This window comes from Vicia villosa, linkage group LG4, assembly GCF_029867415.1.
Source record: "Vicia villosa cultivar HV-30 ecotype Madison, WI linkage group LG4, Vvil1.0, whole genome shotgun sequence".
Classification (NCBI taxonomy): domain Eukaryota; kingdom Viridiplantae; phylum Streptophyta; class Magnoliopsida; order Fabales; family Fabaceae; genus Vicia; species Vicia villosa.
Window position 1 is genome coordinate 10,287,000 of NC_081183.1, and position 72,089 is coordinate 10,359,088.

Consider the following 72,089-nt stretch of genomic DNA (forward strand, 5'->3'; position numbering starts at 1 on the left):
TTGCTATGGTCAGCAAGCTTCCGCAGTTTGTGAACCCCCACTTACTATAGTTCTAGTAAGTCTCCGCAGTTTGTGAACCCCTACTTACTATAGTTCTAGTAAGTCTTCGTAGTTTGTTAACCCTTACTTACTATAGTTCTAGTAAGTCTTCTCGCATTTTGTGAACCTCTCACTTACCATAGTGCTGGTAAGCTACTCGCAGTTTGTGAACCTCTCACTTACCATAGTGCTGGTAAGCTACTCGCATTTTGTGAACCTCTCACTTACCATAGTGCTGGTAAGCTACTCGCAGTTTGTGAACCTCTCACTTACCATAGTGCTGGTAAGCTACTCGCATTTTGTGAACCTCTCACTCACCATGGTGCTGGTAAGCTACTCGCAGTTTGTGAACTTCTCACTTACCATAGTGTTGGTAAGCTACTCGCAGTTTGTGAACCTCTCACTTACCATAGTGCTGGTAAGCTACTCGCAGTTTGTGAACTTCTCACTTACCATAGTGTTGGTAAGCTACTCGCAGTTTGTGAACCTCTCACTTACCATAGTGCTGGTAAGCTACTCGCAGTTTGTGAACTTCTCACTTACCATAGTGCTGGTAAGCTACTCGCAGTTTGTGAACTTCTCACTTACCATAGTGTTGGTAAGCTACTCGCAGTTTGTGAACCTCTCACTTACCATAGTGCTGGTAAGCTACTCGCAGTTTGTGAACTTCTCACTTACCATAGTGCTGGTAAGCTAATCGCAGTTTGGACCCCAATAGGATTGCTTGCTATAGTTCTAGCAAGTTCACCTGCACCATTTGGATCATTTGCCCTGGTTCGGACAAATTTCCTGCACCATTTAGATCACTTGCCCTAGTTCGGACGAGCTCACCTGCACCAAAGGAATTGCCTGCCATGATTCTGACAAGTGTACCTGCATGAAAGAGATTCACCTGTTTTTAGACTCACGACTCGAGGGTCGGAGACTGGGCTGTTGTCACAGTCAGACGGGAACTGACTACCAGACGGGAACCGGATTTTGATGTAATAGTCAGACGGGAACTGACTACCAGACGGGAACTGGATTTTGATGTACCAGTCAGACGGGAACTGACTACCAAACGAGAATTGGATTTTCATGCACCAGTCAGACGGGAACTGACTACCAGACGGGAACTGGATTTTGATGTACCAGTCAGACGGGAACTGACTACCAGACGGGAACCGGATTTTCATGCACCAGTCAGACGGGAACTGACTACCAGACGGGAACTGGATTTTGATGTACCAGTCAGACGGGAACTGACTACCAAACGAGAATCGGATTTTGCAAGGATTTTCCAGGACGAGAACTGGACTTTGTAATGATTTGCCAGGCCGAGAACTGGACTTTGTAATGATTTGCCAGGACGAGAACTGGACTTTGTAAGGATTTGAATGCACTAGATGGTATGCATGCTAATGCGTATGTATATGTTTTATAAGTGAAATGAACAGCAAGGTTGCTATCATCGGTAAGGTTACCGGAATACATCAATCATATGATTGGAAATACACCAACAGTGAGGTTACTGTCATCGGTAAGGTTACCGGAAAACATCAATCAGGTGATTGGGAAGAATGTCTCAGTAAGGTTACTGGCATCGGTAAGGTTACCGGAATACATCAATCATATGATTGGAAATACACCAACAGTGAGGTTACTGTCATCGGTAAGGTTACCGGAAAACACCAATCAGGTGATTGGAAAGAACATCTCAGTAAGGTTACTGGCATCGGTAAGGTTACCGGAAAGTAGGTGGATGGTATGGTTTAGTACCAGAGTGATGACTTGGATGTTTTGATGTACGGAATAATGCTTATGCTCACGCATATGTTGATTGATGTAATGATTGGAATGAAGTGGTGTCTTTTATAAGGTTACCTAAAAAGGTTTCTGGAATGGATATGAAAATTTTGTCTTAAAGAAGACTATCTGAAAAGATTTTTAGAAATGATAGCAATTTGTCTTTAAAGAGGACTACTTGGAAAGGCTAAAAAATAATATCCTTAAAAGACTACCTAAAAGGTTTTTGGAAAGACTAATGAATGTCTTAGAAAAGACTATTTAGAATGGAAATGTCTTACAGAAGACTACCTGAAAAGGTGTGGTGTAATGTATCGACCAATGTATGTAATGCATGATTTATGTATTTGCATGATGCCCCACTGATAGGTGGTTGATAACCAAGCGGATATAGTTTGCTAATGTTGTAAGGTTGTTGGATGCTAGCACGATTTTCCAATACCTTTTTTTTGCAGATCGTAGTTAGGAGAAAGATTGATTCGGGGTTGCAAAGTATGAAGACGCATTTTCCTTTTGTTGTACGTCTTACGGATTTGATATCCATTGCCCCGGTATTTTTGTGGAAAAGATGCTTATGAAGGAAGTGCCCCAGGGAATAGCCTTGTCATATGCTTCGATGTTTAGATCGAAGGGTGTGCCCCTGATCTCCAGGTCATGGAAGGTTATCCATAGTGTTCTATCCTTTGAATTTGAATTCTTCCCATGTTTGACATGCCCCTGTTTGAGATTGTTTCGAGATGTGACCCAGGTCGATTGAACCTTAGGAAGAATGCCCCTAGTAAATAGGATCTTTGATTGTATGCCCCTGCGATCCTTGAAAGTTTGCCCCTGTTTAGGAGAACCCCCTAGATGTGGTTCCCCCGACTCCAGGGTCTTTATTAGAAATGATCACCTTTGATTAACCCATTTCGAGATTTCCTCGATGCTAAGTGTGTACTCGTAGATGGTGTTGTACCTTTTGAGAAGTAGCTCCAATGGAATGTGTATGCAAGTTTTGAAATCGAAGTCCGTTATGAATTAGGACTGGATGGTTTTGGAAAGAATGCTTGAAGAAGCACATTGGTTAGAGATAGTTTTAACAAACATAGGAGTCAGTATAACAAATCCTGCTTAACATGCTTTCATGGTTAACCTTGCCTCAATTAGGACTTTTAAATGTTGTAACTTGGCCTGGTTCATTTTTTAAGAAACAATGGATATAAGGCTCAAAATTTATTTAACCCACCCCTTTCTCCTTGATGTTCTCCAGATCCTAAAAATTCGCCTAATCCAATGGATGTGCTTTGTTTGCAGGAGAATCGTTTCAGTTTCGATGTTGAGCAGAAGCCTTAGTAGAGATCCAAACTTTGATGACATATGTTGTAAAGATCCAAGCATTGATGTGAAGCTTTGATGGTTTAGCAGTCACAAGATTATCCTTTGTATTTCGCCTTTGTTTTTATCCCTTATTTTTGCATGAACCAACTCCTTGAGTTTGATCCATCGGGATGCCCTAATTTTTGCCTAAGTCGTTCTTTTGTTTTCATGGAATTATCCATTTTGACTTAGCGGGCGTTTTTCTTTTGAAGGCTCCTTTTGTGATTTGACCATTGGATATTGAATGTTGTAACTGCCATGTTGACTTTGATTCGTAAGCTTCACCTTTGATACTTCCTCTATCTTGAATGATGTAATGAGGAAGAAGATTGTTGTGAATGTCATCTCCATTACTTCCTCATTCTTGGATGAACACGAGGAAGAAGATGTGCTTGAACCTTTGCTTTGCTCCTTGCTTGAATCCCTGCTTGGATTGACTGATTCTCTTGACAACCAAAATACACCATTGAATTAATTGAAATCTACCCTGCCCCTGGTTAAAATCAAGGTTTATTTGAAAAGTAGAAACAAACTCCAACTCCTGGCTCGAGGGGGTAACGAGGGATTAACATCCTTATATCTCCACTGTTTGAGAATGGAAACAATGCCTGTACATCCTCGGCTTGGTCTTACCTTGAAAGCATACGTTTAGCTGGACTTAGTCATTTGTATTCGTCATTCTCCCTCAAGTTTGTTAATAACCCTAAAAATAGGAGTGTGTGACTGGAAAGTCATAGTAGTGAGTGAATGAAATGAATGAATTGATTTCAAAACCTGCATGGTCATCCCATTAGAATTGCTAATCCGAAGGTACAGCTTTTATCCTGAGCGACACTTAGCGATTGTAGAGTTGAAATTGTGAGCACGGTAAACACCTATTGATCCTAGGGATAATCTCCTTTGTAGATCCACTGATCTTGTTTTACTCCTTAACTCTTTAGAATTGTAGAAGTAAAAGGGTAACCTCGAATTCTGCTTTGGACATGTCAAACCTGTAGAGAATAAACCGTCAGCAGTGGGTTTTCGCCGTATCGAAACTTCATGAGTTTCCTTTGACTGAACCTCTTTTGCTTTTCTTAAGGATAGTATCACACCATTCGTAACCTTTAGAATTTGTAGATTCATAAGGAGAACATATGACCCTTTTGCCCCTTGGTGTGGAGTTAACACAGGTCTTTCCTCCATAGGCATCTTTGTTTAGGATTTTGCCCCAGTTGGACTAATCCTTGCCCCCAGGTTATTGTAGAGCGTCCGTGTGAGTTTGTTATGTTCGTAGATGAACCCATTATGATTAGATACATCTTGAGTGTGTCTATGAGGGAACTCTTTGTTGAACTAATCCTTGCTCGATGACAACCTTTATTGTATTTATAATTCTGTTATGACAAGGCATGGACATGCGGCTGACATGGCGAAAGGCATCTTTTTTTTCATTATCAAGACTAAGATCTTTTATTCTCCTTGCTCCGTAGTCTACGATCCTTTGATTTTTTTTTTGGGAGTTTCGGGAAACCGGCTAGCATGGTTGGTATGGATGCGGGCGAAGATAGAAATGCAAATGTGAATGTATGAATGCATAAAAATGCAAATGCACGCGTAAGCGAGAGACTCCTTATATTGTAACTCCGTGTATGCAATGCAGACGTATAACATATGATCCTAGGAATAGCCTTAGAGGCGACATTAGACCCTCTTGGAATCTTTGCAGGGTAAATGTTATGACACGCTAAGGGAAACCCCTTGGATTCGAGAGTATGCAGAAGATAGCGGCTAGTGACCGTTCAAGACAGTCACTAAATCTCATGGCCATCGAGAGGCCAATCAACATGTACCAATGAATTTGTCCCTCGTGGGAAACACAACCTATCTAAGGACGATATGGACGAAGAGCAATCCCTACAGGCTAGGGATGTGATGTGTAAATGGAGATCCAAACCCTACAAGTTAGAGGGTGCGCGGGAATAAGCATGGAGTGACCGTTCAGGACAGTCACTAGATTTCATAGCCATCGAAAGGCCAATCGAACGCATGCTAGTGAAGTTGTCCTTCGGGGAAGGACGCGTCATTGTGGAAACACGTGGATGTAACAGAAAATCCCTATAGGCTAGGGAGTGCGTAGGTGTAGGCACGAGATGACCGTTCGAGACAGTCACTAGGTCGCATGGCCATCGAGAGGCCAATTGACGTGCGTTAATAGAAATGTCCTTCGTGGGAAGGACACGTAGTTGTAAGAATACAAGGATATAAAAATAAAATCCCCACAGGCTAGGGGATGCATAGATGGTGATGTCTTCCGTGGGAAAGACACGGTCTTTTAGAAATTAGAGTCCCTACAGGCTAGGGACCACGTAGGGATACCTGCAAAATCGAAACGCATAGGTATTCGAAGTATATAAATTGCAAACATATAAAGAGCACAGCAGCACAAAAGTCCTAGGTTCATAGGTCCGACGTAGCGGCTCTTGGGAGCCAACCTTTTAATAGGGGGTTCTAGAAGGTCTCATGGGGTTGTTCGTAGCCTCCGAGACTTTTTTTCTCTTCGGATTTTAGAACAACTCATTTTATCCATGAGGTTCGAATTTTTGGGGTAGGTTCTCGGAGAGATCAGCCAAGTATCCAGTCCTGCCCTCAACAAAGTCAAGCCTCGTTTTGGACATTTCCGAATACTCAACCCACTACGAGTGGAATTATCAATGAGACTCGTAGGAGATTCATACTCCCCTATTGATCTCAAAGTTAACTCCCACACTTAGGGTTTAACAACAATGTATAATAACCCAACAGATATAATAGAAAAATAGCAAAAAATATTCATTTAAATAAATATTTAATTAAACTGCAGTAATGAAATTGCAAAGGAAGATAAATAAATAAATAAAATTTAAATATTTAAAACTAACCTTGAACTCCAGCCGCTTGCAATTTAAAATGCGATACACAGCAAATATTTAAATAAACAGATATTATTTAAATAAACAGGTGTGAATACAAGATTACACTCAAAGATGTTTTTGACTTATGGCAAACTCAAATGAGCATTCAAACAACAAGGAGGAATTTGATCACTCATGAAAGCACAAGGTGATCCACTATGCATATAAGTCGACTCAACACAAGCTGGACATGAAAAATGCAGAAAATCAGCAGTTAGGTCGACCTACTGTCAACCTAGGTCGACCTAAAATGAAGGAAAATCCATATACCTCTGCTAGGTCGACTCACAGACCATTTAGGTCGACTCAAAATGAAGAAATCTTCATATCAGTCTGCTAGGTCGACCTACATGGCAACTAGGTCGACCTAATCTGTGAAAATGTCCCCAAAATGCATCAGAAGAGGATTCTGGTCGACCTACTCCTTCAACAGGTCGACCTAACTGGGAGCAAAATTCTGCAAGCTCTGTTAGGTCGACCTAAGCACTACAAGTGGTCGACCTAACTGATCAAGAAAGTTCAAAAATCAGTTTTTCTTGGTTCTAACTGTTATGCAATCATATATATTGTGCAAGGGTAATTATTCAAGCAACACCAACGACTGAAAGATACATAAACGCTTCTCATCTTCATTCTTCATCATCTCCAACACAATTACACATAATCATTCTTGCGTTGCGGGTTAGTGATGAGTTCGATAACGTCCATGGAACGGAATTGAAGATTCCTAGTGGGTGAAGGTTTGTGGGGTTTGTTGGTGAATAAAATCTGCGGGTTTTGTCCTCCACGACGGGTGGTTCTTGGGGGTTTTTATCAAGAGGCGTTCATTGAGGATTCGGCTGAGTGTAACGATTGAGGAACGGGGAGTTCAAGGAATCAAGACACTGCAGAAGGGAATCAAAGTGAAGCTCTTGGATAACCTTGATCTGGCTCAAGATTAAGGGGGAAGAAGATTCAAAGGATCGACATAATTGGTTTATCGTTTATCGCTTTGTTATCTTCTTTGTATATACTACTTTCAACATTAATGAAAGATTACCCAATTTCAATTTGGAATTGGGGGCAGACGTAGTCGTAGCGAGGACGATCGACGAACTGCCTAAACAAATATCGTGTTCTTGTCGCTTTTACTTTCTCTTTTACTTTCTGTTCATAATTGGTTATAAGTGCAAAATTGATCAACGATTCGAGTGTTAAAATTGTGAATTAAAGTTCTGCACAAACATCACAATTCACCACAACTTGAATCACTATCAATTTGAACGTATCACCAAGTGTTTGTGTTTTTGCTTAAACCAATCTTACTGCATTGAAAATCAAAATTGTCAATCTAGAAGTTAATTGGTTTTCAGTTGTAAAACGTACTGTTTAGCTATCATATTACTTCACCATCAATTCCACTTACTCTTTGGTTTTGAAACACATACGACCTTTGCAATAGCGGTCCAGAATAGACGCAAGTCGATTCAGAACCGCTTTCGCTCGAGTCAGTAGAAAAATCCTTAAAAACTTAGTGAGATCTATTCACCCCCCCCTCTAGATCTTTAGGCCAGCGTCTAACAAGTGGCATCAAGAGCTCTGGTTTATTCCGTGCTTCGTGAAACACTTATTGGAAAGATGGCTTCTGGACCTAAAGGGGCTCATAATAGAGCTCCAGTTTTCAACGGAGAAAACTACGGCTATTGGAAGGATTGTATGTGTGTCCATATCAATGCAATTGATAGGAACATCTGGACAGCTATTGTCAATGGTCCATTTCAGATCACTATGACAAATGCAGCTGGTGCAGTTGTTCCAAAACCAGAAGATACTTGGAATGCTGAAGATGAAAAGAAATATGCATACGATTGGAAAGCGAGAAACATTCTAATCTCAGCTCTAGGAGTTGATGAATACTATCGCGTTTCCCATTGTAGATCAGCTAAAGCTATGTGGGACACATTGCAAGTTGCCCACGAGGGAACGGATGATGTCAAACTAGCTAGGATCAATACGTTAACTCAAGAGTTCGAACTTTTCCACATGGAAGATGGTGAAACCATCGAAAGCATGCAGAAAAGATTCGTTCACCTGAAAAATCGATTAAATTCTCTTGATAGACCTGTTTCCAATGCAGTTGCTACTAACAAAATCTTAAGGTGTTTGAACAGGGAATGGCATCCCAAAGTTACAGCAATTAAGGAAGCAAATGATCTCAACACTTTAGACATTACCACTCTCTTTGGTAAACTAGAGGAACATGAACAGCATCTTAAATGCCTTGACATGCATGAGAAGAGGACAAAGAAAGAAAAGAACATGGAGAAAGAGGTAGAGAAGAAGTCAATAGCTCTAAAAGCTTCGAGCTCCAAGACCTCAAAACGAGAGCCAAAGGATAGTGACACAAGTGATGACGAAGACTCCGATGATGAGGAAATGGGACTGTTTGTGCGAAGATACAACAAATATCTAAAGAAAAATGGAGCAAAACATTCCGACAAAGGATTGATCAACTATAGAAAGCAATCAAACATGTTCAAACAAGATGACGACAACAAAGGAAAGATCAAAGGTCTTTGCTTCAATTGTGGGAAAGCCGGTCACTACAAACCGGATTGTCCATACCTTAAGAAAGAAAAGGAGAAGAACCAAAGCAAAGGTCATAACAAATCTAAAAGAGCTTACATAGCATGGGAAAGTGATTCATCTAGTGAAAGCTCGTCAAGCGATGAAGAAGAATCAGCAAACCTATGTTTCATGGCTCATCAAAACAAGAAAAAGAAAGCTGTAAGTCATCTTAAACCTGAACTCGTAGATAAGGTATCTCATTCTCAACTAAAACTTGCTTTTGAAGAATTACATAGAGATGCAATTAAAGCTTTCAAACTTTTGGCCTCAAATAAGAAAATATTTTCATACCTTGAATCAAAAGTTGAGAAAACCGAAAGGGATATGGAAGCTTTAAAACAATCTATGCTAGACATTCAAAAGGACAAAGTTGAATTAGATCCTACATCATGGTTTGGTTGTGAGACATGTCACATTTGGCAAAAAGAAGTGAGAGATCTAAAAGCCAAGTTAGACAAGGCTCTACAACCAAAAGTGACTTTTGCGGTTGATCCAAACAAGTTCAAAAGATCGTATACTTCTTTATATAGTAAATACACTTTTGTACCAAAAGTATCAACTAGCAAAACTCCATATTCTCATCATATTACCTGTCATTATTGTGGCAAAAAGGGACATACCATTGAAAAATGCAAATTTAGGAGAATTTTAGTTCCTAAAGGAGTATTTCAATGGTTGCCTAAGTGCAACAAATTGTGTACTCACTACCAAGGACCCAATGAAAATTGGGGACCTCCCTCTTTAAATTAATCTTACAGGAAAAGTGTCTTGACATTGCCGAAAGGTTGTGGTTCCTTGATAGCGGATGTTCAAGACACATGACTGGAGACCTATCTCTTTTCGTTGAGTTTCAAGCAAAGAAAAAGGGGTATGTCACCTATGGAGATAACAATTGGGGAGCCATACTTGGTAAAGGAAGTGTAGGTCTTTCATTTAATGGTGCAGGCCCATCCACTGAAGACATTGTCAAGGATAAGGAAGATGAGGATGAGAGTATTGTAAAGAAAGATGCTGAGAGAGAGAGAAAGATGAGTCTCACAATGAAAATGAAAAAGAAAGCATCTCAAACAATGAAGAACTTCCCAAGGCCTGGACAAACGTGAAAGACCATCCAATTGACAATATAATAGGAGACATCTCAAGGGGCGTTACAACACGCTCAAAGATAAGTAACTTCTGCCATCATTTTGCTTTTGTTTCACAAGTTGAGCCGAAAAACGCTAAGGACGCATTACTTGATGAGCATTGGCTAATGGCCATGCAAGAAGAATTAAACCAATTTAAACGGAATGATGTTTGGGACTTAGTCCCTCATCCGGGAGATCATCAAGTAATAGGCACTAGATGGGTTTTTCGTAACAAACTTGATGAAAACGGTGTTATTACTAGAAACAAAGCTAGATTAGTTGCTCAAGGTTACAATCAAGAGGAAGGTATTGATTATGAAGAGACATACGCTCCTGTAGCACGTCTCGAAGCTATTCGCCTCTTACTTGCTTATGCGTGTTCTAAAGACTTCAAACTATTCCAAATGGATGTTAAGAGTGCCTTTCTAAATGGCTATATAAATGAAGAAGTCTATGTTGCTCAGCCACCCGGCTTTGAGAATTACATAGTGAATTTGAGATGAGTCTCATGGGTGAGCTAAATTTCTTCCTTGGCCTACAAATCAAGCAACTCAGTCATGGAACGTTTGTGAATCAAACTAAATATTGTACGGAGCTGCTCAAAAGATTTGGAATGAGTGAAGCAAAGGAAATTGACACACCTATGGCAACAAATACAAATCTAGACAAAGATGAGAAAGGTAAAGAGGTTGACGTGAAATTATACCGAGGTATGATAGGCTCACTATTGTATCTTACTGCCTCAAGACCAGACATTATGTTTAGTGTGTGTATGTGTGTAAGATATCAATCCTGTCCAAAAGAATCTCACTTGAAAGCTGTCAAAAGAATTCTGCGATATTTACGTGGAACTACTACATATGGTCTATGGTATCCAAAAGGAAATGAGTGTCATTTGGTAGGATTCTCCGATTCAGATTTTGCTGGCTGCAAATCCGATAGAAAAAGCACCAGTGGAACGTGTCATCTATTCTCAAACTCATTAATAAGTTGGCATAGTAAGAAACAAGTATCGGTTGCATTATCCACTGCTGAGGCAGAATATGTAGCTGCTGGAAGCTGCTGTGCACAAATATTATGGCTCAAGCAACAACTTCTTGACTTTGGAATTAAGCTTGATCACATACCTATCATGTGCGACAACACAAGCGCCATAAACTTGAGTAAAAATCCTGTCTTACACTCACGTACCAAACATATTGAAATAAGGCATCACTTTCTACGAGATCATGTAGAGAAAGGAGACGTTACTTTTGAACATATAGAAAGCAAGAAGCAACTAGCTGACATCTTCACCAAACCGCTAGCAACGGAGCAATATTTCAACATTCGTAGGGAATTAGGGATACTCGATATCTCTAATTTGGGCTAATTACGTTTGTTTTCTCTTAATATTATTTCTTTACTTTATGTATATATCTATTTGTCTTGCTAACAATTTTTTTTAGCATATTGAAAAAGCGGTAACACAATTGGTGTTCACTTCCAAAAATATTATTGATACTATAATATGCTATCAATTAACATGCTTATAGTGACCTCATGCATAAAAACTGCTCCTGCTCACATATGTGTCTCATTCTACCATTAACTACCTTTTACCTACTATACTATACATGCTAGCATTATTATCTATGGTTCTCTTGTTGCTCTTCTATTCTCCTGTTTTCTCTTTTTGATGTTGACAAAGGGGGAGATAGATGTTGAGCGTACGGGGGAGCTTTGTTGAGAGATTGCCCTGTTGAGAGATAGATGCCGGATGTACGGGGGAGCCTTTTGAGTCCTTGTCACTTACTACTAAAGCTTTTGAGTATTGGTTTGCCATCATCAAAAAGGGGGAGTATGTGAATACAAGATTACACTCAAAGATGTTTTTGACTTATGGCAAACTCAAATGAGCATTCAAACAACAAGGAGGAATTTGATCACTCATGAAAGCACAAGGTGATCCACTATGCATATAAGTCGACTCAACACAAGCTGGACATGAAAATGAAGGATAGAAAAACACTTAGAAAGGGGGGGATTGAATAAGTGTGACTTTAAAACTTGGACGATAAAAATAAAATGCACAATTATTTTTATCCTGGTTCGCTGTTAACGAAGCTACTCCAGTCCACCCCCGCAGAGATGATTTACCTCAACTGAGGATTTAATCCACTAATCGCACGGATTACAATGGTTTTCCACTTAGTCCGCAACTAAGTCTTCCAGAGTCTTCTGATCACACACTGATCACTCCAGGAACAACTGCTTAGATACCCTCTAAGACTTTTCTAGAGTCTACTGATCAACACGATCACTCTAGGCTTAGTTCACTCCTAAGACTTCCCTAGAGTATTCTGATCAACACGATCACTCTAGTTACAAACTGCTTAGCCAACTGCTAAGACTTCCTAGAGTATACTGATCACACTGATCACTCTAGTTCCTTACAACTTAATGTAATCTATTCAAGAGTTTACAAATGCTTCTTAAAAGCGATAATCACAACTGTGATATTTCTCTTAACGTTTAAGCTTAATCTCACTAAAATATTACAACAGCAATGTAGTGAGTTGATGAAGATTCTGAGCTTTGATTGAACAGCGTTTCAGCAAGTTTATTTTCGTTCAGAGTTGTTGAGAATTGGTAACCTTGCTTCTCATCAGAACTTCATATTTATAGGCGTTGAGAAGATGACCGTTGAATGCATTTAATGCTTTGCGTGTTCCGTACAGCATTGCACTTAATGTTATACGCTTTTGTCAACTACCTCGAGCCTTGTTCACGCTGTGTCTACTGACGTAGCCTTTAGTAGCTTTTAACGTTCCTTTTGTCAGTCAGCGTAGTCTGCCACCTGTACTTCCTTCTGATCTGATGTTTGTGAATACGACGTTTGAATATCATCAGAGTCAAAACAGCTTGGTGCATAGCATCTTCTGATCTTCTGACCTTGAAGTGCTTCTGAGCGTGATACCATCTTCTGATCTTCAGTGCTTCTGATCTCACGTTCTTCTGATGCTTCCATAGACCCATGTTCTGATTCTGCTTCGACCATCTTCTGATGTCTTGCCAGACCATGTTCTGATGTTGCATGCTGAACCATTTGAGATACAACTTCTGAGCGCTGAATCATGCGTACTCTTTATATATATTTCCTGAAAGGGAAATTGCATTGGATTAGAGTACCATATTATCTTAAGCAAAATTCATATTATTGTTATCATCAAAACTAAGATAATTGATAAGAACAAATCTTGTTCTAACAATCTCCCCCTTTTTGATGATGACAAAAACATATATAAATGATATGAATTTGCGATCAGAAAGAGTAGACGGCAAAAGACAAATTACACAGCTATAGCATAAGCATATGAATATGTCTCCCCCTGAGATTAACAATCCCCCCCTGAGATAAATAATCTCCCCCTGAAATAAATACTCGAAGAACTTTGATAAAAGACTTCCCTGATTATTTCGGTAGAGACGATCATATAAGCTTCTGCCTTCAGAGAATTCATGACTTCTGCTTCCATTGGACAGCTTCAGAACTTGAATTTCTTTAGATCCTTAGAACACTCACAGCTTCTGATTTCTGCTTCCATCGTGGACAGCTTCAGAACTTGACTTTCTTTGATCTTCAGAACCTTCACAGCTTCTGACTTCTGCTTCCATTCAGGACAGCTTCAGAACTTGAATTTTCTGGATCTTTTAGAACATTCACATCTTCTGATTTCTGCTTCCCTCGGATAGCTTCAGAACTTGAATGTCTACCAACATCACTTCATGCTAGATTTGTATCAGAACATTGTTGAATGTACCAGAGCATCATCAGAGCATCTCTACATCCTGAAATGTTACAGAACAAAAACTAAACGACAAAAGTCAGCATGAACGAGTTAGAACATAAAATGTATGTTTGAACACATTATATGTATCAGAGCCATATAGGCTGAAATAATGTATCAGAGCAAATAATGTATCAGAGCCATAACATTATATGTATCAGAGCAAATAGAATTTTGTCAGAACAGGATAGACAATGATATTCAAATTCTATTATCAGTGCTTCTGATTCATTCTTCTTTCTTGCTTCTGATCTCTGAAGCTTGACAGCACTCAGCTTGCTTCAGTTTCCATGGTTTTGCTTCTAGTGTTTGCTTCTGAAGATTCACTTCACTTCTGTATACCTGCAAAACACTTAAACCATATAGAACTTGCAGTTCTTGTTAGTGAATGTGACTGATTAAATCAAATCATTTATCACAGTATTTCTCCCCCTTTTTGTCATAACATCAAAAAGAATAGTTCAAAAGATTCAGATGCATAAAACGACAAATGAAACACACGGAGAAAGAAGTTGATTTCATTGAAGTTTCAAACAGCAGGTTCAGAAGTACATGAAGAGAGGAAAGATCAGATGCACAAAGACAGATGCAAAGAAATGAAAGAAACAACACAGACTCAATCTAAGATGGCCCTAGTCTTGATAAGATCTTGGCCAGCATCGCTTTAACATCGTTGTTGTGTCCTTCTTGCCTTTCAATGAAAGCATCATACTTGTCATTGAGTGAGCTTTGCTCATCCTGTCTCTTCTGAATCGCTTCTAGAGTCCTTGCAAGACGAGAAGGTTCATCAGAAGAAGCTTCACGGCTTTCAACTACAGGAATGGCATGTTGATCTGCAGCTTCCATAGAAGTATCATTTGCTGGGATTTCCTCAACAGGGTCTGATTCAGCAACATGATCTTCAGCATCTGCTTCTTGCATAGAAGCATCTCCATACTCTGCAGCAGGAATTTCCGAATCTCCATTCTCAAGTGCCTGAAGAATGGCAGCTAAATTCCTGGGAGCAGAGGGACCTTCAACTTCTGGTGGGTCAACAACTTCTGGAATGACCAAGTTTGGATCATTCTCAGACGGGTTTTCCCTCAGATAGTCAAAGAGAGTCTTGAAATCTCCGAGCAGAACAGGATATTGAGGTATCCAAACCACAATCTCCCTGCAAGGATTTGCTTCCAATGCAGCAGCGAGTCTTAATTGTTCCATCTCATCCAAGAAGGGCTTCTCTTCCAAAAGATATCTTCCTTTGAGACGAGCAAACCAGAAGTCTTCATAATTCCTCAGAATTCCACGAGGCCGTGGGGCAGCAGCTACACAGGCTTCCTGAAGTTCTAAAAACAGAGCATCTGATTCTCTGCGAAAGATCCTCCAGAAGTTCCGCATAGCAACATCATTCAATCCAGAACTTTCAGCGAGTCTGAGAGTATCAAAGGTACTTCTGAGATTCCTCTTTATGTTTTCAAAAACTACACCAATAGGATATACGGGGCGGGGTTTTATTTGGGTTTTTGAGAAGGCAGGTTTGGAAGTGAAGTACGGATGAGGTTCTCTATCCAACCTATAAGAAGATTCTGCTTCAGTATCAGAATCTAACACTACCACTTCAGCTTCAGGACGAGGCTTGGGAGTGTAGTTGCAATCACGGAGCAGCTGCTCATGTGATGCAGAGGTTGGAAAAGGAGAATCACAAGGATTGTTTTGAGAGGTGGAGGGAGTATGTTCAAGAGTAGCGTTGAGAGAAGGTTGAGATGGAAGGAGAGTTTGAAGGGGTGGTATATCCAGAACAGGATTTATGGTAGGTGGAGAGGAAGGAATAGTTAAAGGAGAAGATGGAGGTGTAAGAACATGGACAAAAACAGGTGATTCTGATGTGGCTTTTTCTGGTTCAGGTGTAGGGACAATCTCTATTGGTGCAGCTTCTGAACAAACAGCAGGAACAGAATTAGGTTCAGAAATGCATATACCTTTGGAACCTCTCAGAAAAGCTTTGGCCACATCCTCCGTCTTTTTCTGCTTCTTACTCTTCGGCTCTTCAATAACCTTTGCTTTGCCGCTAGCGATTTCTTTCCTTCTGACATAAGCCAGAACTTCTGGTTGATTCTCAGCCTCTTGAGCAGCATTTTCTTCATCTGAGCTTTGAATAATCATCTTCCTTTTTCTGATTTTCTTCTTCTCAACAACTTCAACAATCTCAGCATCGTTATTTGACTTCTTCTTCTTTTTCTCAGCTTCCTTCTTTTTCTTCTCAAAATCAGCAGAGACAGCCTTAGCAATCTTTGCAATGACTTCTTCTGGGATCACTTCTTTATTGGTGGTAGCAGCAGAATGATCAGACTTTCTTTTGGTCCTTTCCTCCTTCTTACGATTCACTTTAATAGGAGCACCTTTGTCTTGATCTTTAAGACTCTTATCCTCTTTTTGTGATATCAGATACTTAGTTCTGACTTGTGGTACCTCATTATTGAAGAAGGTTTTGAATTCAGCTAGAACTGGCTCTCTTCTGATTGTTGTTCCAGCAAGAGGTTGAGGAGTCTTAATGATAGCCTTAATCACGTTCATCCTCTTTAAAGTGAATGCGTTCAGACAAGCCCTAGAAGTGACAGCAAGGTCTTTCACAATACCTTCAGATTCCAGACTCTCAACAATCTTGGAATGCACCAGAAGGTTTGTAATGATTCTACCAAAAGGAATGATTGTTCCACCATTTTCTTTTCTGAAAGCGTTTCTGGAATCCTTTACTGCTTTCCACATATGGTTGAAGATAATGTAAACCACATCAACCTTCTTCTGAGTGGCAATGCAATAAAGAATATACTTTTGCTCATTGTTTATGAAGTCAGCGGCATGTGTTGCTTTCCTATGGTAGAAGCACCCAAGAATGATCTTTGTCCAGATTTTGTAGATATCTCTCAACTCCTTGACGTGTTTTGTTTTCTTGACATTTGAATAGAGAGTGGATAGAACCTCTTCCCAATCTTCCCTTTTATCGATTTCAAAAGCTCCTTCCGCGTTCTTCAAATCAAACATCACTCTAAGAATGTTTTCAGTAATAACAACAAACTTTCCATGGACGAAAGAAAGTATTGATTTTGGAGCAACCACAGCATGTGCCCAGAACTCCTTGACAAGATCTGGATAAACTGGGCCAACGAACTCAGCAAACAACGAGGTCCATCCTTGAAAGATGATATCTTCTTTAAGATTAAATCCATGTTCTTCAAGGTTGTCAAAGTCAACAATAAGTTCACATAGAACTTCTAATTTGTTCTTGGGAATAGAACATGCAACAACAGGAGTAAGTTGCAACGCTTCTTCTTGGAGATGATGAGGAACAGATGACTCAGCATTTTGGGATGAGGATGCAGCCATTGATGCAGAATGACCAAAACAAAACGAGCAAGAGAAGCGAACTGGGTTTTTGATTAGGGTTTTTAGAAAACGGCTAAGAATTTTTCAAACGAGAGAATGCAAGGAGAGAGAGAGAGAGAGAGAGAGAGAGAGAGAGAGAGAGAGAGAGAGAGAGAGAGAGAGACAAAGGAGCGAAAAAGATGTACGATATAATTTGAAAAGAATATATAGAGACGGATTTGAAAAGGAAAATAATAAGAAATATAAATTGAACAGTTCCAGAATCAAAGGAAATCAATTTTATTAAATGATGAGTGACGTGAGGAGAGAGAACGTGGTAAATGAAATGATTTGAAACAGTTACCTAGGTCGGCGTCTTTTCAACTGCACGCTTAGTACAAACCGTACATACACGTGTTCATCATCAGATAATAGATGACAGCTGTAAATATCAGAGAGATTTTACGCCTTCAGATTTAGATCACTGCTTCTGATCTGATCTACTTTCTCTTCTGGAAACACTTCTTCTGAAGTGTGCTGATATAAATTTGAATGATCTTCTGATCCATTACTTCTGATATACACAGCTTCTGGGGGGTTCACTTCTTTGTTCTGCAGCTTCTGATAAGACAAAACTGTATCTGCAGAAATTCTTAAGCTCTTTGTTTCATCAGAAACAAGTTTATCATCAAAACAGATGTTTCTTGATTTGTCCACAATCAATGTTTCAATGTTGTATATTAAGCATAGTTTCTTCAACAGATTTAAGAACCAGAACTTGGAAGACAATCTTTCTTCCCTTCAAGTGTTGAGACCAACTTGAGTCCAGGAGACATGTCATGTTGATTTTTATCTTCTTTGTCACCAAGAGAATCTGCAAAAGAAATAGTCTTTTTCTTTGGTACCCACATTTTCTTGGGTCCTTTCTTGTTAGTTCTCCTCAAGTTCTGATTGAACTTGGGTTTAGCATTGTAAGCAATAGTAGGAACAGCATGATAATTCTTAATGTGAGTTTCATGATATTTCCTAGGTTGTGTCACATGCTTTTTGGTGTGTGTTACGTGAAAACTTTGAGCATGTGTAGTGTGCCTAATATCATGGGAGTGGCCATACTTGAACTGATCATACAATGGCTTGTATGTGATTTTCATTTCATCAACAGGTTCAAGTTTGTATGGGATTTCACCCTCAAAACCAATGCCTACTCTTTTGTTTCCAGACACAGCATATATCATAGAAGCTAGCTGACTTCTGCCAATACTTCTAGATAGGAACTTCCTGAAACTTAAATCATATTCTTTCAGAATATGGTTTAGACTAGGAGTGGATTTTTCTGAATCAGAAGGAGATCCAACATTATTGGATAATTTTAAAAGTTTTTCTTTTAATTCAGAATTCTCCAACTCAAGCTTCTTTGTTTCAAATTCAAATTGCTTTTTCAGCTTTTTGTATTTGAGACTAATTTGAGACTTGAGTTCCAGAAGTTCAGTTAGACCGGAAACTAACTCATCTCTAGTAAGTTCAGAAAATACCTCTTCAGAATCTGATTCTGATGTAGATTCTGATCCGTCATCTTCTGTCGCCATCAGCGCACAGTTGGCCTGCTCATCTTCTGACTCATCTTCTGACTCATCCCAGGTTGCCATAAGACCTTTCTTCTTATGAAACTTTTTCTTGGGACTTTCCTTCTGAAGATTTGGACATTCATTCTTGTAGTGTCCAGGCTCATTGCATTCATAGCACATGACCTTCTTCTTGTCAAATCTTCTTTCATCAGAAGATTCTCCACGTTCAAATTTCCTTGAACTTCTGAAGCCTCTGAACTTCCTTTGCTTGGTCTTCCAGAGTTGATTTAGCCTTCTGGAGATCATGGACAGTTCATCTTCTTCTTCAGATTCTGATTCTTCAGGATCTTCTTCTTTGGCCTGAAAAGCGTTAGTGCATTTCTTGATATTAGATTTTAATGCAATAGACTTACCTTTCTTTTGAGGCTCATTTGCATCCAGCTCAATTTCATGGCTTCTCAAGGCACTGATCAGCTCTTCCAGAGAAACTTCATTCAGATTCTTTGCAATCTTGAATGCAGTCACCATAGGACCCCATCTTCTGGGTAAGCTTCTGATGATCTTCTTCACATGATCAGCCTTGGTGTATCCTTTGTCAAGAACTCTCAATCCAGCAGTCAGAGTTTGAAATCTCGAAAACATCTTTTCAATGTCTTCATCATCCTCCATCTTGAAGGCTTCATACTTCTGGATTAAGGCTAGAGCTTTAGTCTCCTTGACTTGAGCATTTCCTTCATGAGTCATTTTCAAGGACTCATATATGTCATAGGCCGTTTCCCTGTTAGATATCTTCTCATACTCAGCATGAGAGATAGCATTCAGCAAAACAGTTCTACATTTATGATGATTCCTGAAAAGCTTCTTTTGATCATCATTCATTTCTTGCCTTGACAGCTTCACGCCACTGGCATTTACTGGATGTTTGTAACCATCCATTAGAAGATCCCATAGATCACCATCTAGACCCAGAAAATAACTTTCCAGTTTATCTTTCCAGTATTCAAAGTTTTCACCATCAAATACCGGCGGTCTAGTATAACCATTGTTTCCGTTGTATTGCTCAGCAGAGCCAGATGTAGATGCAGGTGTAGATGTAGACTTTCCACTTTCATCAACCATCTTTTAAATGAAGCGTTTTTCTCTTCCTGAATCTTTTCTAAACACGGTTAAGTGCTTGCACCTTAGAACCGGCGCTCTGATGCCAATTGAAGGATAGAAAAACACTTAGAAAGGGGGGGATTGAATAAGTGTGACTTTAAAACTTGGACGATAAAAATAAAATGCACAATTATTTTTATCCTGGTTCGCTGTTAACGAAGCTACTCCAGTCCACCCCCGCAGAGATGATTTACCTCAACTGAGGATTTAATCCACTAATCGCACGGATTACAATGGTTTTCCACTTAGTCCGCAACTAAGTCTTCCAGAGTCTTCTGATCACACACTGATCACTCCAGGAACAACTGCTTAGATACCCTCTAAGACTTTTCTAGAGTCTACTGATCAACACGATCACTCTAGGCTTAGTTCACTCCTAAGACTTCCCTAGAGTATTCTGATCAACACGATCACTCTAGTTACAAACTGCTTAGCCAACTGCTAAGACTTCCTAGAGTATACTGATCACACTGATCACTCTAGTTCCTTACAACTTAATGTAATCTATTCAAGAGTTTACAAATGCTTCTTAAAAGCGATAATCACAACTGTGATATTTCTCTTAACGTTTAAGCTTAATCTCACTAAAATATTACAACAGCAATGTAGTGAGTTGATGAAGATTCTGAGCTTTGATTGAACAGCGTTTCAGCAAGTTTATTTTCGTTCAGAGTTGTTGAGAATTGGTAACCTTGCTTCTCATCAGAACTTCATATTTATAGGCGTTGAGAAGATGACCGTTGAATGCATTTAATGCTTTGCGTGTTCCGTACAGCATTGCACTTAATGTTATACGCTTTTGTCAACTACCTCGAGCCTTGTTCACGCTGTGTCTACTGACGTAGCCTTTAGTAGCTTTTAACGTTCCTTTTGTCAGTCAGCGTAGTCTGCCACCTGTACTTCCTTCTGATCTGATGTTTGTGAATACGACGTTTGAATATCATCAGAGTCAAAACAGCTTGGTGCATAGCATCTTCTGATCTTCTGACCTTGAAGTGCTTCTGAGCGTGATACCATCTTCTGATCTTCAGTGCTTCTGATCTCACGTTCTTCTGATGCTTCCATAGACCCATGTTCTGATTCTGCTTCGACCATCTTTTGATGTCTTGCCAGACCATGTTCTGATGTTGCATGCTGAACCATTTGAGATACAACTTCTGAGCGCTGAATCATGCGTACTCTTTATATATATTTCCTGAAAGGGAAATTGCATTGGATTAGAGTACCATATTATCTTAAGCAAAATTCATATTATTGTTATCATCAAAACTAAGATAATTGATAAGAACAAATCTTGTTCTAACAGAAAAATGCAGAAAATCAGCAGTTAGGTCGACCTACTGTCAACCTAGGTCGACCTAAAATGAAGGAAAATCCATATACCTCTGCTAGGTCGACTCACAGACCATTTAGGTCGACTCAAAATGAAGAAATCTTCATATCAGTCTGCTAGGTCGACCTACATGGCAACTAGGTCGACCTAATCTGTGAAAATGTCCCCAAAATGCATCAGAAGAGGATTCTGGTCGACCTACTCCTTCAACAGGTCGACCTAACTGGGAGCAAAATTCTGCAAGCTCTGTTAGGTCGACCTAAGCACTACAAGTGGTCGACCTAACTGATCAAGAAAGTTCAAAAATCAGTTTTTCTTGGTTCTAACTGTTATGCAATCATATATATTGTGCAAGGGTAATTATTCAAGCAACACCAACGACTGAAAGATACATAAACGCTTCTCATCTTCGTTCTTCATCATCTCCAACACAATTACACATAATCATTCTTGCGTTGCGGGTTAGTGATGAGTTCGATAACGTCCATGGAACGGAATTGAAGATTCCTAGTGGGTGAAGGTTTGTGGGGTTTGTTGGTGAATAAAATCTGCGGGTTTTGTCCTCCACGACGGGTGGTTCTTGGGGGTTTTTATCAAGAGGCGTTCATTGAGGATTCGGCTGAGTGTAACGATTGAGGAACGGGGAGTTCAAGGAATCAAGACACTGCAGAAGGGAATCAAAGTGAAGCTCTTGGATAACCTTGATCTGGCTCAAGATTAAGGGGGAAGAAGATTCAAAGGATCGACATAATTGGTTTATCGTTTATCGCTTTGTTATCTTCTTTGTATATACTACTTTCAACATTAATGAAAGATTACCCAATTTCAATTTGGAATTGGGGGCAGACGTAGTCGTAGCGAGGACGATCGACGAACTGCCTAAACAAATATCGTGTTCTTGTCGCTTTTACTTTCTCTTTTACTTTCTGTTCATAATTGGTTATAAGTGCAAAATTGATCAACGATTCGAGTGTTAAAATTGTGAATTAAAGTTCTGCACAAACATCACAATTCACCACAACTTGAATCACTATCAATTTGAACGTATCACCAAGTGTTTGTGTTTTTGCTTAATCCAATCTTACTGCATTGAAAATCAAAATTGTCAATCTAGAAGTTAATTGGTTTTCAGTTGTAAAACGTACTGTTTAGCTATCATATTACTTCACCATCAATTCCACTTACTCTTTGGTTTTGAAACACATACGACCTTTGCAATAGCGGTCCAGAATAGACGCAAGTCGATTCAGAACCGCTTTCGCTCGAGTCAGTAGAAAAATCCTTAAAAACTTAGTGAGATCTATTCACCCCCCCTCTAGATCTTTAGGCCAGCGTCTAACAACAGGTATTTATTGAATTGACGTAAAAGGATGAAATTATAAATAAATAAATAAAATAAAAATTTTAAATATTTATAAAAAATAAATAAACCCTAAAATGGCAAATTAGCCAAACCCTAAAAAGTTTGCCACAAACCTAAATGTTTCGCCAAAAACCTAAACTCTGCCAAAACCTATAGGAGCATAATAATTCACCATTAAGTGATGTCCCCAGCAGAGTCGCCAGCTGTAGCAACCTGCCTAAAAATTTTAACTTAGAGAGTCGCCACCTATTCTGAAGGGCGAATAGGAAACCCTACGCAGTATAGAGATCAGGGTAAGATACTATATTCAGGTCGAGGGAAGGTGTTAGGCACCCTCAACCCTTTTCTAAAGATTAACATTGCAAAGATAAGGGTTATGGCAAAACATAAAGAAAGATGACAGACAGTAAATAGAGTTAAAGGCTAATTATTTGAACATGATTAGAGTTTGGAAGAGGGGGACTCGCCTTGTTGCCAAGTGCCTACGTATCTCCTTAGGGAGAATCAGAGTCAACGTAGTTCGGGGCACAGGGTTGTACGCCTTTGAATTTGATATGATATGGTTTGGAGGCTTTTTGAATGGCCTATCGTAGTTTTGAATGAGGATGAAAATCCGTAGTTTGATATTGATGTTTTGAAAGGTTTTAAAAGTGTTTTGAGGTTTGGGCGTAAAACCCTGATTTTAATTTGTTACCATTAATCGCGATGATCAATAGGTTTGATCACCATAATTAACAGATTAAAGGGAGGATTGCTAACCACTATAATCGATAGATTCGATTATCACGAATAGCAAATGTGCATATTTTAATTACTGTTACTCCTCATAATCGATAGCTTCGATTACAAATAATAACGAATTAATAAAAATTGCTAATCATCGTAACCAATAAGATGGTTAAAACCATTTAGCAAAATAAATATTAGTATTTTAATTTATAGGATTTGATTAATTTAATTAATCGATTATTAATCATCGCGACCAATAAATTTAGTCGGAACGAATAATAATTTGAATCCTAATGTTTTGATACTTTAGCCCAAATGGGAGGGAGCAAACCCTAATATATTAACATATTTCTCTAGGGTTGTTGTGATTTATATAATTAAAATTGATTAGAATAAATTAAATCGAGTAGTCGAATAGTCGGGAAATAGTCCTAATATTAATTATCCTAATTATATTCTAACCTAACTAAATAAAATAATTAAATTAAAATAACTATTATCACTTAATCTAAATAATAAAATTAATAAAACAAATAAGTAAATATATAGGAACCTGGTTTAGATTGTGTGTGGCGTGTCCTTGAGTGTCTATGATGCACCATGGCAGACTTGCATCTTTGCATGCGTTGGATGCAGATGATAGAAGATCCAGTGGCTGATATATGAGGACGTATGGTGAACATATCCTGAGAGCGCGTATGGGATCCTGTGAAATAAATAGATAAAAATACATTGTCTGGCATGGGGATTGAACCCCCAACACCAGCCATCACCCATTGCCAACTCAACCATTTCATTTTAGTCATTAAGCTATTGATCAGAAAATATTAAATAAACGAAATAGCAAAGTTAATGGGCTCTTCAAAATATTCCACGCGCGGGCCCCAGTTTTGTCAAAATAAACCAATCGAACGCAGAGAGAGAAACCCTACCATGTTGACCGTCCAATGGTGGTATGCAGAAATGCCACGTGTGCCTCCGACTGACTGTTGAAGGTTCAAACCACCACAGGCGGTGGTTTCCTCCATCTTCTCCGATGGGGATGACTTTGCCACACCTGCGAATCTGTTGAAAACGGAATCCAAAAGTGATCTTATCCACTAATTCGGACCTCACGAATCCGATGGTGACGTCCTTTTGACCTGAAACTCCCTGCAAGTAACGATACGAACAGACACAAACCTTGTGCCCTAACAATGGCACCCTTCCACTTCAGCGTATAAACTCAAGACCAATGATTCAAAATTATTCTGAAGATCATCTTTAACACGTCTGGGCGCATGAGACAGATTTATATTGCACGAAATAGAGGAAATCAGAGATTGAACCTTTCACCAAAGGGTGAGATCTTGGGAGGGCAATATGGGACGCTTTGGCTTCGTGTGAATACTTGGTTCGACTCTTTAGAACTCCAGAAGAACATGTGGACGTCTGAAACGTGTTGAAACCTGTTGAATCAGTCCATGGCTCATGCTCTCATTCTTTCCAAATTGTTTCCTTTGAAAAGAAACCCTAGTCTTTGGCTCCTCCCTCTTTTTCGTGGCTGCCCCCCCTCTATTCTAAATAAACTCATCTATATATATGGATGAGAATTAGGGCAAAAGATTGGAAGTAAATCAAGTGATTATTTGAGGAAAAAATATGAAAAGATTTGATTGAGAATCTCATGCAAAAGCTTCTATTTTTACTCAATCTCTTCTTCCATCACCATAATTGATTCACTTGTATTTTAAGAATGTTTTAATGATTAAAAAAAACTCAAATCATGCACATATTTGATTTTTATTTATTTTTCCTTGATTTAATTGGAATAAAATCAAGAAATAAATAAAATAAAAAATACCAATCATGAACCAACGAAATTCCTCGGCTCTCAAGGTGTTTCTTGGGCCCTTATATGATACCAGACAAAACCCCATGATTTAACTCACTACCTTTGGTATTTTCCTTGATTTATTTTCCATTTAATTGAATAAACTTCAAACAAAATATAACTAAAAATTCCAAAAATATGAGAATGGTTTTAGAGGTCTTTATTTGAGTCATGAGTATGTTTGGAATGAAAATCTTAGGCCCATTAGTTCAAAAACCAAGTTTTAGGCAATTAGGGTTTCATTCATATCTTGAAAATTACCTAACTTCAACCATGTGTATCTCTCTCCATTTTAATCACATGAAGGCATTCCAGGACTTTTTAGAAAGCTAAAAGAGTCCTCTAAATGACCTTTTTTTTTTGGTTTCATCTCAATTGAAGCTTCCATGCTCAAGTTGTGAGCCTCGACCCAAAAGGTGTTTTTGTTGACCTTTATGGAGATTCAAACTCTGCAAACCCTAATTGTGAATACGAGGGAGAGTGACTTTGAGAAAACCCTTGAACTTTGAACCATTGAAGATAAGTAGAGGAGGGCAAATTTTGGGGTATGACAGGACTCAAAGTTTTGAGATAGATTTTTTTCATTTCTTTCTCTTCAAGTGGTGGACAAATTTGAGCAGCAACTTCACGCCATCTCTGAGCGTATTCCTTGAAGCTTTCTCTATCCTTTTGAGTCATGGCCCGAAGTTGATCTCTGTCGGGAGCCATATCCAGATTGTACTTATACTGTTTGACGAAGGCCTCTCCGAGGTCTCGAAAAGTACGAATCTCTGAACTGTCCAAGTTCATGTACCATTTGAGTGCAGCACCAGTCAGGCTGTCTTGAAAATAATGAATGAGCAATTGTTGATTATCAGTCTGAGTTGACATTCTTCGAGCGTACATCACAAGATGACTTTGTGGGCATGAATTCCCTTTATACTTCTCGAATTCTGGTACTTTGAATTTGTGAGGAATCTTAACATTTGGAACCAGACAGAGGTCTGCAGCATTCTTTCCAAATAGATCTTGTCCTCGGAGAGTCTTGAGTTCCTTCTGCATTTGCAGAAACTGTTCTTGGAACTCGTCCAATCTTTCATACACGCCAGCATCCTCACTGGGAGCGTGATGATATACTTGTCCGCCTTGCGGGGGAAAAGTATGCATAATGGGCTGTGGAGAAGCCATGACAGCAGATCTCGGAATCTCAGCGTTCTGTTGTGCGAAACCCATTGCCGTTGCTCTTGGAACTTCAATTTCCAGAGGTTTGTAACCCTCCGGTGGACGCATATCCATGGTGACTTTTGGAGCTTCAGAAGCTGGAGGTATGTACCCTTCTGGAGTAAAGTTATACGGCATGCCCCAAGGTCGATCAGGCGGCATGGTATACTGAGGAATGGGAGTAGAAACGATCTCGGAAACCACAGTCCTTTGCGGTTCTTCTGGCGTTGGTCGATTCTGCGCAACTACCAGGGCTTCTACCATACTATTGAGTCTTTCAACAGTACTTTTGAGAGTATTAATCTCTTCTCTGAGTTCTTCATTCTCTTGCTCAAAGTCTTCCATTCTTTTCTTGCGACTTGAACGAGTGTTGTATGGATGAGACAGCTTGAAAGTCTTGGTTCACCTCCTTCTCCTCCTCTCTTTCTGGAGAAAGGAAAGTAACTCTTAGATCCGCGACAATTCTCGTGTCAGTGCGTACGACTAAAGCGATGTATGATATGCAATTAAGTTAATATTTTTCAAGGAAACACCATAATTACGTTATGAAACATCAAACTTTTATTAATTAAGCGAAAACGCCATTTTTTACACACTTTGAAAAAGAAATACAGAGAAACTGAGAGAAAGGACTCTAAAACTTTGATGATGAGCCGACTTCACGTTCTAACATCTTCTTCTGTTTCTTGAGCTGAGCGTTCTCTGACGTGAGCTGATCGATGATCCAGGAAGCAGGAGGGATATGATGAGAAAGTGACGTTTGTGTCACTTGTCGATCGAGTACTTCAAGTAACTCATCCTTCCTTCTTAGGATGTTTTGAATCTCAACATTTTCCATGTTGACAATTCGATACTTGTTCCTCCAAGCATTCCTTTCTTGGCATACCTTGTTTAATGCCGCTTGCAGTTTTTCAACGTCGGTGGAGAAAAGGTAAATTGGTTCCCTTAGGGGAATAGGTTCTTGATGTTGATATGGAATCCTGAGCTTAAATGCTCTGACGCGTACCCATTGAAGATAAGGATCCAGGGAGATGCAAAGATGTTTTCCTAACAATCTTCTCCCTTTGCTGTGAACAAGACGCCAGGCTTGGACAATTTCCTTGTTCAGCATGTTGCCATGATCGTCGATGTTCTTGAAGAACAGACCCTCCAATTGGATGTTACTTGGAATGTTTTTCATAGGATAGCCGTATTGACGACGGGCTAAAGCTGGATTGTAACTGATCCCTCCCTTAGTTCCAATAAGGGGTACGTTGGGGAAACTTCCGCAACTGAAGATGATCTTGGTTTCGTCGTTGTCAGGACTACACCAATCAATGTCCGTATGAGTGAGAGATATGATTTTCTGTGACTAGTAAAGGCCATCCCTCATGTTCCAGAAAGTGCTAGACTTTGGCAGGTGCGAAACGAACCATTCGTATAACTACGGTACGCAGCATGTGATTAATCCTCCTCGCTGCAGGTTTCTTGAATGCACAGAGTGATAAGCATCCGCAAGCAAGGTTGGAACTGGATTTCCAATTAAGAAGATCTTAATTGCATTGATGTCGACGAAATCGTTAATGTTAGGGAACAAAAACAATCCGTAGATAAGCAAAGCCAAGACTTCCTCAAATGCGCTCATATCTTGGATGCTGACGAAGTACCGAGCTTGATCAAACAAGAATTTGGAGGGCAATCCTTGAATTCCTCCTCTACTCACCATATGAGTTCTGATGTCGACTACGTTCAAAGGAGTAGTTGCAGCGATGATAATGTCGTCAGGATTCTTTTCCAAACCGGAGTACGGATCTTGCGCGTACACGGGTATTCCAATCAGACGAGAGTACTCCTCTAATGTAGGCATGAGTTGATAATCTGGAAAGGTGAAGCAGTGATACGTTGGATCGTAAAACTGTACCAAGGTGGGAAGGATCCCATCCACAATGTTGATATTGAGCAAAGGCAGAAGTTTTCCATACTTCTCCTTGAAAGCCTGGGGGTTGACCACCAGTTTTCCGAGCTTTCCCAGTTCCTCGACCTGGGGAATCTTGAAGGTGTATTTTCTAGCTCTCTTTCTTCCGTAATCCATAATATAGATCCTTAAGTCCTTTCTCCGTTTCTCTCTTTCTATGAAGTTCAAAACGTTCGTTATTTAGTTTCCTTGAAAAACGACTCGAAAAAGACTCTTTTTGTTTTTAGTTGTTTATTAATGAATGATGCATGAATGCATGAATGCACACACAAGAGTTTTAAACAAACATGGCGTTGAAGGGTATAGTGGTCATGAAGTCCAAACGCAATCCCCGCCCCAATGGTAAACTAAGGTTAAGGATTTTTGTACCTGTAGAACGGGTTCTAGGGGTCTCAGAGTTTTTGCTCAACCTTAAAGATACGTTGATTGGTATCTATAAGAGAGTTTTCTCTGAGTGTAGTATCTGCGTGACAATTACTTCCGTAATCATCGCTCTACATCCTAAAAAAAGGCTTTAAGTGGGGTTAATGTGTTTCTAGGTCCTCCTGGTACGAATCAGTCTCGGAATGCAGTGGCGCAGTTAATCACAACCAGCCAGGCAAATCCCAAGAGTAGACTTGGAAACCAAGATTAGAGGGCCTTCACCGGGAAGACATCCTCCATCCTATCTTATGTTGCACTCAAATCCGGGTATAGGATTTCTCACCACAAGGGGGAATCAAGCCCTTTCCCGATACAGAATAAACAAAATAAACAAATATAAATGCAGCAAACACATGATATGACACAGAGGTTAGGCAGGACCTCTCTTGTTTGAGGGGGAATTTGGCATCCCTAATTCCTCATTGGGGCTGGACCAGCAACAGGTCAACCATTGGTTTGGATGAAAAACCAAGGTTTTTAACACTTATATCCCCAGCAGAGTCGCCATTTTTCTGTGGTGTCGTTTTCTTTACCTCCCCGTTTCACTTGGGAGGACGGCACGCTAGACCCTTCACGCGAAATTTGGAAGGAGAATGCGCCCGTGGTGGGATGAATTTTGTTTCAGTTCTTCCTACGATATCACACGAACTTTCTTATTGGTCCTACGAGTAGGAAAGGGAAAAAAAGATCTCAACTAAACCCTAGGAGTTTGCTAAGTGTGGGGATTTCACCTAGACTAGAAATTCTGGAGTCCGGGGGGTCGGTTATACATAGGGAAGTGTTTAAACACCCTACATATCTGTAGTACTCTACAGGAACCTTCTCTGTGTCATTGTGATTGTGTTTGCTGCTAATGATTGGGAAAGTTTCTCCTTTGTGTTAGGAGAGAGAATTGAATTGATTTAAAGAAAGACAGACAGATAGACAGACTGACTATTTTTGGTATTTTATTAGCTCGCTGAGATTCCTTGTGAACCTCATGCCTACATATCCCTAGTGGAAGTCAGAGCTTAATGTAGTTCGGGGAACTAACTAGGGAAATTAATTGTTTTTGGTGCCTTGCTTGAAGCTCAAGGTTGAAGCTTGGAATTAAGTCTCTGTTTACAGTAAAGAGACATGAAATCATCTTTACAGAGAGGTATTTGTACTATTCTACCACAAACATTTAAAAGTGACAGAAAAGCTAAAAAAAATGATGTTTCATTACGAGGGGAGTCTACTTGGTTGATCAAGTATGACAGCCATCGTGCCTCTAAAATGAAAGAAAGATGCTCATCCAAATTAGGGAAAGTGTACAAGTCTGGGGATGTGCCAGAGCATGTCTTTCAGAGTCCTAAATGGGAGACTTTGAATGAAATTGAAATTGAAATGTTTGTTTGTTTGAATGTGGTAGAGTAGTAAAAATATCTCTCTATAGAGATAAGCTATGTCTATCTACTGTATAAAAGATTTGACTTTAGCTGGCTTGTATGAGGCCCAAGCTTGAGGCTTTTTGATTGATTTATTAATTATTATTGACTTTGGGAGATGGCTCCACTGGGGATTAATTACAGGGTATTTTTGTGTTCTGTACGAAGCCCAGAATTGAGGCTGACTCTACTTAGGGAGACTCTATTTGTGTGCCTTATACAAAGCCCAAGGTTGTGGCTGACTGCTGAGGATAATTGAATTTTTGAGATTATGAATGACTCTATTTTGTGTGCCTTGTACAAAGCCCAAGGTTGTGGCTGACTCTAGCTAGGGAAAACATTATTTTCTGCCTTGTACAAAGCCCAAGGTTGTGGCAGACTCTTAAATAAACTGAGTATGGATGACTCTATGGGGAAAAGATCCTAGGTGTTAGGAATCTTTGACACATGAAAATATGGTTTATCTGCCTTGTACAAAGCCCAAGGTTGTGGCTACTGAGTGATGAAGAACTCACTGGGGAGACTCTATTATCTGCCTTGTACAATGCCCAAGGTTGAGGCTGACTCTTGACAGGGGAGTTTTATTGTTTGGTGCCTTATATGAAGCCCAAGGTTGAGGCTAACTATTTTTGTTGGTTTTGACTCTACTGAGGAGATTTTATTTATTGAAAGACTGTTTTTCTTTGGAAGCTAACCCTTTCCAGGGATTTTGACTCAGCTGGAGAAATTATTTAGTAAAAGACTGACTTTATCATGTTTTTTTTTGGAGGCTGACCCTTTCTAGGGGTTTTGACTCTTTTGGGGAAACTATCTCCTAAGAGAAATGAATCTTTATTATTTTTGACATTTTTATTAATTGACTTTGGAGGCTAACCCTTTCCAGGGGTTTTTTGACTGAAATGATAGATTGATTTGGAGGCTAACCCTTTCCAGGGGTTTTTTGACTGAAATGAATGGCAGAAAGATTATCTAATGGAGACTTCTTGTTTAAAGCCCAAGATGAAGGCTGACACATGCTGAGGAGAAAATAAACATAGATCCTAGACTCTGCTAAGGAAGATTGATGAAGATAAGGGTGACAGAGACTGTCCATGTCTCTCATTCCAAAAGGTGTACTCAATGCAAAATTGAGACAAACTTAGCTTGTTAAAAGTCTGGTTTAAATTGGAAGAAACTCACCAGGGTAGGCTAAAAGGTGACTAAAGACCTGTTCCTATGTTTATAAGAAACCTGATGGGTCCTTGTATACAAGCTCAAGAGGAAGCTGGAAATGCTTTTAAGAAGCCTGTGGGTCCTTGTACAAAGCCCAAGAGGAGGCTAATTGAGGGTCCTTGTTATAGCACAAGAGAAAGCTATGTGGTTTTGAACTTATTTTGGCTCTAAGCAAATGGGTAAGAGGTTTCACCGGGAATAATTCCTCTTTGGGTGGATGTGTCCTAGTTTGGATTCTAAGGTTTTTGCCAAGATGTTTCACCGGGAATAATTCATCTTGGGGGTTTGAACTACAGATCTCTAATTAGGAAAGAGCCTTCACCGGGAAGACATTCTCAATCCTAGGTCATATTCCTATAATATATATATATATATATAGTTTAACTGTCCTAAGGTTTATACTCAAACGTAGTTCTAAACTAATATATGCACAGTTTATATTTGACAGTAATTTAAATAAAGACTGTAAATTGAAAGCTTGTAAAGCCTAACCTGGATGGAGTGGAGGCCTTTGAAGAAGTATATACAGAGCCTCAACAGTAGTTGGTGGATAACAGTTGAATATATATATGATAAACAGTTAAGGGTTTTTGAAAACAGAAGAAGTGAAGATGGACAAAGGTCACATAGGTATCTGAAGAGTTTCAACGGGAATAATGCCCTTCAAATACCAGAAGAATGTTTTGAAAACAGAAAGAAGATTTTGAAAATACAGTTTTGAAAACAAGCTAAGAAGAGAAGGTTTTTGGGACTTACACTCTATTAGAGGCCCAGTACTTTATAGTACTGGTTATGAGAGCAATTTGAAAATGATTTGTAAATGATATAAGGTTCTGTTGTTTAAGAACCTTAATCATTTGATTTGTTCGGAGATTGAAAACAGTTTTGAAAATTGACAAAAAGTCAACTTAATTAAGGTAAAGATGAAGATCTATGCCTAATTAAGACCTAAACAATTAGGGTTTTATCATAAAATTATTTACAAAATGATTAGGTTAAAATAAAGTGACAATATATATTTAAAGTATTTAAGAAAACACTTAAAAACATACTATTTTAAACCTAATAAAAATATATGAAATAAATAATATTTTTATGATTTTTTTGATTATTCACAAAATAGATGTATTAAATGACAAGTGTGTGAAAAATGAAGTGAAAATAAATTAGTTTGATAGGTTAATTAATTGTGTGAAGTTGTGAGAAAATTGAAGGAAATAAGTGATAAAAAATAATGTTTTGTCACCTAGAGGGATTGAACTCACGCCCTCCAAGTCACTAACCCAAAATAACACCACTGGGCCAACGCGCGCTTGGTGTTATTGTCACACATCCAGTTCATTATATTTTCAAACAAGTGGTTAATCATGAAAAAAAATAAAAGAAACAAAAAGTCTGGGGCGAGGGGGATTCGAACCCCAGACTTGAGGCATGAGGAGACTAAGAGCGCATGTGTGGCCACTGGGGCAAGTTATTCAGTCGTTTATAAAACACCTATCATTAAATATAAAATAAACGCTACCCTGAGGTTTGAAATTTGCGCGCCACCACCATTGTCATCTTCTTCCTCAAGCTCCAACAATTTGAATTTCTGAACTCTCTCAATTCTCAACCATTTGCAACGATATAAAGACCAAACTTGCTCTAAATTCACTCACGATTCTAGATATGTAACTATTATGAATTTATATTAACTATATCTACTGAATTATCTAAAATACGTGAAGAACCCTAAAATTTGGAATTCAAATTAAATGACTATACTGAAGCATAAATGACTGATGATAGAGGGTTTTTAATCCTCTTATGATGCTGAATAGAATGGTGTTGAGTTTTAGCCAGAAAGATACACGAATTAGAGGGATGGAGTTGAGAAACTTACCTCTGAAAATGAAGGTCGTGAGGAAGTTAGAGAGCACCTGGGCTTGAATGAATGATCTCAATAGCTTCCTTGAGACTCAATGATGCTAACTGAATGCTTATTGGAGCTTGAGTCCTTCTGAATTGCTCTATGGACCTCCCTCGATTTCAGCTTCAAGTGAACATGGAGGGTGATGATTCTCGAGTTACAGATGAGCTGCAGCCATCTGGTTAGCTTCACTATGACCTGAGGAGTGTGTCTGGATGATTGGCTTGGCTTGAAAACTCCTGAATTACTCCATGGTCCTCCAACTGCAAGTGCTCCAAATGAGAGGTGAAGGTGATGATTCTCCACGCCCAAAAGTGTTCCAGAGGTTTGGATCACTCCCAAATGCCTCCCTCAATGTGTTTGAATACTTATTTTCAAAGAGAGAGCTTTGGTTTGAAGAATCCGAGTCTTCTTGCCAAAGGACCTTTGAAAAAACTAAGTATGAAGAAAGAAAAGAGAAAGCAAGAATTCTGTTGCTTTGGTGTGTTTTTTGAATGAGAATGGGGCCTCTATTTATAGGCAATTGGTTCAGTACGGATTGAGAGAGTGAGCTTGCTTAGTGGGAGAGTTTTGGTTTCTTAGCCATGAAGAAATTCAAAGAATATCCCAAGTGCAATGATGAGAATTTTGATTCCATTTGATCAATCCCCTAGCCCTCGATTTTGCTTGATCTTAGGGGACAATTCTGAGCCAGAAATAAGCTCTAATTGGTTGGTGAGAAGATTCCTTGGGTGATTCATCAATTTGCCATAAATTCACAAATGTAATCATTACATAATCACATGTTCTTGTTTTTAGAATCTTCTTCAATTCTTATGGCATGGTGAAAATGAATGCATGGAATTGTTTCAGATATGTTATGGGTCGTGTAGCATCCATAATTGAGGTCATGTGCACAAAATTTCAAAGTTCAAAAATGATGCATGACCTATAATTTTACTTCATGAGGCCAACTTTGAACAAGCATAACTCTTAGCTCAAATTGAATTTGGAGAAGGTTGAACACAATTTGGAAAGCCCTAAACATCTACTTCAAATCATTAGTTTATGTCTTCTTCAGAAGCATTTGGGAAATTTGTGAAAAATGAGCCCAAAGTTGGATGAAAACTAGGTTAAAACACTTAGAAAATTTTCTAAGTGTTTATGACCTAAAACTTCAAAATTTTCAAAACCCTTAAATGGTTGATCTTTTGAAAAAAGTTCTTATGTGAGATGTTGTTTTATTTTGCAAGATCTACAACTTTCATGTTGGAAGTTTTTTGAGTTGTGTAGGTGAAATTTTGAGTTCTCACCATGCCCTCAAAAACCCTAATTCCCGACTTTTTGCTCCTTGATGAATTTCTTTGAATTTCTTTGGTCAAATGACTTTGACATCCATATATTGATGATATTGATCTTTGAAAGTCATTTTTTGACCAAAAACCTTAAAAGTCAATGATGATCCCACACAGTTGACTTTTCCTAACAAAGTGAATTTTTGGGCTTTTGTGTAGAAACAAGATCTTTTCCTCAAATGAATGATGTAAATGGATTATATTGAGGTAGTAGAGACTCTTGAATCATGTCTTGAGTTTTGGATTCATGCCCTGATTAAAAAAAGTCAACTATCTTGGGGAATTAGGTCAAAAACCCTAATTGTCGACCAGATGAGAATGATGACTGTAGACTTTGAATTGAGGTGTGATGTCAAGTGGATCTTGTCATATGGGTTATTTGAAGATGATTGATGTCTTTGAATGATCCCCTGGGGCTTTTTATGGTTTCCCAAAGGTGATCCCTGATTTTAGTCCTTGATAAGGCTCAAAACCCTAGTCTGTGGATCTGAGTAATTCTGTGTTTAGATGACTGGGTGTCTTAATCAATCATAGGTGAAATAATGAAGCTCTTGAGTCTCATGATTGTGTTAGAGACTAATCCTCCTATTGATTGATCCTTTGCCCGAGTTTTCTTGTCTTTGAACACCCTCGATTGAATGTCAGGCTGCTCTGGGTACTTGCTTTGACTTGATGAAAATCCTGAAGATATGTCATCTCAGGGGGGTCAAAAATTAGGGTATGACACCTAACCTAGACCATTTAGAGGTCTTATAAGCATATTACATTTAGAGGTCTTATTAGCCTAACAAATATTACTAAAACTCTAAGCATTATTTTTAGCTTCATAACCTAGACCATATTTATTCTAAGTTTTTCTTTGGAATTAACTAGAATGAGATTCAAGTTATCTTTTTCTTTGATAAACTTATCAAGTATATTATCCAGGTCATCAATTTTATCATCTAAAATTCTGCATTTTTTACATTTGATAGGTTTAACAAGATTCTCAAAAGAAGAAAAGAAAAAAAAGAGTTTTGAATTAAAACACTTTGTTTTACACAATTTTATTTTTATTTTTCAAAGAAGAAACAGTAGAGACTTGGAGATAGAAATAAGGATTTTTAATTTATTTGACTCACAATATATCATTTTACAAATGTAAATAATTCATGATAAGTAAAGTTGGAAGTTGGAATATTTACTACTACAAATAATATATTTTATGACAAATTTTTTATCTCGCCTAACAAAAACAGTTATAAACACTGAGGTATAAATCCTGGGCCTGGCATGACTTTTAAAAAAAAAATTACTATCTATTTCCTCATGGGGTAAACTAATTAAGAGTCATGCTTCGAATCCCAACAACTATAGTTTATGTTTTATTTATTTTTTAATTGAATCATTCTTTTTTGTTTCATTTTTTATTTAAATATTGAATCATCTATTCTTTTGGGTAACCTACCAACCGAGGGGAAAGATTACTTAGTTTTGCATATAAAATCATTTGTTCATTAAGTTTTCCCTAACCTAGCTCATATGCTTCCTCTCAAACTCGTAAATATCATTCTCTAAGATGGATTGTAAGACAGAATAATATTTAAGGATTCTTAATTAGTTAAGAAATATTTCAAGGTTATGTGTTGTTGTTGTTGTTGTCGTCGTCGTCTTTGTTGTTGTTACATTCATTCATTAAAGAAACTAATTTTACCAACCTTGAGCAAAACATTTTTCTATTTTTGTAATCTATATCATAGAATGACGTTGTTGTTGTTGTTGATTCCAATTTTGCAATTCAGTTTTATATTTGAGAATAATTTCTCAATATTGTCATCCAAGGCCAAAATTCAATGATTTAAATCTTTTCATGGGTGACAACATTGAGAAACCTATTCCTAACCATACTTAGAAATATTGCAATCTAAAAAGAAAATGGTGGATGGAAAAAATAATAAGTTATAAAACTTACATTTCACCATTTTATTTTTGGATATACAATAGAAGTAATATATTCCATCGGATGGGTTGACAACCGAGGAGAAAGTCCTTATTTCATTTTGTATTTAAAAAAAGAAATAATTTATTAACTCGAGTGTTTATAAATATTTGAGGGAAAAAGTGTCACAGTTTTGTTCATAAATGAATATTTGTTATTGATTTATTGTGTATCAATGCTCAAGACATAGTCAACACATCTATCCACAAGAAATGTTAGTGATCCACGCGAAACCCTCACGACAACCAATTAGAACGTCAATGCCACAACTCTATATCTTGGATGCTAAGTTGTGAACCATAAACGATGTTAATAAAAACACTAGGATTTTAAAAAGTAAAACTTAAAGCAGCATGGAAACAGTCTATGTGATGGATTGCAAGAGTAGAAAATAGTATTGATTCATGGGTGGTGCTCTTTACATATTCTCTTGTCTAGTTACATGATAAATTATTTTCCTTATATAAACTTTGTTAATTTTATGCCATAAACAAATAAATTAGAGGTCGTTGAGAATATATTACAATAAATAGATATGCAACAAATTCTAGCATTTGTTATTTATTAAAATTCACAAGGATGGTGATGAAGAAGTTTAAAAAAAATTCAATAAAATTGTATTTGTATATTTAAACAAAAATAAGATAAAATTATGAAAAAATTATTTTAATGAAACAGGTAATATATAAAACCGAGAATAAAAGTAACGCATTTTTAAGAAAATACAAAAAAAAAATTGTTTTGGGGAATCAAACACATGATCATTAAACTTTTTCCTCAATTGGTAGTTCAACTGATAAAAAAAAGTGACACTTTTCATGACACGCTTCTTTGTCTCGCATATCAAACTGAGGTATAAAGTATTTTCTAATCGAGGGAAAATCACTTCTTCGTAGTAGTGATTTACCTCCATGTGTTCTTGTTTTGCCATAAAGAAAATGTTTGCTTCTTCATTTTCTGTGTGATTCATCCAAAGAGTCCATCTCATTGTCATCACAAGCTATGTACACCTTATTTGTTTCTTTTTTAGGTTTTTTGAATTTTTTAAACTTTTTTGAGATTTTGAGGGCAATTCGACTTTATATGAATTTTCTTTTCACGATGGCTTTAAGTTGGGATTGTTAGAACAAGATTTGTTCTGATCAATATTCTTAGTTTTGATGATAACGAGTATACGAATTTTGTATGAGATAATGTGGTACTCTAATACTATGCAATTTCCGTTTCAGGAATTATATAAAGAGTATGCACAAAATCAGCGCAAGAAGCACTGACTCCGAAGGTTCAGCATGCAACATCAGAACATGATGTGGCAAGACATCAGAAGATGGTCAAGCAGAATCAGAACATGGGTCTATGGAAGCATCAGAAGAACTTGAGATCAGAAGCAGAAGCACTGAAGTTCTCATGGTATCACGCTCAGAAGCACTTCAAGGTCAGAAGACAAGAAGATGCTCTGCACCAAGCTGTTTGACTCTGATGACATTCAAACGTTGTTTACACAAACATCAGATCAGAAGCAAGTACTAGACTGGCAGGCTATGCTGACTGACAAAAGGAACGTTAGAAGCTATTAAAGGCAACGTCAGTAGACACAGCGGAAACAAGGCTCGAGGTAGTTGACAAAAGAGTGAAACATTAAATGCAATGCTGTATCGAATACGCAAAGCATTAAATGCTCCCAACGGTCATCTTCTCAAGTGCCTATAAATATGAAGTTCTGATGAGAAGCAAAGGTTAACGAATTACAAACTTTGAACCAACTTGCAGAAACACTATTCAAATCAAAAGCTCTCAAACTTCATCATCAAGCTCACTACATTGTTGTTGTAATATCTTAGTGAGATTTAAGCTTAAACTTAAGAGAAAATCACAGTCGTGATAATAGCTTTTTAAGAAGCATTGTAACTCTTAAAAGAATTTGTTTACATTAATTTGTAAGTTCTAGAGTGATCAGGTTGTTGATCAGTATACTCTAGCAAGTCTTAGAAGTTGTCTAAGCAGTTTGTTCCTAGAGTGATCAGGTTGTGATCAGGATACTCTAGAAGACTTAGCAGTTGTCTAAGTGGAAAACCATTGTAATCAAGTGTGATTAGTGGATTAAATCCTCAGATAAGGTAAATCACTCCAAGGGGGTGGACTGGAGTAGTTTAGTTAACAACGAACCAGGATAAAAATCATTGTGCAAATTGTTTTTATCTTACAACTTTTAAAGCTACACTTATTCAACCCCCCCCCCCCTTTCTAAGCGTTTTTCTGTCCTTCAATTGGTATCAGAGCGCTGGTTCTAAGGTGCAAGCACTTAACCGTGTTTAGAAAAGATTCAGGAAGAGAAAAACTCTTCAGTAAAAGATGGCTGGTGAAATTCCAACAAACACACCTACATCTACATCTGGCTCTGCTGAGCAATACAATGGAAATGGTAACAATGGTTATACTAGACCACCAGTATTTGATGGTGAAAACTTTGAATACTGGAAAGATAAACTGGAAAGTTACTTCCTTGATCTAGATTGTGACTTATGGGATCTTCTGGTGGATGGTTACAAACATCCAGTGAATGCTACTAGCGTAAGGCTTACAAGACAAGAAATGAATGATGATCAAAAGAAACTTTTCAAAAATCATCATAAATGTAGGACTGTTTTGCTGAATGCTATCTCTCATGTTGAGTATGAGAAGATATCTAACAGGGAAACTGCCCATGATATATATGAGTCATTGAAAATGGCCCATGAAGGAAATGCTCAAGTCAAGGAGACCAAAGCTCTTGCTCTAATCCATACATATGAAGCCTTCAAGATGGAGGACGATAAAGATATTGAGAAGATGTTCTCAAGATTTCAAACGCTAACGGCTGGATTAAGAGTTCTGGACAAAGGTTACACCAAGGCTGATCATGTAAAGAAGATCATCAGAAGCTTACCCAGAAGATGGGGTCCAATGGTGACTGCATTCAAGATTGCAAAGAATCTGAATAAGGTTTCTTTGGAAGAGCTAATCAGTGCCTTGAGAAGCCATGAGATCGAGCTGGATGCAAATGAGCCTCAGAAGAAAGGTAAGTCTATTGCATTAAAATCTAATATTAAAAAATGCACTAACGCTTTTCAGGCTGAAGAAGTAGATTCTGAAGAATCAGAATCAGAAGAAGAAGATGAACTGTCCTTGATCTCCAGAAGAGTAAACCAACTCTGGAAGAGCAAACAAAGGAAGTTCAAAAGCTTCAGAAGTTCAAAGAAATTTGAACGAGGAGAATCTTCTGGTGGCAGAAGATCTGACAAGAAGAAGGTCGTCTACTATGAGTGCAATGAGCCTGGACACTTCAAGAATGAATGTCCAAAACTTCAGAAGGAGAATCCCAAGAAGAAGTTTCATAAGAAGAAAGGTCTTATGGCAACATGGGATGATTATGAATCAGAATCAGAATCAGACTCTGAAGGAGAGCAAGCCAACTTTGTACTAATGGCCACAGCGGATGATGGATCAGAATCTACATCAGAATCAAATTCTGAAGAGGTATTTTCTGAACTATCTAGAGAAGAGTTAGTTTCCAGTTTAACTGAACTTCTGGAACTCAAGGCTCATCTTAGTATCAAATACAAAAATCTGAAAAAGCAATTTGAATTTGAAACTAAGAAGCTGGAATTGGAAAATTCTGAACTGAAGGAAAAAGTTTTAAAATTATCCAAAGATAGTGGATCTCCTTCTGAATCAGAAAAATCCATTCCTATTCTCAATCATATTCTGAAAGAATATGACTCGAGCTTCAGAAATTTCCTATCTAGAAGTATTGGCAGAAGTCATCTTGCTTCTATGATATATGGTGTTTCTGGAAACAAAAGGTTTGGTTTTGGCTATGAGGGTGATACCTCACAAAAATTTGAACCTGTTGATGATTTGAAAATCACATACAAGCCATTGTATGATCAGTTCAAATATGGCCACTCACATGATATCAAGCTCACATCACATGCACAGAGTTTTAACACAACACACACCAAGAAGCATGTGACACAACCTAAAAGATATCATGCTGACAAACCCAAAGAATATCATGTTGTTCCTCCTGTCACTTATCATGCTAAACCCAAGTTCAATCAGAACTTGAGGAAAACTAACAAGAAAGGACCCAAGAAATTGTGGGTACCTAAGGAGAAGATAATTTGTGTTGCAGATATCCTTAGCAGCAAAGAAGGCAAAACACAAAATGTCATGGTACCTGGACTCTGGGTGCTCGCGACACATGACGGGAAGAAGGTCTATGTTCCAAGACCTGGTGCTTAAGTCTGGTGGAGAAGTCAAGTTTGGAGGAGATCAGAAGGGCAAAATAATTGGCTCTGGAACCATAAGTATTGGTAACTCTCCTTCCATAACTAATGTACTTCTTGTAGAAGGATTAACGCATAACTTATTGTCCATAAGTCAATTAAGTGGCAATGGTTATGATATAATCTTCAATCAAAAGTCTTGCAAGGCTGTAAGTCAGAAGGATGGCTCAATCCTATTTACATGCAAGAGATAGAACAACATATATAAGATTGATCTTTCAGATCTTGAGAAGCAGAAGGTGACTTGCCTTATGTCTGTTTCTGAAGAGCAATGGGTCTGGCACAGAAGATTAGGTCATGCTAGTTTGAGAAAGATTTCTCAGATTAACAAACTAAATCTGGTCAGAGGACTCCCAAATCTGAAATATAAATCAGATGCTCTTTGTGAAGTATGTCAGAAGGGCAAGTTCTCCAAACCTGCATTCAAATCTAAGAATGTTGTCTCTTCCTCAAGGCCACTAGAACTTCTGCACATTGATCTGTTTGGACCAGTCAAAACAGCATCTGTCAGAGGGAAGAAATATGGATTAGTCATCGTAGATGATTATAGCCGCTGGACATGGGTAAAGTTCTTAAAACACAAGGATGAGTCTCATTCAGTGTTCTTTGAATTCTGCACTCAGATCCAATCTGAGAAGGAGTGCAAAATCATAAAGGTCAGAAGTGATCATGGTGGCGAATTTGAGAACAGATTCTTTGAGGAGCTCTTCAAAGAAAATGGTATTGCCCATGATTTCTCTTGCCCTAGAACTCCACAGCAAAATGGAGTTGTCGAGCGAAAGAATAGGACTCTACAAGAAATGGCCAGAACCATGATCAATGAGACCAATATGGCTAAGCACTTCTGGGCAGAAGCAATAAACACTGCATGTTATATTCAGAATAGAATCTCTATAAGACCTATTCTAAATAAGACTCCTTATGAATTGTGGAAGAACAGAAAGCCCAACATTTCATATTTTCATCCTTTTGGATGTGTGTGTTTTATTCTGAATACTAAAGATCATCTTGGTAAGTTTGATTCTAAGGCACAAAAATGTTTTCTTCTTGGATATTCTGAACGCTCTAAAGGCTACAGAGTATACAATACTGAAACATTGGTTGTAGAAGAATCAATCAATATCAGGTTTGATGATAAGCTTGGTCTTGAAAAACCAAAGCAGTTTGAGAATTTGCAGATATAGATATTGACATATCAGAAGTTGTAGAACCAAGAAGCAAAGCTCCAGAAGCTGAAAGTCTAAGAAGCAAAGAATCAGAAGATCAAGTTGCTGCATCTTTAGAGAATCTCAGGATTTCTGAAGAGCCAACAGTCAGAAGATCATCTAGAATCTCCTTAGCTCATTCAGAAGATGTGATCCTTGGAAAGAAAGATGATCCCATCAGAACAAGAGCATTCCTTAAGAACAATGCAGAATGTCAATTAGGTCTTGTTTCTTTGATCGAGCCAACTTCTGTTGATCAAGCTCTAGAAGATCCAGACTGGATAATTGCTATGCAAAAAGAACTAAATCAGTTTACAAGGAATGATGTATGGGATTTGGTTTCTAGACCTAAAGGATTCAACATCATTGGTACTAAGTGGGTTTTCAGAAACAAGCTTAGCGAAAAGGGAGAAGTGGTAAGAAACAAAGCCAGACTGGTAGCTCAGGGATATAGTCAGCAAGAAGGGATTAACTATACAGAAACCTTTGCACCAGTGGCCAGGTTAGAATATATTCGCTTATTGATTTCTTTTTCCATTCAACATAACATCACTCTGTATCAAATGGATGTTAAGAGTGCCTTCTTAAATGGCTATATAGATGAGGAAGTCTATGTCCACCAACCTCCTGGTTTTGAAGACACTAAGTCTCCAGAACATGTTTTCAAACTTAAGAAATCATTGTATGGGTTGAAGCAAGCTCCCAGAGCTTGGTATGAAAGATTAAGTTCTTTCCTTCTGGACAATGGTTTCACTAGAGGACAAGTGGACACGACTGTTTTCTATAAAACATCTAAGAAGGATATTTTAATTTGTCGAATTTATGTTGATGATATTATCTTTGGAACATCTAATGCTTCACTTGGAAAGGAGTTTGCTAAGTCTATGCAGGCTGAATTCGAAATGAGTATGATGGGTGAGCTCAAGTATTTCTTTGGGATTCAAATCAATCAAACTTCTGATGGAACCTATGTTCATCAAACGAAGTATGTGAAAGAACTTCTGAAGAAGTTTAATCTCTCTGAAAGCAAAGAAGCAAAAACTCCTATGCATCCAACATGTGTTCTTGGTAAGGATGAGGTAAGTAAGAAGGTAGATCAGAAGTTGTACAGAGGTATGATTGGATCTCTTCTATACTTAACTGCTTCTAGACCTGACATTCTCTTCAGTGTTTGTTTGTGTGCTAGATTCCAATCAGATCCTAGAGAATCTCACTTAACTGCTGTTAAGAGAATTCTGAGGTATCTGAAAGGTACTACTAACGTTGGTTTAGTCTATAGAAGATCTAAAGAATACAACTTAGTAGGATTCTGTGATGCTGACTATGCTGGAGATAGAATTGAAAGAAAGAGTACTTCTGGAAGTTGTCAATTCCTTGGAAGTCATTTTATCTCCTAGTACAGCAAGAAGCAAGCTACCATAGCTCTCTCAACTACAGAAGCAGAATATGTTGCTGCTGCTGGATGTAGCACACAAATGCTCTAGATGAAGAGTCAGCTAGAAGATTATCAGATATATGAGAGTAACATTCCTATTTTCTGTGATAATACTTCTGCTATATGTTTATCTAAGAATCCTATCTTACATTCCAAAGCTAAACATATTGAGATTAAACATCATTTCATTAGGGACTATGTTCAGAAGGGTGTTATCTCTTTAAACTTTGTGGATACAGACTATCAATGGGCTGATATCTTTACAAAACCCCTTGCTGAAGATAGGTTTAAGTTCATTCTGAAGAATATCAGTATGGACTTATGCCCAGAATGAGAAGATGAGAAGATCTTTGTATGAATATCTTCTGAAATGTGTTAGGACTAGGCATCTATAAGAAGTTCTGATAATGATCAATTAGAAGTTCTGATTCTGTTATTACTAACGTTTCATTATCTAAGTTGATTCAGAAGCTCTTTTAAAGCAAAACAGCTGTCACCAGTCTTTCCAGAAAATGAACATGTGTTCACTATTTTTGGACAAGCATGCGTGCAGTTGAGGAGACGCCGCCCTAGGTAACTGTGCAAATCATTTCATTTTGTTACTTTATCTCTCCTAACGTCATTTCTCATTAAATGCATATTGATGTCATTTTTTTTGTAATCATTTCTTTTAAAAAGTTTTCTTTTTATTTTATTCTCTTTTTCAAACCGTTTAAATAACCCGCTTCATCTTCATTTCATCTTTTTCACTCTCTCTCCATCTGTGCATCTTTTTCTTTGCATTCGTTTCCTTTCAAACCCTAGTTTGTGATTTGAAACCAAGCAACATCATCATGAATCCTTCCTCTCAACTGGTATACAACAAGCACAGATACGCTCCTCTGAAAACTTGCTCCATTCCTCAGTCAGAACTGGAAGTTCTCTATGAGTCCTCAGTGGACTTTGAAAATTTGAAAGCATATGGTTTCAAACCTGATGCTAAGCTCATGGCACAGGGATGGTCAAACTATCTGGCTAGATTGGTTGGACAAATTTACCCTGAACTGGTGAAAGATTTCTGGGTTCATGCAATCGTCACTCCAACCACTGTTATCTCCTTCGTGCTAGGGCATGAAGTTGTGATAACTGAGAAGTTAATCAGGAAGCTGTATAACTTGGACGATGAAGAAGGAGTCACTGGTCCTATTCCTGGCAGAGTTGATTGGTTCCAGGTTGAGAAGCTGATTTCGTGTGTTACCGGTGTTGATTCAAGTAAAACTGGTACCTTGAAGCCGTTTTATCAAGTTTGGGCTGAGATTATTTTGGGCTCTCTTCATCATAGAAAGAGATCCTTCTCTTCATCTTACATCAGTCCTGACCACAAGTACACTCTCTTCTGCGTCGGAAGAAGAATTGAAATCAATATCTCCAACATCATTTTTGAGAATCTGAAGTTGGCTATTGAAGAGTCAAGAGATGACGAACGTGTAAAGTATCCTCATCTCCAAAGAAATGTTGTTCCTTTCGCCAGAATGATCTCAGACATTCTGATTGAAAGTGACCTGATGGACTCCCTAAGGACTATTGGAACACCTAACTTCTTTAGAGTCACTCGGGGTTCTATCCTCAATGGTCTTGACTTGCTGAGAATGGAACTTGTCAAGGAAATAACTGTTGTTCCCTTTGACATTCAACCCAGAAGAATTCTTGTTGCAGGTTTCTCTACCTTGTTCCAAGCACAACTGTGCCAGGCAGTTAAGTTCTATTTGGAAGCTTCTGTGAGAAATCAATCTTCTATTGATCCTGCATGGATTCGTGGAAGAGTGCTTCCTTCTCAAGCGGACCTCAAGCATGAGGATAAGAAGAAGCGAGAGAAAAGGCTAAAGAGAAAGGCTGCAGAAGAAGCTGTCAAGAGAGAAACAAGGCAGAAGGTCACTTATGATCCTCTTAAGGTTGATTCCTTCGAGGCAATCAGAACAGGTAACTTCTCCAGGCAAGTGTACCAACCTCCACCTATCCAACCCTCTCCTTCTGAACCTCAAAACACCTTTACCTCTACAAATATCCCTCAATCACCTCCTTCTGCACAAACTCCTACGCCCATATCACCTTTACCTAATAGCTTGCAAACACCAGCATCTTCTCAAGTTCTCAACCCTACCCTCATAACTACCATCCTTCCCACACCCACAGATATACCTTCCTCATCAACCCCCTTCACTGATATTCCATCCTCTTCAAACACTGCACCTCCACATCCCCTACCTACCAGAAAATCCAACACACACTGCCTTCTCTACCCTGATTACAAATTCACCTTCAACCCACCTGAACCTGAACCCCATATCTACCTGGAGTTATTCAGAAGTAAAGTGATCAATAGGCTGGACCTCTTGAAGGATGCTTTCCTCAATGGTCTTGATGATGTTTCTACGAGAAACCTCTAGAGAAGCTTTCACCAGGATTTTCAAGTAGGAGCTATGGGAGTACAGAAGAGACTAGTGGCTGCTTCCCCTGGTTATGCTGGTTACCTTCTGGAGGGTGATAATGGTATCTACTATCATCCCCTCAGAAACAGGGTTGCTGTTGAGGAGAAGAGATTTGTGGATGAGCTGGAAGAAGCAAGAATTGCTGCTGCAATGGAAGCTAACCCTTGCAGGGAGATTGTGGTCTGGAGACCTCAATATCCTATTCTGCTCGGAGACTTCAGGACTCTCTTGGAATTTATGAGGGAAAACCCTTCTGAGGAAGACCCAAGCTTGGTCATTCCAGAAGTTGTTGACCCACCAGAAGTTGAAGGTCCTTCTGCTCCTAGGAATCTTGCTGCCATTCTTCAGGCACTTGAGAATGGAGATTCTGAGGTTCCTGCTGCAGAGTATGGAGATGCTTCTATGGAAGAAGCAGATGTTGAAGATCATGTTGCTGAAACCATTCCTGTTGAGGAAAATCCTGCAAATGATCTGATCATGGAAGCTGTGGATCAGAATGCCATCCCTCTGGAAAGAAGTTGTGAAGCTTCTTCTGATGAACCTTCTCGTCTTGCAAGGACTTTGGAAGTCATTCAGAAGAACCATGATGAGCAGAGATCGATCAACGCTGAGTTTCGTGCTTTCATGGAAAGGCAAAATGAGAGCAACAATGGGATTCATGATATGCTGGCCAAGATCATGTCAAAGCTGGGGTCATCTTAGATTGAGTCTTAGTTTGTTTTCTTTTGTTTTGCTGCATCTGTTTTTCTTTGCATTTCTCTTGCCCTTCCTCTTGTACTTCTGAACCTTTTCTCCGTGCTTAATGAAAATTATCATTTTTCTTCTATGTGTTTGTCTTGTTTTTCATCTGAATCTTTTATGTTTTTGGTGTTATGACAAAAAGGGGGAGAAAATGTGATAAATGATCTGATTTATTTTATCAGTTACTGGGAGAAAGGCTCCACATTTCTAACAGAACTTGCAAAGTTCTATGTCTTTGAGTGTTGTCTTGCAGGAATTGAAGATCCTCTTTTAAAGCTCAACATGAGAAGCAAAGAGATGGGGAAAAGCAATTCTATAAAGAATCAAGCTCATGGAAATTGAAGCAAGCTGAGTGCTATAAAGCTTCAAGAATCAGAAGCAAGAAGGAAGAATGTTCTGATATTCTGATGATAGAATATACTTTCATTCTTATTCTTTATATGTTCTGATGCATGTTTTTAGTTACAAAATATGCTCTGAAACATTTTGTGTGTGTGCTCTGATACATATTATATGTTCTGAAACATATTCTATGTTCTGATTCATTCATGCTGACTTTTGTCGTTTAGTTTGTTCTGTAACATTTCAGGATGTAGAGATGCTCTGATGATGCTCTGGTACATTCAACAATGTTCTGATACAATCTAGCATGCAATGACTCAAGAAGAAATTCAAGCTCTAAAGCTGTCCTATGGAAGCAAGAATCAGAAGCTGCAAATGTTCTGAAGATCAAAGCATATGTGAAAGTCTCTACTGAAATACTCAGGGAAGTCTTTTATTTATAAAATTCTTCTAGTATTTATTTCAGGGGGAGATTATTTATCTCAGGGGGAGATTGTTAATCTCAGGGGGAGACATATTCACACATTGTTTATATGCTTATGCTATAGCTGTGTAATTGTCTTTAGCCGTCTGATATTCTGATCGCAAATTCATATCATTTATGTATGTTTTTGTCATCATCAAAAAGGGGAAGATTGTTAGAACAAGATTTGTTCTGATCAATATTCTTAGTTTTGATGATAACAATTATATGAATTTTGTATGAGATAATGTGGTACTTTAATACTATGCAATTTCCGTTTCAGGAATTATAAAAAGAGTATGCACAAAATCAGCGCAAGAAGCACTGACTCAAAAGGTTCAGCATGCAACATCAGAACATGATCTGGCAAGACATTAGAAGATGGTCAAGCAGAATCAGAACATGGGTCTATGGAAGCATCAGAAGAACTTGAGATCAGAAGCAGAAGCACTGAAGTTCTCATGGTATCACGCTCAGAACCACTTCAAGGTCAGAAGACAAGAAGATGCTCTGCACCAAGCTGTTTGACTCTGATGACATTCAAACGTTGTTTACACAAACATTAGATCAGAAGCAAGTACTAGACTGGCAGGCTACGCTGACTGACAAAAGGAACGTTAGAAGCTATTAAAGGCAACGTCAGTAGACACAGCGGAAATAAGGCTCGAGGTAGTTGACAAAAGAGTGAAACATTAAATGCAATGCTGTACGGAATACGCAAAGCATTAAATGCTCCCAACGGTCATCTTCTCAAGTGCCTATAAATATGAAGTTCTGATGAGAAGCAAAGGTTAACGAATTACAAACTTTGAACCAACTTGCAGAAACGCTGTTCAAATCAAAAACTCTCAAACTTCATCATCAAGCTCACTACATTGCTGTTGTAATATCTTAGTGAGATTTAAGCTTAAACTTAAGAGAAAATCACAGTTGTGATAATAGCTTTTTAAGAAGCATTGTAACTCTTAAAAGAATTTATTTATATTAATTTGTAAGTTCTAGAGTGATCAGGTTGTTGATCAGTATACTCTAGCAAGTCTTAGAAGTTGTCTAAGCAGTTTGTTCCTAGAGTGATCAGGTTGTGATCAGGATACTCTAGAAGACTTAGCAGTTGGCTAAGTGGAAAACCATTGTAATCAAGTGTGATTAGTGGATTAAATCCTCAGGTGAGGTAAATCACTCCAAGGGGGTGGACTGGAGTATTTTAGTTAACAACGAACCAGGATAAAAATCATTGTGCAAATTGTTTTTATCTTACAACTTTTAAAGCTACACTTATTCAACCCCCCCCCCTTTCTAAGTGTTTTTCTATCCTTCAGGGATGATTGAAGATCTTCCTTCATGTTTGTGATGAAAGCCTTGCTGCTTGTCATGCTTTATGAACTTCTTAAATTTATGAAGTAACAAAGTCATGTCTTCATTAGTTTATGAGTGTTTGTCTTCTTAAACCTTAAGAGCGATACTTTTCTTCTTTTTGTCGCCTTCTTCATCATCAACTAGCATTTTAGTTCTATTTTGTATTCGTGCAATTTTCCAAACATGTTAGTCCAATCCATAGAAGATGAGTCTTTAGATTTAGAAATTACACTAACTTTAGGTTGTCAACTATGATTTAACCATCTAAGAACTTTGTTAATCAAATCATCATTCATATAAGTTTTTCCTAAAGTTCTCATATAATTCACAGTATGAATAAATCGTTTTTCCATATCTTGAATATTTTCATCAGATTTCATTTAAAATAGTTTGTACTCATGGATCAATGTGTTCATTATAACCTTTTTTATTTCGGTTGTACCTTCATAGGTAAGTTGAAGGTGTCCCACATTTTTTAGCAGATTCAGTGAGAAACACGAAAAAAAACTCATCAATATTGAGAGAGGTGGTGATAATAGTTTTCACTTTTAGATTGTGTAGCACATTTTTTTTATCCATTTTGGTATAGATTTCTCTAACTTTGTTTTCCACAACACCATCAACAAGATGTGTGAGAACAAAATGATTTTTTTTAGATTTTTATTTCCAATAAGCATATTTGTCTCCATTGAAGGATGATGTATGTTTAGTGAATTGTTTGAAATCATTCTTACCTCCTAAGGCGATTAATGTTACAATAGGAGTTAGGTTTTGATACCCCTTGATGAACAAGCAACTCCAAACACAATAGGGGAATGTGGTGAATTGTGATATCTGAATTTTAAATTGTTTACCAAAGATTGATTTTAAGTTTATTGATTTAAAAAAAATATATAGTAAAGAATCAGACCGAAATAAAAGAGATAGAGTTGGAAAGATTATACCATATTTTATATTGGTTCGGCCTTAAACCTCGCGACCTTTTTTAATCCCCAATCATTTCTTAAACTCATGACCTATTTTAGTCCCTAAAATTTTCTTTTAAAATTTCTACTATCAACAACTTAAACTTTTACAGAGATTCACTCAAACTATTTATTTTCAAACCAATTAGAAATGTATAAGAGAACTTAGGTTTTTAAATAATAAAAAAAAATATATGCACAACAAAACATATCAATTTTATACTAATGGATAGAGTATAAAATTAAGATAGGACAACTTTATCATAGGAACATCATTAATCCAGCCAAACACATTGGTGCCAAGAACAGTAACACTTTTCTTGTTCATCCTCACGCAAGTAGCTAGCACACAGCCTTAGAGAGGGACCAGATCATAAAGATGATGCAAATTCCAAAGCAATGCCATACATAACATAGGAAAATGTAGTGAGAAATGATTTTGCAATCAATTGCTTTATGATTGAAGACTATAAAAGGATATAAAAAAGAAGGAAAAAAAAGCTATTCTTTTCCCTCAATTCAAACAACTTTTTGACACATTAAAAAAAGAGGAGTAGGGTATAAGCATCAAACCCAATCTTTCAGCTTTTTCAGGTTTTGATTTGTGCCAAATACATCAACCTGTGTGTTTTTTCTACTTTTCTTGTTTTCAACTTTTCTTTATTGTTTGTTGATTCCATTTTTGACTTTTATGGCTATGTTCATAACAAAAATTAATTTAGTAAAATTAATAAATTTAAACCGATTTTAGTTAATATCGAGTTCAAATATTATATATATATATTTCAGAGACAAAAACTCTAAAGTGTATTTTTGGTTCTATTTTGGAAAAGAGAAAGTAAATCTTAGATGTGTAAATCATTTTTATATTTTTGTATTTATTTTGAGTAGAGTTGAGTTTTCTTCTTAAATTAATTTTAATTTAAAATTAGAAATTAAAATTTTTTATTTTAAAATTTATATTTTCATTCAAATTTACTCTTCAACTAATTAATTTAATATATTCAAATTAAAATTAAATTATTTTGCATTTGACTCAATTTTAATTAGAACTAAACTAATTTTATCGAGTCGATTCATTCAAAATCTATCAAATAATTTTTTTAACTTAAATTAAATTATTTGTGAAAGTGAAATCAAATTTATAAAAAAGAATTAAAACATATCAAAATTAAATCACTTGAATAATTTGTTTCCATTCAAAAATGGAATGACACACACTCAAAGGGTTAGGATTATAGGAGACAGAAAAGTAAGTGTTTGATAGAGAGAGAGAGAGGTAGATGCAAACTTTGTTGTCATTCAGCTTTCCCATCTCCTTTGAATTACTAAGATTGGATGGAAACTTTGCATGCTTTTAGTCATTCACATACAGAACGATGCATTACTAAGATTTTTTAGGAATGAATATCTAGAGCATAATGCTAATGACTCATATGTTGAGGATGAGAGAAGTCTTGCCACAATGTACACCAGTTCAAATTACAAAGATGAATCGTCTAATGACAAGTAGAAAATAACTAAGTTATAAAAGATTTTGCGCAATAGTTTGTTTAAATAGATTATTTTAAATTTAATGAATTTGATTAACGACTAAATTTAATGAATTTGATTAACGACTGAACCAGTGAAATAAGACACATTTTTATGATCGAAAATATAATAATATTTGTATTATATTTTATTAGAATGATAACCTACAAGATCGCCAACAAATACATAAAAAAAAATTCAACTTAATATATCGACCAAAACAAAACACTTAAATATTAAATACTCGAGATTCGGCATGTAAGATATAAACTAATGTTACCTACAACACAAAATGACAATCGATTAACTAGATATGCACAAGTCAAAATTGTTTTACCCCCAATATAATTTTGAGATATGAATTTTAATTAAGAAAACATTTGGAAGAGAAGAGTTTGAACAACTTCAAAATGACGGTTTTTCTTTTCTTTAACCTCAATTTGTTTTGGAGTTTCAATACATATAAATTCATGAATAATTCCATTTATTGTTAGAGTTTTTAAATTTATAAGGATCATATTATTTTTTATTGTTAGAAGGCAAATCTTTAATGGCTTTCTCAAATTGTGTTCTTACCACATTATAAAAATAAAGAACAATTGAGGTACTTCTCAATTTCCCTTCATAAAAAAGTCAAGTTACGTGAGTACAATAATTAACAATGAAAGTAAATTATCTCACATCAAATATAACCAATAAGGATGAAAACATACATTAGTGAACGACCAAGATGTTTATGCTAAACAATATTTGGGAGGCATGAGAATGAGACTCTGATTAAGATCAAAATACAAAAGACAACATCATCTGATCAATTCATACACATGAGATATAGTATAAATATTTAGTCTTTATCAATATTCCAATTATCTTAATTGTTGCAAGTTTCTGAAAAATAAAATGAGAATAAAAAAAAAAGAATACTAAATAGTTATTATCCTTTATAAGATTACATTAGAAAAGTTTATTCAAAAGACTATAATATGAAACACATCTTTCAATTTAAAAGAGTGAAAGTCAATGTCTCTGTAACCATTTATATGATTATGTGAACCATAGAGAACAATGATGTGGGAAGTTCAAATAAGGTTGAGAATCAAATGTATGTGATGATTTACACCAAAATAGTTCAAGCATTTCAAGAGCCAATATAAGTAACATTTAAGTTGAACCCACAATAGATCTATTTTCTAATATATTGATTGATGACATGCGAATTTTTTACCTCTCTAACTAGCTTTTCCATTAAAAACACCACAATAACCAACTTTCTAACAAAAATTTCAATGTAGCCAACTTCCAAAAAAAACTATAATGAAATAAAAAAATAAAAAAAGTTAGACATGTAAAAATTCATGTCAAACCAATTGGTGTCTTCTATTTTTTTAATAAGGGGCGTCAATTAAATCGGCGCCACTGTATTATTTAATTTGACATTTTTTTTACTGATTATTCTGCAGAATTTATTACAATGAAATTAGTAGCTAAATCTACAGCAAAATCCATAGATAATGCTGCAAGAAAGTCTGCAAAAAAAAAAAAACAAATTTGTTAGGAAAATTTTGTAGAAAATATCAATAAAATTAAAATAACATTGTGGTGCCGATGTAATTGGCGTCCCCTTTTAAAATATAGGAACAGGCGTCAATTACTTTGACAACATCCTTTTTTTGGTTTGAAAGTTGGATACATTAAATTTTTTATTAAAAACTTGGTTATTTTGGTTTTTTATGAAAAAGTTGGTTAGAGAGGTAAAAATTCATGTCATTCAATTGTGTCTTGCTCGTGAGAACTAAAATGGAAAACAAACAATTGTAAAGTGCACCTGAATGCAACTCATAAACGAAACAAACAACTGAAATGCAATAACAAAGACTAAAAGTCTATAAAAAAAATTAGGAAAAATGGACAAAAAGTATTCAGATTTCAAGTGACTTATTACTCGAGATACACATATTTGTTAGTGAAAACTCAAAAGAGAAATAGGAGATATTGATCTGAAATATGAGTAAAAATCACAACGAATAGAGCAAAAGAATGAGAGCATGTGACATTCATTTTACACCACAAAATACGTACAAAAAATAATGAATCACATACGACATCTATGATTTAAACAAAAGTAAGACTCTAAGATTGAAAATTTTTGATACCATATAAAATATAATTTGGACTTATTTAAAATTTTTAAAAAAGTAAAAGCATAAATTTTCTTTAAGTAAACTATTCTAACTCTAATAGGCTTGAAGGTCAAATCCCACTAATACAAATAATTTTTAAAAATAATCTTATTTACACTTCTTATTTACAACATGATACATGATTTATTTTTCATACAATCAACCCTCTTATTAATTCATGGGATGAATAGAGTAGACACATGGAACTATTTAGAAATAGTAAAATAGAGTTGTGCCTAAAGATCTGTCACTAACATTCCATTATTTTCTAGTATAAATTTCTAAAAAGAAATTAAAGTTGAACATGAGAGAATAAGGAGACTTGATTAGCTTGAACAAAAAAGGATTATACATTAGACAAGGGCAGTGACTTTATATTCTTGAAATAACAGGACATCTTACTAAAGTCAAAAAGAAAAAGCAACATGTCTTGTTTAATTTAATAGTATCAAATTCAATTAGTAAATGTATAAGGGGAAAGGGTTGGAAGAAAAGCTGATCATGTCACTCAATACCCCTTTTGGATCACTAAAATGTCATTCAGGAACTTTGCAGTTGCTTGTAAGAAATTTATATGTCATGGGAATATATCCTTTAATCAAACTTCATGCTCACACTGATTCTATATGCATTCACATACAAACAAATATATGCAAATAGGAATTTACTCCAATAGAAATAATTAATAGCTTGTTAAAAGTTGTTTCATATCATGTAAAATCGTTGATTTCTGTCGATGATCTCGGAGTATTATGGCTTACCTTTGATAAACTCTCGAAATTTAATTCAATTAATACTTTTTGTTATAAAAAATGTGTGTGTGTGTGTATAGATGATCTTTGATCCTTCTCGAAAGGACTTGTTCACGAGGATGTGAAGTTGGTTAGATTCAAGGTGATTTTCGGAAAAATAATAATAAGTTGAGAATGTGGTCTAATATCTTGAGGAGACGTGGTACATGCAAACACTATGACGCACGAGTATATATTGGAAGTAGAAATATTTCTTCGTTTTAAGAATGTGTACTTGAATTTGATATTTTTCTCTCATTTTATAGGCGAGTTTTAGAGTTTTGAAGGCCTAGAACCTTCTTGTGCAAGATAGCTATCTGAAAGAACATATGTTAAAATATTATTCGTTGTTTTTCACGACAGATAAACCAAATATCACTAGTCTAAAGGTTACACCGAAATTATATCCATAACAATTTTATATCGCCTTGCAACTATATAATTGATGATTTATATTACCCTTTTCAAGTGTAACTTGATGTATAAGAAACATGTAGAGGAAGCTGTGGTCTTATGATTGGTGTAAACTTTCTAATGTTCAACACCTTTGATTTCTTACTTAGATTCTGATGAAATGCATGCTTGAGGCTAAAGACACTTATTCTAATCACCTAGCACTTTAAAGAGTGGAATTGCTATTTATGAATGCTATCTCAATTTGAAATTTTTTCTATTAATAAGTCCTCTAGGATGATATCTTTAATTAAGCCTATCAATAATCCTTTTACTAACGTGTAGGTTATTGAAGCAATGGAATATTATGGTAGTACAAGTTAAACATAATTCCACCAAGATTCCAATCATTAAACCAAAAGCCATGCTTGAAAATGACTTGGCCTTTAGCCATCTATATTTATTCTTTCCTATATGATGTTTGCATTTGCTTTTTATCCTTTACTACTTTTGTAATTATCTTTTATTTTTATTTATTTGTCTAAGATTTGTCACTTTTTTTTTACAACTAAGATTTGTCACTTAAGTTATAAGAGTTTGATTTTATAAAAATATATAGTTTAAATTTTTGAGAAATGATATTAATTTTTCTCTTTCCTATTTTTTTTTATATTTTCTCATTTATTAAATAAAAAAAACTTTTAATTAAAGAAACTTACACGACTTATTGTGAAAGAAGCAAAACCAATTGTTTATCTAGCACATATAATTCACTTTTAGAATGATTGTTCATTAATGAATGCATCTCACCAGTCACCACCTTCAATCACTTTAAACTATATTTGCTTTCAAATGTTTTACTGAATCCTTTGGTTGTAAGTTTTGCAACCCTTCATCTACATACAAAGCATAAAAAATAAGGTCGACACAATTGTATCTATAAGAAAGTACATTTTCCTTTCTAACCTATCACGAATCAAATGATAATTAGCAGCCATTGTAGATTTTTCCTCACTAGAACTAAAAGCATGAGCATTAACTTCCTCCTCATCTATAGTTACCTAGTAGGAACATCCACCTCAAACTACGTCTTCTCCACCATACGGATCTCATCAAAAGTAACATTCATGCTTGTGATAAATTATGATTCTTCAGGTTAAACCTTCCACGACGTGTAACCCTACACACCTTTATAGTAATCAATAAAGACGCATTTCACAACCTTAGTATGAAGATTATTTTTCTTGATATGTAGAAACTCTGAGACTTTAAAAATATTTAAATTAAAGTAATCTATAAGTTTCTCACTCTAAACTTCCATACGTGTCTTGAAGGCTATTTTTGTAAATGAACATATATCGATCAAGTTGTTGTAGCAACAACCTTGCCCTAGAAACTCTTTAGCAACCCACATATCATATTCTAAAACAAGTAGTTTGGGGAGCTAGTGTGAAATTAGAGCTTGTACATTTTGTTATATGTGAATAAATCAAACCTGAATCAATTAGAGGAAATAAGTACTTTATTACCATTACAAATGGCTTTAGTAGGAAGACATAGATTTATTTTTTGAATGAAAAGTCTAGTGTTTTTGATGTTTTCAAAAGATTTTAAGGTATTAATTGAAATAAAATCTACTTGCATGATTCAATATCTCAAAATTGATACAGAGAAGAAATTACATTTAATGCATTCAATATCTTGTAAGGCATCAAAATACAGTTGACTATTTCATATACTCCACAATAAAATAGGGTATTTAAGAGGAAAATTGGAACACTTGTGAATATGATCAGGAGTATGTTGTCATGATGGAATGTTCTCAAACATTTTTTACTTGTTGCACTAAAATGAGACACCTATGTCACAAATAGAATTCCTACCCTTGCAGTCAAGAACGTAACTCTTGAAGAAACCTGAAGTGGATCAAAGCCCTTAGTACATCATTTTAGAGTGTTTGTTTGTGTGGCTCATGCACACAGTGGCGGAGCCAGAAAAATTATATAGCCTGGGAAAAAATTTAAAGATCGCAAATTTGCATTATATATAATATATAAATAGTCGTCGATCAAAATAAAAGAGACAAACATAACCTTACAATAGAGGGTTAAATAAAATTAAGAGGCAAATGTCCTTTCCGAGACTTCTTTGCGGTGAATGTTCGAATAATATCAATATATCAAGTGACTTGAATATTTCCCGCTCGATGTAACATATCATCAAATCATTGAACCACACATCGTTGATCTTATTTCGCAATTTAGAATTGATAATTTTCATTGCTGAAAAAGCTCTTTCAATGGATGCTGTCGACACTGGCAATATCAAAGCTAACCCTATAAGTTTATAAACCAATGGAAATACCAAATGTTTCTCAGTTTGAACCATCTTCATAGCCAAACTTTGAACATCTTCACAAGTGGAAAATGAAGCATTTCTTCTCACTTGAAGAACATAAGTGTCAAGTTGATCCCTAATTGTTCCTCGGTCATCATCAGAAAAGTCAGCATAATAAATATCTGCGAGACGAGCAAGCTTATCAACATCAAACTTGGATAAAGAGTTCTCAGGGTCAAGGCATGAAAAGAAATCAAGTATAATGTTACTTCTTTCACTAAAGCGGTGATCCATCTCCGCACATATTTTGTCAATAGCAACATAAAAAATATCTGCACGGTAATGATGAAGATTAGTGATAGTCCTCCCTTCTACTCTTGAACGACCCCGAACTGTTATTTCGTCATCCATATTTGGCACCGCAATACCTTTAGCAACACAAAATTCTTGGACATCGGCAAAAAAAATTATTCCAACCACTCTCTCCCATTGTGGCCAACCGAGCTTTGGCAACGTCAACTAATTCCATGGCATTCACGATATTAAGATATTTTCTTTGTAAGACATTTGAAAGCTCGTTTGTGATACCAAACAACTTTAACATTAACCTCAAAATAAAAGCAAATTTAAAGCTCTCCATTTTTCTATCAAAATCGCTGCTTGAGATGGTCCACGTCCATCTTCATGAACCATACTAAGCACCTTTAATACGGAGGACCACATTTGATCCAAACGAATCAATGTAGTATGATGTGAGCCCCATCTAGTATCCCCGGGTCTAGTGAGATTAGATGATTGGTGCAAGCCTCTTCCTCTAGATGTCTGACCACTCTCAAGTTTATTTAAAATATCTTGGTGTTGTGCCTCTATCAAAGCATCCCTCCTCTTACAAGATGCACTTGTTCTATTCACAATCAAGGCGATATACTCAAAGAAATCATGAATAGATGAGCAACTACTAGTAACCGACACAACAACCGATTGCAAACGGTGAGCATAACAATGGACATAAAAAGCATAAGGGTTTTCATCAATAATTTTTATTTGTAAACTATTAAATTCACCTCTCATATTTGAAGCTCCATCATATCCTTGCCCTCGTATCCTTGAAATAAATATCCGTGACATGAATAGAGCAATAAATCGTTCCACAACATTCCCTTTGTCATTCAAAAACCTAAAAAAAATCAACAAGTTTACTTGGCGGCATGTAGAGAATAATAGGTAATGAAAATTAAAAATTGGACAATACAACTACTAACCTCAACATCACCACCATTTGCTCTTTCACGGATATATCACGTGACTTGTCAATAAGCACGGAGAATTGTCTATCACCAAGCTCTTCCATAATCACCTTGGTAACTTCATGTGCACAACACGTCGCAAGCTCCTTTTGAATGTCACCGCAAGTCATTGTGCAATTTTTCTCACCACGGTCAAAAGCATCCCTCACTTGTTCATTCTGAGATTTTACCCAATCTACCATCTCTCTAAAATTTCCCTTATTTAGAGAAGTAGAGGATTCATCATGGCCACGAAAAGCCATCCCTTGTGCTATGAGATATATTGAACAATCTAAAGAACAAGTCAAACGAATCTTATACAATTCTTCTGATTCCTTGGTTGCATTAGCAAATTTACTTATCACACTTTGTCTTTGATTATTATAATCATCGTAATGCTTGACACATGAGTTGTGCAAACTATTATGACCACCAACGTGACCTTTCAAGCTTTGAGATGCATGCTTCCAATCTCTATATCCTCTTTTGGTGAAGACTTCAAAACCAAAGTATTCGGCCCTCCCAGGTTGCTTAAAGAGAAAACAATAAAAACAATAAGTTGCATCCTTTATCTCACTGTATTCCAACCATGTATAATTCTTATACCATGATTTACTAAATGCTCTACTAACACTTCCAAATTTAGTATGAGGAAAGGTTGGCAAATCTGGTTGCATTGGACCATTCAATATATATGCCCTCCTCACTTGGTCTTGAATATTCGGAGCATACTCATTGATTTGTTTCCTACAACCTGGATCACGCACAATCTCATTTGGATTAAACTCATTAACCACATTATTAGGCGGTGGTTCTAATTCAACTTCTGGTTGCACAATATTCACATGTTCTTGACGTACAAAGAAAGAAGTTGAATGATGTGTTGCTTTTTAGTGATAGTGATATGGAAACATTTTAAAGTGTTGATATCCATTATAACTTGACTTGGTTCGAGAAATAACTCTTCTACTATTGTGTGTAAAAAATATTTTATGTTTAATCTAATATAGAATATTTAATATAAAAGAAACTGCCTCAAAGATAGAGCATATTTTTTAAAGGGAAAATAAGAAAAATATAGGGAATGAGGAGGTATAGTAAATTTATGGGGTTGTCAATAACATTTTACAGATCTTTTATTCGAAGTGGGTTTACACAGCAAGCCCATATGATATTGACAAGTACATAATATCACCCAGAAATCTAAACCATATTGCAGGAACTAAAAAAATTATGTTTAATATTAATTCATTGATGAGAATAAGTAGATGAATATTCCTTAAATTATAAATAATTTTGCTTCGGATAAATTCTAAGAGTATTTTGCTTAACAAATTTTTTTTGACAAATTTTAGCTAAAGAGTTTAGTAAGTAACTATATATCATTACAGATTAATATGAGTTAAACTTACTATTAGAATTCTTTTTTTAAAAAAATTTATTTATTCTATTTTTTTCTAAAATTTGTGTTGATTGTACTTAATGATAATAAAATATTAATTTTTTGAAATCAACAGTTATATATATATATATATATATATATATATATATATATATATATATATATATATATATATATATATATATATATATATATATAAAATATGAAAATACTAAAAGAAATATTTATATTATTTTCAAAATATATTATCTTAAAATATTATATATTGTAAAAATAAAAAATCATAATATTTCTCAATTATAATGATTTAATTTTTAAAAAAATTATTTTTTATATTAACAAGTTATAACACATGTATTTAAAAAAATAAAAGACATAATTGCAATTTTGGTCCCTCTTTGTTTGTCTTTTTTTCGATTTTGGTTCTCCATTTTTATAACCACGATTTTGAAAGCCCTTTTTCTGTTGAAAAAGGGACAAAAATATAAATTGATTTTGCAGAAACAAGTAAAATAGGGGGACCAAAATTGCACAAAAAACATTAAAATAAAATTAAAATAGTGGCTTTTAAAATAGAGATCAAAATTTAGAAAAAAATAAAATAGAGGGATTAAAGTTGCAATTAAGTTAAAATAAAAAATAATATGTTAGTGAGATAATATTGTAATGATTATACTCTAGTCCATGCTACTGCTCAAGCATTTTATGACATGCCAATTTTGTATTTATCAATTGATTAATAATGAATAAAGTATTTAATACGTTTAATCTAAATATATTAATTATTTAATAAATTTTTATTATAAAGTTGCTCTTGTAATAAGAATTGTAGAGAGTATGGTATAATAATAATAATAATAATAATAATAATAATAATAATAATAATAATAATAAATTATTATTATCATCATTAATTTGGAACAGAAGATTAGTGGTGTAAAAAGAAGGAGTTTTTTCAATGTGGTGGTATAGCCTTCAATGCGATGGGGTGAGAGTGTTCCTGCAAGTTTAACACTTTAAACGTTAAAGTCAGTAAGGTCTGAGAGATGTGACTTTGCAAGAGTGAATAAATAGATACATGTTGTGTGTAAACTCGGTTTTTTTGCGAACTGACTCCTTACTCTTTCTTTTGATTTCCGCATAGCAAAAATGTTTGTTTGCGGGTTTTTTTTGCAAGAGTCGTCACCGACTTTTATTTTATCCAATTATATTAGGAAAGGCATAAAAGAACAAAAAAAGACCTTTTGACAGATTTTGGGTTCGGGGTTGGTTATCCAAAGGAAATGTTTTAAGCACCCTTTGTATCCATGGTTATCCATGGGCTCTTAATTTTGCTTAGATCACTTTTGTCTTGTTTGATTTTGTTTGCTTGAAAAGTGGGTGTGGGTGTGTGTTGGAAAATGTTTTGACTTTGTAATAATCCTTGGCGGATGTATACAAATATCATTTTTTGAATGGTTTGACTTTGTAATAATCCTTGGCGGATGTATACAAATATCATTTTTTGAAGTTGTTTTGACAACGAGGTATGAAAAGTATTTGAACTTTTGATTTGAAAAACCTTGTAATGATCCTTGGCGGATGCCTACAAAGTTTTATCTTTTGAAATTTGTTTTGTGAAAACAGTGATTGAAAATTTGGTTGAAAACCGTTTTGAAATTGATTTGAAAATAGAAGAAGTAAAGATGGACACTAAGTCACATAGGTCTTTGAAGAGTTTCACCGGGAATAATGCCCATCAAATACCAGATGAAAGTTTTGAAAATAGATGAGAAGTTTTGAAAATACGTTGTTTGAAAATGAAAGGTGTTGGGTCTTATACTCATAGAGAGGCCCAATTGAAATTGATTTGTTTGAGCAAGCAATTTAGGAGTTACCTACCCTCACTTTATAAGATCTTTCCTATGCGTTAGCAAAATGGACAAAGAGAAAATAGCGGAAACAAATAATATGTCCAAATGGACAAAGAGAAAATAACAGAAACATAAATAATACGTCCAAATGGACAAAGAGAAAATAGCAGAAACATAAATAATACGTCCAAATGGACAAAGAGAAAATAGCAGAAACATAAATAATACGTCCAAATGGACAAAGAGAAAATAACAGAAACATAAATAATATGTCCAAATGGACAAAGAGAAAATAACATAAACATAAATAATACGTCCAAATGGACAAAGAGAAAATGGAAGAAACATAAATAATACGTCCAAATGGACAAAGTGAAAATAGCATAAACATAAATAATAAATAATAAAATAAAGCTTAAAGCAAGAAATATAAAGAACAATATAATAAAATGCAGAAATTGAAGTCAATTGTTAGTATGTTAGCACGTGAATCATCTTGAAGCTAGTCAAGTATATCCACGATGTTAGTGAAGATCGATGGTGAGTGAATGATGATCTAAAGTTAATGAAAATTTATCAGAAGCTTGATAGAATCATAGCGACTACACGATAAATTTCCAAAAGTCTTAAATCAACTGCATACAATCTCTGCCATATTTGATCTTTTATTCCGATTCTGGACAAAGAAAAAGATAAGAAATAATATCAAATAATATACAAAAATAAATATAAAACAAATTAAACTTAATTCATTTTTTGTGATTTTTTGGAATTGATTTTAAGTTAATTAACAAGCTAATTAAACTTAACAAGAAAAATATTATTTTTTATGTCAAAAATTAGATTATAAAAATATAAACCTAAATCTAAAAGAAAAATATTTTTTGGAGTTTTTTTGATTGGTTAAAAATAATTAAAAAGCGATATTTATATAATTACTAATTAATTAAGCAAAATAAATAAATTATAAATAAAAATAAAATATTTTTATGTTAAAAAATAAAATAATATTTTATATACTTAAAACTAAAATTAAAATATTTTTTGGATTTTTTAAAGTATTTTTAATTAATTTTATAAAGAAAATATATTAAATAAGAAAATAAAAAGAAAATTAAATAAACTGGATCCTGTGTGGTGATCCACTGAAGGACCATGGTGGTCTGCTCATGTTGGGAGCGTTGGATGGATGACTGGAATAATCTAGTGGTTCAGATGGAGGGTGTATGGTGTGATGCGTGTGGAGTGATGTGCCAGATTTATTAGAATAATTAAATTCAGCCTGGGCCCACATGGAATTGATTGACCAATGGAAAAGAAGGAAAATGCCACGCAGCATGGTCAACTTTTCAACTCTACTATTCATCTTCTTCTTCAACTTACCTGCGGAATTAGCTGCAGATTTACCTGCGGATTTTTCCTTCAAATTTTCAAACTCTTGAACGACCTGCAAAATGAAGATGGAAAAAAACAAAGGCCACCCAGATCACCTAATTTGACCCTTCTGAACATGATAGCGGTGTTAGTTTTTCCATTTGATTAACGTAGCTATGAGTTTGGAGCTTGGCCATGGTTATGTTCGAACATGGTTTTTAACATGGTACTCTTTGTTATGGCCATTACTTGTTTCATGCATTTTTTCCAAAAAAGGTCAACTTCATCAAGGCATATCTCCCTCAATTTTGATCCCATGAAAGTGTCATTGTACTTTTTAGAAAGCCCAAGATGTCCTCTACAAGCCACTTTGGAAGCTTTTTTTTCATTTGGAGAAGTTATCTTGATGATATGGGCTTTGACAAAAAACTGCTTTTTGTTGACTTTCAATATGACCTGTAATGTTTTGGCTTATATCTCTTATGCGAAAGCATTTCTTGACCTTGGGCCCAACATAAAAGTTGTATAGAATTGAATTTCCTTGAGAATGAGCTTTGGTTGGAATTTTTCTGATGAACCAGGAGAGAGTTATGGCTGGTCAAAGTTCAATTGACTTTTAGGTCAAAAATCCTAATTTTGCAATTTTGAGTTTTGTTGATTTCTGAACTTTTCTTGATGAATTATGATCAATCCTTGATCAAATGATGGATATTACTTCCAATGATTGATGTTGACCAAAAATCTTGATTTTTTACTGCAGTTGACTTTTTTTCAATGAACTATAGTTTTGCGATCTTTCAATGGATCAAGGTCTTCTCCTCAATTGAATGACATGAATGGACTATAATGTTGATTTGAAGGCCTTTGAATCATATTTTGAGTCTTGGAATCATCTCTTGATTAAAAGTCAATCCTCTGGTGAAATTAGGTCGAAACCCTAATTTGGCGCTTCTGGCGATCTTGAGAGTTGTCTGCCTTACACTGAGCCATCCTTGGACTTGAATATTGATTGAAGGAACCTTTGAATCTTGAGAGAATGTTGAAACTCTTGTGGGCCTCAAAACCCTAATTTCTTCAGCTTTCTCTTGATCATTCTCCTGTCTTTTTAACACACAAGCAACAAACTTTTTTTCTTTTTTTTTGTTAGTAAATAAAAATATGCATGATGATAAATGATAATGATAATGATAATGATCATAACACTTAGAAAATGATGGGATCTCAGAGTTCAAAAATTGGGGTGCAACATTGTGGCGTGTGATAGAGCTCTTAAATATGATAGATTATTAAAATCGTTTGTGTTTAGTCTGATGTGGGTTGTGTAAGACAGCCTAATTAGATATGAAGGTTGGTGGTGAGGTGGTAGCTCGCATCTATTGTGCGGCTTTCTAGAAAGGGTCTATCTATTCATCATAAGGGTGGACAGGAAGTCGGGTGGGTTGGATTCGGACCCCAAAGCTCAATCCGGCCCAAACCTCGGGTGCCATACACAAGCCCAATTCCGACCAAAAAAATCGGTTTGATCGGGTTACGGCTTGTCGGATTACCAGTATGTACGGTTCGGTTAGATCGGATTACATGACAGTCAAATAATTGCATTCTTTGACAATTCAAAACATTCATATATCATAAATGATATAGCATAAAAATTCATAAATTATAATAAACATTCATCCTTCATAATTATATTCAAATTAGACATTCAGTTTTGTTGAAGCTTAAATACTAGTTGTTGAAGTTTAAATATTGTGTTAATATTTAAATTACAGTCATCCTTCATATAAAAATTAACATGAAAAGCCAACATAATAACACAACCAACACTAATTATAATTTGTGTTCATCATGAAACTTTCAAAGTGATAGTTTTTGTTCCAAGGAACAATAAATGCAATTTCTCCTGCAGATTTCCTAATTTGTGCCAAGGACATCTCATCCTACACATGTGGAATAACATAAGACTCCCATGTCAATGAAATGTATAATGTATATAAAAAGCATACACAATAGTATTGAGTTATGTTAAAACTTACAAGAATGGAAATGCACTTGTATAAGCATCCCAATATTGGCCAAGATCTGTTGTTGATATCATTACTCCCACGGTGAATGAACCTAGCTCAAGACTTAAACTCAGCTTATCACTACACTAAAATAACAAATAACAAATTATCAAAACAATTTGTCAGAGGCACACAAATTATCAAAAAAAAAATCCATGCTTTCTTAAGAAAGCAGACTTCGTATGTCCTAAGGCCTTTATTTAATATCTGCTAAAAAAACCATAATTCCAACTTGTATTTAATAGTAGCTAAGTGTTATCGTATTTTCTAGTACCATGTGAGATTATTAAAATACACAATTCCAAGTTCTTGACCAACTAACTTATTTCTCAACAATTGTATTGTGAAAAGCACAATAATATCTAGGCAAAGTAAAATCTCAGTTTCCACACACTCCTTGAATTACCAATCAAACCATAATTGCATATCAAGCTCATGAAAAATTCAATAAAAAAGAAGCCAAATTTATGCAATCAATTATCGAACATAAACCTATAAGACATAGAAAACTGGGTTCGATGAAGTTATTGCATACCCCAAGCAACCATTAGGTAGAACGCCACTGATGCTAGTTGATAATGTCCATTCGTCTGCACAAGAAAAAGACTACAATTACCAAGCAACACAAAAACAAACATTCAACAACAGATCAAAGGTCTATGTTCACCTGAGATGACAAGCTTATCATAAGCTTAAGTAAACGAGGTAAGCAAGTACAAGATAATATTGACAAAACGACCAAAAATAAGAATTTAAAGCCATCTGCAACCTTTTCATATGATGCTTTGTATGTGCAACCTGCTGCCTTGAGATCTCATCCATCTCTTGAGCCACCTGCATATGTTTTAAGATTTAATTAAAAAAAGCAACACAAAAAATAAGGATTTTGATATTTCAAAAAAAACAGAACAATGAATAAAAAGTTACCAAAAAACAAGGAGTTAATACTGATGTGCAAGAATTGATGTGCGGGACTGATATAGGTTGGTTGAGTCATTCAGACTTCAAGAAGTTGAGTCATTCATGACTCCAAAAAAGTGGCTGCAAATAACAGAAATAGAATTACATGTAAAGTGGCTGCATATGCAGTTGGGACAAATCTGCATATACAATTAGCAAATACCTAAAGGTGACTTAAGCCGGCCCAGTTTGCTCAGGAGCAGTTGTTGCAAGGGTGACACCTACTTGAAACTTTGCAATATACCAAAAAATATAATGAGGCTAAAGTTATTAAAATAATGTTAAAAAAGATATTTTTGTTTCATAAAGTACCTGAACATATTGAATCAGTTATGTTATATTCTTCAAGCAGATCAAAGACTTTTAAGTCATTCTTGTCAGAAGGCATCAACTAGTTTTGAGAATAAATAAGAACCTCGACTATTGTCGGACTCAAAGAACTCCTATACATATCTAAAATACTTCCCCTGGTGCTCAAAGCGCTTTCGGATGCTACACTTGAAACAGGTATTGCCAAAACATCCCTAACAAACGTAGCTAATATAGGATAACATGTGGAATTCTCCTTCCACCATTTAAGAAGGTTAAAATTTTCAGCATCTCTCCAACATGGGTCACCTAAGTACTTCTCTAGTTCATTTTGAATATCGACGGTATCTTTCTCCTTCAAGTGTTGATAAAAAGCATCAGCCCTTGTAAAAAGTGATAATTTTCTAGTTTGGGTACATGTTTCTCCATGGGAAGTGCTCTCGGATGGTGCATCTAAGAGGGCAGCCCCATCATTCTTATCATACTCAGATTTATACCAATTGTACAAATTAAATATACTTTTTTTGACACACTCAACATTTTTCTTAGTAAGTTCGCTATCAACCTCACACATGTCATTGAAAGACCACTGAACATAACTGAACTTAAACCTAGGGTCAAAGATAACTCCAAAATATAGAAAATCATTCACTTTTTCAACATCGTCCCAATATTTATCATATTTGATCATCATATTTAAAACCATTGGAGCCACATATGTATTCATGTCCAAGGACGCCTCTTGAAGCTTGCACAAAATGTCATACAAATTATGAAAGGCTAAATGTAACGATACTTCTTTCGAAGATGAAAACAATTTGGTTGCTTCATAGAGTTTTTTCAAAAAATCACAAAAGCCCTAGCTTTTTCCCAATCAGTAGAACAAGGTGGACCGAAAATGTCAAAAAAACTCCATGTACCCAGGATCCTCATCCTCTAACTTTTCAAATGCTGCTTAGAACTTCTAAGTAGCATCCAACATCAAGTAAGTGGAATTCTATCGTGTCAAAATATCAAGGCCGGGTTTTTTACATGTTATTCCTACAATATCTACACATTCCTTAAACTTTAAAGCTATTTGTTATGAGGACCTCATAAACCTAACTGAATCGCGAAAACTTTCAATAGCCAACTCATGATCTTTTTGTCCATCTCTCACTACCAAGTTTAAGATACGGGCAGCAGACCTCATATGCAAAAAAACTCCCTACACCAATCAAAACATTCTTGCTCTTAAGTCTTTTTCCCAAGTAAGAAACAGCCACATCATTACATGTTGCGTTATCAAGGGTAATTGTTGACACATTCTTAAGCCCTCATTCCTTCAAAACATCTTCCATTTTTTTACCAATGGTGTCACCCTTGTGATTCAGAACTTAACTAAAACTAATAATCTTTATATGATAGTTCCATTCATTGTCAATGAAATGTGCAGTTATGGTCATGTAACTAAGTTTTTGAATTGAAGTCCAACAATTTGTGGTTAGTGCAACCCAAGCACAATCAGAATTAAAAAATGCTTTAAGTTTTAACTTTTCGGCTAGGTAAAGTTGAAAACAATCCCTAGCAACAGTCATCCTTGGAAGGATTTGGTTGGTTGCATAGTTTCTTAAAATCCTCACCCTCAAAAAGAACGCTCATCAAGAAGCACAAAGGAAGTAATAGCCTTCCTACATGATTGAGCATTGAACATTTGGCTTGTTGAACCTAAAAAACCACCCTCACCTCTTACAAGGTTTCTTTATGTGGGATCTTTTAGTAAAAGGTTAGGGTTTTTTCGATACACTTTTGAATGAGCTAACATGTTGGATGTTCCATGTGTTTTAGGGTCGCATCGGTATTTTTACAATAACTATTTTCACCAAACAATAAGTGTATCATGAGTTTCAAATCCACAGCACTATCATAGTCAAAAAGGATAAAATGAGTTTAAAATCCACAACACTATCATTTCTACGTATCTGTATGCTTTCTTATTAATATTTTATACTATGAATTCAAATTATGATTTGTTTGATTTGAAACACAAACATCTTTGACAAAAATACCTCTATATTAATGGAAGGAAACGACCACAAACCATTTTATGATCCACTTAGCTTACAAATCATAGAAAAATCATTCTATAATGCTTTCTTACACAAAAATAAACATATTTCCCCTAATCAACACCCCTTACATATTCATAACCTTTATGGAAGAACTAGTGTCAGTGATGAATTAATAGATTTTGATTCTTCAATTACCAACTTGTGATGAACTCAATGCAGAACTTATTTTAGAGTATAGTAGAAGACAATGAAATCCTCTATCATGTTCTACAACTTGTAACATGCCATTCACAAATTTTAAACCTACAAACAAAAACTAACAACTAACAATACACATAAAAAATACATTGAATCACTCCTTGCAAGCTAGAACTTCCACTTCTTGCTCCTTGCAAGCTCCCTTCTCCAGCTCCTTGCAAGTTCCCTTCTTCAGCTCCTTGCAAGTTCCCTTCTTCAGCTCCTTGCAAGTTCCCTTTTCCAGCTCCTTGCAAAATCCCTTCTCCATGTTCTATCTTCTAATAAAACAAAATATAATGGGATTAGCATAGCAAACATATATTAAACATACATTTGAAACATTTGAACACAAAAATATTGATCTTACTGAACATTGAAGATTGAACATAGAACACAACAATCTAGTTTCATAGTTCTTTCAGAAACAAAGACATACATAACACAAAAATCTAGTTTCGGAACATAGAAATATCTTATTTCATTTTTGGTCGAAAGAAAAGAAAGAGAGAAAGATAGAAAAAGAGAGAAGGAGAAAGAGTGAGAAGAAGTAATTACAGCGATCGTGGTGGCTTGGTGGCATGGTGGTTCTTGTGAATGAACAAACGGTGACAACGGTTGAAGATTATAAACAAAACCCTAGTGGAGAGAGAGAAATATATTTGAGACTTTGTGTTGTGATTTGAGTATTTGTGTTTTGTTGATGATGAGAAACTGAAACAGAACCCTACTGTAGTGAGTAGTGATTAAGTGAAATTGAAAAATATTTTCTGCAATGTTATTGTTGTTAAGTTGGGAACTCTTATGTTCCTTTTCAAGAGAGGTGTTTGGATTATGATGGATGTTGTCTCCAAAGCCATGGTAAATGGTTAAATCCATGTGATTTAGATTGATGTTGGAACATCATTTCAGTTCTCTGCTTCCTTAGCTAAGGAAGTTTGTTTTGCTCATGGTAGAGTGTCAAGTCACTAGCCTAATCTGGCATAGTGTGTAGTGTGAATACCTGTCTTGACTGTTTGTCATGATGAAGAATCAGCTTGTGTTGGTGGTGTGCAGAAGAAGGATGTTAGACCTTGTGTTCTACCTTTTGTAAGAAGGCAGTCTTATCAGCTAACTATATCTCTAAGAGAATTTATGAAGATAGGAACGTGAAGAAATGTTCCTCTGATGAGGTTTTGTACGTGACTCATGGAAAATACCCTGATGGGAGTTGTGTATTTGTCTAACATGTTGATGCAAGACTGCAATCTAAACATAATGGTTCATAAAGTGTGTGTGAGTTTATTTCTCTCCATGGTTCTCTAGTGTATGGTAGTTGATGAAGGTGTGATCTTTTGAGATATTTTTATGTGAAAGGACTTCTATGAAAATTAATAAGTCCTATGGATGGTGGTTCCAAAATCAAATTTAATAGGTTTTGAAGATGATGTCCCAAATGATGTTGTAACATTATTGTTTATGGTTACTTATTGGAGGTGCTTCGGATTATGGGTGTGAAGGTCGATGCCCAACTTTATTGTCAGAAAAGGTATTCCTAACTATGTGGATTAGGATGAAAAGATTTTCATCTTGTCTGCAGTAGTATGCTTGGTGAATGCATGATTACTATCTTGAAGACTCCACTAGTATCAGTAATTGCTAGTGGATGTAAGGGAATGGGAATGTTGTCAGATAGAGTGATCTGATCAGAATGATTTTGAGGAAGTGTTTATTTTTCTTTTGCTGTAAGTAACTCTAGGAGAAAGTTTGCTAGTCTGGATCTTAGTAAAACTTTTAAGCAAACTAAGAATTTTTGGAGCCTGTAAGTGAAGACATATCAAGAGTACATGACATATTGACCATCCAAAGAGTCATGACAATGTGTATGTAGGGTAGCTCCTCGCTATGAGCATGTGAAGTTTTTCATATGATGTCATCTGGTGTTCAAATCTTCATCTTTAGCAGGAGAACTATTTATCCATGACAAGGGGAGTTGAGTACGTGTATATGGATTGTTGTTGCATTGGTGCAAACCTTATGAAGCTTGTGTGCTCTTAAAGCTTGTTGAGATTATTTTTGGTTCCATGATTTTATTGGATAAAGTTGGCTAAAACATTATGCTGACCAGATGTTGTTGAAGATGTCACAACATGGATATGTTTAGCATTTGTGCACCATGTGCTACTTAATTCTATAAGCTAATATGTTGTTGTGGTTTACCTTTTTGGTTAGTTGCTTACCTTTCTCATATTATGGCTAAAAGGGGGGAGTAATGTGTGTGTGCACTAACCACTAACCACCGACTGCTGCTATTGAGGGGGGAATTTTCTGCATCTCTGAAGTGTTGCTTAGCAGTTTTTGAGGGGAAGTCTGAATTTATTCATGCTACTTGTAACACCCAAATTCTACCCAAAAAATATAACGAAAAATCAGAGTATTTTAAAATTTCATACCGCACATTGGATGTCACATTTCAACATAAACAACACAACCAGATCAGATACATAACACTTTTAATTTCGGAGGATCACATAACAACCGACAACAGTTTTCAAAACACTTAAACTTTTATTACTAAGTAGCAGAATTCATAGTTATACAATTTAAACAATTGATTATCTTCATTCAGCTAAAATAATACAACATTAATAATAACGTCTAAACGACATGGACAAAATATCCCCCCGAGTGCTACGTATCAGAGCAAGACACCAACTCGACTAACAGCAACTAAAGATTTCATAGGATCACTTCAAACTTCCACCGCTATCTTGAGTACCTTTCCATTTCCCATGGTAGGGAAACATCATTCAAAGAGGGTGAGATATCAACTAATATAAACAAACGTATGATAAATAATATATTAGAATTAAATCATACGAAATTATCACGTTACAGCTTTCAGACAACAGTTATAATAACAATTAACGTGAACAGTTATAATAACAAAATCAACAACAACATACTAATAGTTATAACAACTATTTCTCATCTTCCAGACAGTACCTGTCACAACGCGTCATTAGTATAGCAACTTATAATTACAACTTCACATTATCACAATTCAACAACAACTCAAGTCACACCACGTCACAATTAAATCACACTCATGCGACATATAATGAGACTCTAACAAATGCACATGCATGTGGTACCCAGGGCTTCAGCGCCCGTCACCAATTGCCAGTTAAACAGAGGTATCAAGGCATAAGCCTTCGTAACTAATTTGCCAATCCAGACCGTCGCTAAAAATGCATATGTATATGAATGCAACACACACACAACAAACAACATCATCGTCACAAAGGCATAAGCATATAACGTCGCTATACCCATAAATCAAGGTATTCATCGTCACTGAAACATCCTGCAACTTTGCATAAAACCACAACGACATACACACCGCTGAGAGATCACAAAGAAAATACAACACAATGTATTCAGCATAATGCACAAAACAAATCAATCATAACTACCTACTAAAATATATGAACTACCTCGAAAATTTTCAGTCAATTCCGGACAACAAATTTTACCACTTAATTTTCTAATCGGTACTGTTCTTTCCCTCTGGCTAGTTCA